The following is a 72,089-nucleotide window of genomic DNA, read 5'->3' on the forward strand; positions in this document are numbered from 1 at the left end:
GGGTTCTTCCTCTTCTGCCCACTTGAGGCAGTTGACCCTACGGCTGATGCTGAACGTGCCCCTGACCCTGTCTCGGAACTACCACTCTTCGATGGACAATTAACTGCACGATGCCCTGGTTTATGACAACTCCAACACACACTATTCGGATACGGACATGCTGAAGACTCATGCCCAACCACATCACACTTTAAGCATCTTCTTGTAGCCTCAGAACACTGACCACTGTGAGAAGATTGACACGTGTGACACCAATTCCCTTTACCTGATCCAGATCCAGAACTACTCTGACCACTTTTACCCTTCGATTTAAACCCACTAGACTTCTTGGATTTAGATCCTGATTGACCAGATACTTGCCCACCTTGTTGTAGCACATTGCTAAACATTCTGTTTCTGGCGGCCTGAACATCACTTTCCACCATCTTAGCCATCACAACAGCTTGAGACAATGATGTAGCTGTTCTAACAAAAGTTCGGTACTCTGGAAAAATGATATTTACAAAATGTTATATACGAGATGCTTCGTCTGGCACCCATTGTTGTACAAACCTCAGTTTATCTATATACTTTTCTACTACCTCATCGATCGTCATTTGAGGTGTCATCTTCATTTCAAGAAACTCAGTCTTGATTCGGTTCATATCAAATGGATTACAATATTGTTCACACACCTTCCCATGAAACTGCTCCCATGTGATCATACTCACTTGTTCTTTCGGTATACTGGATATCAAAGAATCCCACTAAATCATAGCCCTACCTTTCAATAATCGACTAGCATATGTCACTTTCAGCTCGGGTTCACACTGACACGCTTCAAATACCCTTTCAATTTCTCGCAACCAATTGAGAGTTACAGTCGGATCAGTACTTCCAGAAAACTCAGAGGGTTTTTAATCACGGAAGTTCTTATAAGTACATCTTTTGGGTGGTTGCATGTAAGGTTGATGAAACATTTTCATTTGGTACGGGTTCATCATCATGGGATTTTGGTAAGTAAAAGTGTTTTGAGGTGGCATATAGTATTGGTTAGGTATTTGATTCTGAAACTGGTTCTGGTGCACATTAGGTATCATTTTAGATTGCGCGGTTGGGAATCCAGGTGGTGTATCATCATTTCCAGAATGCCTTGCCAATTCAAGCTCATTAATTTTGTCCTCGGCCTCTTTTAGCTTACTTTCTAATTGAAGGATGTAACTACTCTGATCATCATCAGACTCAACACCCTCTTCTGGTGCTCTGAATGTTCCGGGGTTGGATGGGCCAGTTGCGTTTCTATCAGCCATACATGTGCTACAAAACAGCTCACACAAAAACTTAGTGGATAACAGTTAGTTCAATCACAACTAACACACGTATATCCTATTTTCACTTAGCCCCCACTCCCACAGACATGTTTGACTTGCCTCAGGGTTTGGGAACAAAGTATGCGCACGTATTTGCTGCCAAACCATGCTCTGATACCAACTTGTAACACCCATTTTTTTTTAAATACACAGCGGAAAACTTTAATAACAAATACAATATAAGCCACGTCTTTACATTAATCCGTGTAATTACATTTAAGTTTACACAACGGTGTTACGTTATTACAAAACATTATTTATACAAAAGTCCACATCAGAGTTGGGTTGTCAAACATGTCTTCTGCAACAGCACCCATCTCGACTAGCAGTACCTAAACCTGCAAGGGGAGAATATGTGGGGGGATTAGAACACCGCTAAGTGAATGGAATCTATCTAATAGATATCGCTTAAGCCACACACAAGCTATATACTAACAACAACACTTGCTAACTACCAACTAGCATACAATAAGACAATACAAGGATCGGCGGCTTGTACGAGCACACGACTCATAGCTGATCGGGCCTGAGTCTACCGATAGTCCCTGCTACTCAATTCACAGTATAGTTATCCAGATGCAGGGGATGCATCATTCACACTATACTCCACAATCAGTAGCCTATGGACCCAACCTCCCCTAGGCACGGTTGACCTCATACGGACTCTAACCTCTCCTAGGCACGGTCTCGAGTCCTCAGTCTCCCTAGGCCCGACTGGTGCCATTCACACAGTGTACACATAATTCACATACAATATCAGGCAAAAGATATTATTCTATCATGGCAATTCCTACACTATCCGTAGATATGTTAAGGGCTTCCTCCTTGTCCTTATCTCCTGAGAACAGCAAAAACCAAGTTAGAATAGTGTTCCCATCAAGATTAGACACACTGACAGCGAATTATAGCAAATTAGTAAAAAAAAATGCGTCCGCTAAAATTTTCATGCTTAACACTTATGCACTTTTAAAGCACTTTTAAAGCACTTTCAAAATTTACATCCTGAACACCAAAATACAAACGGGCAGCATAACGGCTAGAAAAAGGCACTTTGGTAAAACATTCTGCCCTGGACACACAGTCGGTCGACTGTCTCCTCAATCGGTCGACTGACATAGACAGTCGGTCGACTGTAGACACAACCGGTCGACTGACTTTCCCAATCGGTCGACTTATTTGGTATCACCACAATCGGCTGAAAGTCGAACTCAGTTGGTCGGTTCACTAGCCAGTCGTTCGACTGTCAACCTACAGTCGGCCAACTGTGTTCATCATCTGCAGATTCTGAACACAACCTACGGACATCAAGCTAAATTCACCACAACTCGATCTAGAGTTCGTTTTCGACACCAAAACGTGCCACAACTCAATTACTACATGTTATAGACTATAAACCAACAAAGTTTTGACCATAACAACATCAAATCCATGGATTTTGACACAAAATCAAGCTTTTGAACAAATACACTTAAAAACACCATTTTAACACTAAATTGATCATGAAAGCTCATGATTCATACCTTAAAAGAATCAGTAGAGTGTAAAGAACGTGATTTCAAGACCAATTCGAGCTCAAGATCAACAATGGAGAATTAGGGTTTGGTTAGGTGGGAGGGATGAAGGTACGGTGTGTTTGGTGAATTTTCTAGAAATGGGAAGGAAATACAGTACACTAGTCTCTTAGTTGGGTTTAATTCCCACACTGTGCAACACACGGGTATTTACCAGTTATCTGATATCTATCGTACAGGATTAGGTAACCCAAATGAGGTCCAAATAAAATAAACAAACCTGTTCTGGGACCCTTGTCACAAACTGAACACAACACAAATATAATAAAACACTAATTAAATAATTAAAATATAAGCACTTAAGACTAAGCACAAACCCTTAGGGAAAAATAGACAACTTACAACTAGCTCGGGTTTCAGTCTGTTACAATTACAATACCCAGTATGGTGCTTGTAGCACCGCTTGCATTGTGGTAAGGTTCCTTTGTAGTTCGGGTTGGAGTTGGTGTTGTTGTTGGGGTTGGGGTTTCCACCGTTGTTGTTTCCTCTGAAACCCTCATGTCGTTTCGTCGGGTTCTGTTCATAGTTCTTTCCCCTGTTGTTGTTGTTGTTGTTGTTGTGGTTATCCCATTTGCGCTTCTCACTAGTACCCGCTTCAGACTTAGTTTTCTCCGGTTCATCAATGGTTATTTGATTCATTAAAGTATGCGCCATGCGCATCGCTTCGGGAACATTTGGTGGTTTGGATGAGGTGACGTTTCCCTTAATGCTCTTAGGGAGTCCCCAGAAGTATCTCTCCATTCGCTTGAATTCTGGGGTGATCATTGTCGAACACATCAGGGCTAGTTCCAAAAATCTCCTGTTGTAACCATCAAGGTCGTTCCCAACGGCCTTTAACTGCATGAATTCCATTTCCATCTTTTGGATTTCGATTCTCGGACAATACTCCTCAATCATGGCACACTTAAATTCTTCCCATGGCGTAGCATATGCCTCATCAATGCCTTGTGCCTGTGCCATTGTGTTCCACCACGTGAGCGCGCCGTCAGACAGCGTGCAAGAAGCAAATTTGGTTTTGTTGTCCTCCGAACAGTTGCTAACTCGGAATACTGATTCAAGTTTCTCGAACCATCTGGTGAGACCAACCGGTCCCTCAGTTCCACTGAATTTGTGTGGTTTACAGCTCTGGAATTCCTTGTAAGTACACCCATTACGAATGGGTTGAATAACCGGTGGTGGTGGCGGTGGCGGTGGAGCTTGGGGTTGCATTTCCGCAATGACTGCGGATACACGTTCTTGGATCATCTCTTCAATTTGAGCAGCAGTAGGTGTGGATCGACCGTTAGCCATGGTGTTCTATACAAACATTTTGACTCAAGTCAAAATCCAGCATTCAATATATAATAATATAGTATATAACAACCAACATGTAATCAACACATGTTAATTAAGTAACGCAAGTTGATACAAGTATCGCAAAACACCATACAGTAACGTAAATAGAACACTTGTTCAAAAAGTAACATCACAAAGTTTCCATTCATTAATAATAAGTTTCATACATCATGATAGATTCGTACAATACATAAGTGAAATATGAAACTACAACTAGATTACATCATGAAATCTAATACAAAAGGTCCTACGGTGAAGGTGGGTGTAGGATGTCTAAAACCTGAGCCAACTGCTCCTCGAGCTCAGTAACCCGAGCTCGGAGGATTCCCACCTCCCTCCTCAGTTCCTCGTTAGAGGGAGATGGTGGGGCAGTTAGTGCAGGTGGTGCGGGTGGTGCCGAGGGTGCGGGTGGTGCAGACTGTACGAAACGGGGTGCAGACGTTCCTGCCCCAGAAATAGTCAGTACGTAACGGGGTGTCTTACGCACTTGTGGGTCGGCAGGATACGGCACAAGCCGCTTACGAGTAGTAACCCTACGACACCGACCAAATGCATCATTGAAAGCACGACCTCCATTCACCCCTGGAATGACGGTGCCATCAAAACGGTACCGCTTCTTCGACGGGGTGGAGGGTGCCTGTATAGGTACATCAGCAGGGTCCTCATCATCACTGGAGTCGTCTGAGGAAGAGTCATCTGATGAAGAATTGGCGGATGATGAGTCATTCGAATCATGTGGTGGCTGTACGGGTGGCTGAACTGGCCGTCCGTGGGCGACCATCATCTGTCTGTATCTGCCTGGCGGAATCGGCACTAAACGTCCATTAGGAGTGCGTCGGCACGGCATGCGCATATGGTTACGGAATGGCCCTTCCCCAAACTCCGCGGGAATCACAACACCACCGATGAGGGGCTGTGGCTCCGAGGGTCCGGGATCAGACGGAGTTGGAATCTCCGTAGGGTCCACGTGTCTGTCAATAGTAGCCACTGGTGCCGGCGCACTACTAATAGCTCCGGAAGACGAAGCGCCTGGGTCACTGGTGCGTATCGGGATAGGTGTGTCGGCAGCAGCAGCAGGTGGGGTGACTGACGAGTCTAAACTGCCCAAAACGATAGCAGGTGGAACATCCGACATCTGAACAAGGAAAAATAAATTTTCCATGTCAGTAAGTCATAAAGCAAGCACGTATTAGGCCAACAGCTTAAATCATGTATAACAATAAGTAGCATGGCAATAATAACGAATCGTACAGAAGTAGCATGCAATCGAAAGTAAGTAATATCATACAGTAGTGAAATCATGTAGTAGCATACGGCATATAGAAGTAAAAGTAAGCAGTAGCATGCAGTAAGTTCAGCAGAAACACGTAAACTAGCAAGTTGTAGATTAGTCCTATTAGTGAATCCTACTCGGGTCGGTCTTAGACTCACTAATGCAACCTAATTCCCTACAATCAATGCTCTGATACCAAATGTGATGGCCCGTACAAAACCATCGTGTACGAATCATCAACAACAAGATCATTACAAGGTTAAGTACTATATGCTGTAATAAAAGAAGTTGCATTCACGATAAAAAGGTGACGTCATAACCGACATCAAATGTTTTACACCAACAGTATGCTTCTACGAATAGCAAGCATGAATAAATGTATGTGACCCTTAGGTCATTACAAAACATAGTTTCAAATGTATTAAAGTCTGAATGCAAGATAAACAGTTCATGCGGTGATAACACTAGAGCAGCGGGTGTCTACGGCAAGACTAGTACACAGCGGAAGCTAACCTCAAGCACCTGAGAAAAACATGCTTAAAAATGTCAACACAAAGGTTGGTGAGCTATAGTTTAAGTATAACAGTATGTAAGGTAGGCCACGAGATTTCAGTGCTACAAAGAGAGTTTCAAAACACTATGATAAAGTATATGTTAACCGTGGGCACTTGGTAACTAACTTAACGTTTATACCCCCTGAAAGTACACTTGGCAAGTGCGTATGTTTACGAAGTATTAAACACTCATTAAATGCTAGCGCTACTAGCCCGAGTGGGGATGTCAAACCCTATGGATCCATATCTAAGATTCGCGTTCACCGGTTCAAAAACCAATGACTAAACGTTACCGAGCTAAAGGGAATGTTTATGTCGTTGTATAACCCACACATATATAAAGTTTAAGTACTCGTGCCTAGTATGTAAAACATAAAATGCGCATGTATTCTCAGTTCCCAAAATAGTTAAAGTAAAAAGGGATGCTATAACTCATAATGATAAAGTAGCGGTAAAGTATGACTCGGAAAGTAAGCAAGTAATGAAGGTTGTCCAAACGGGTCCTCAACCTAAGTCAAATAGTACTAAGTCAGTAAATCGTCCGAATAGGTTTAAAAGTATGTAAATAAGGTCTTAAGGGTCATCATCATTCATCATCAAACAAAAGGCGTAAGTAAATTTCATTCATGAAAGTAGTTTAAAACAAAAGCTGACTTCGATCAGTCACCACGTCCTCTACCCTTACTGAATTAAGGTGAGACCAGTGGCCATGGCTCCGTATATGAGTCCTTTAAGTGTGGTAAAGTTTACAGAAGCAAACTCGTCTTCGTTTGACCGTAGCGATGGTCTAAGTGCGAGTAGGTCAGAAATTTCTGCACAACGTTAAAAGGACATAGTGACGATCGGAGGGCCATAAATCCTAAACCGTAACTCAGATTAAGACGAGTCCTATATGAAAAATTATCTACTAGAAAAGATCTATCTGAAAATCAAGGTTACAGTAGCCCAAGTGTACTGGTCTGTTACAGTAACCAGAAAACAATAGGCAGAAGACAGAAAACAGAAAAATAGTGGGTTCCGGTGGTCTTGGTGCTCGATGCTTATCACGGTTCTCATCCTTGATGCATATAGCTTCAAGTGTACAACTCGTTGATGTGTTTGCATAATTTTCACTAAGGTTTGACCATCATAATCCAAGTGTAAGTCTAAGACATGAAGCACAACTCACTTAAGTGTTGCAAGTGTTTTGATGAACCAAAGTTACATCAAAGTCTTAGATTCAACACATACATGAAATGTAAAAGTAATATTAACCAAGTTTTGACTATTATGACACAAGTGTAGGTCTAAGACATGTAGCACAACTCACTTAAGAGTTGTATGAAGTTTGATGAACCAAAGTTACATCAAAGTCTTAGATCTAACACATACATGAACTTTAGAACTAATAATAAGTTACAAACTTGAAAGTAAACTCATGAAATCAAGATCTTGAGATGTAGAACATAGTTCTTAGTTTGATCTTGAAGATCCAAGACTCAAAAGTCTAGATCTAACATAAGTGTACAAAGTTATAATTAAAGAAATCTTACTTACATGTTCTTGAACTATTAAAGTTAACTTTTAGTTCAAGATTAATGAGATCAATGTTAACTAGTAACACTTGACCAACAAGAACATAAATCATGAAATTAAAGTGCAAGTAAATGAAGTAAATAAGCTAAGTAAACAAGTAACTGGTAACTAGTTCATGGGTTGTTCATACTTTAAAGATTCAAACCAAAGTTTGATCTTTAAGAAAGTAAACTTTAAAGTTTACTAACATGAATTACAAGTATAATTTACAACACATGAACCTTAAATCTTTTGAAACAATAAATGTAGAATCATAAACTAGTAAGTTTATGTTCTCGTGTTCTTGAAAATACAAGATATTATGAAGAATCAAACTAAAGAGTTGATTCTTGAAACTAGTAAAGAACAATAACAACAACTAGTAATTAAGTAACAAACAACAACATGAACCAAGTAACAACAAACAACAAAGAATGATGATGATAAAGGGGTGTTGGTTTACGGTTTTGGCCAAAGGAAAAGGGAGAAAAAGAAGTTCATAATATTTACAAGAAAGGAGAGAATATGAGAGAAAAGAAAGTAAGTTTGATGAATGAGTGTGAAGTGGAATGGAACTAGTGAAGAGTGTAAGTAATAAGTGATCAAAAAAAAGATTTTGAACTCCCTCTCACCCATGGGAGGCCACGGTTCTGCAGAAAAAAAGGGAGGGGGGAGTAGTCCACAAGGTTATAGCATGTAAAAGTCTTAAAAGATGGATAAATGAGGTGCATGCATGGGGATTAAGGAGTAACTAGATTCTTTGTGCACAAAACTAACTAGTCAAGTTCTAAAGTGATACTTACATGTGTAAAATGGGCTAGTTAATCCAATAAGGTTGTAGAGTGGGCTAACATGTCCATTAATACAATAAAAGCCCAAGTTTCATGTAAGTAACCATTTAATCCAATGAGAGCCCAAGTAATTAATTAGTAACCATAATTAATTAAAATGATTAATAAAACTTAATCATGAATGTAATTAATATCTGAAAATATTATTCGTAAAGGTTTCATGTGTCACAAAGACGTTTCGGGCAATTAAAGTCAAGTACGGGCAATCATGGCAACATGTAAATGTAATAACGTACATTCGTTTAATCACAAGTATTAATAATAACAATTATTAATAAATAAACGTTGGAAAAATTCAGGGTCGTTACAAATGTAGTAATTTAGATGATAAATATATCATTAGTCTAATTAAAAACTTAATTAGGATAATTGGCCCATCTAATGATCCTCGTTATCAATGGGCCCGATTAATTAAAAACTTAACTTCCACTGATAGAAATCTCAATAAATACAAACACATAGAAATTAAAAACCTAACTTTGATTGATAGGGAATCCAATGAATATAAACATGTGTTTGGCTATTAACAATCATAATCTCTCAATTTCACAAGCATGACATACAATTGTTCATAAATATCTTGATCACACAACAAATGATTACATGTATTTTTCTTTTACAAATAAATATAAGACTTCATCGTCATATAAATAAAAATAAATAACAGAAATAATAAAAAATCATGATACACACTTACCCAAAAAAAAATTCTTTAGAAATGAAAACAAAAACACTATCATCACATACAAATCTGAGTTACGTAGGCCTGGATCATGCCAAAATCTATCCATCACATTCACTCAATTCAATCTCTCTTACATAATACAAAAAATAAACAAAATTCTCCCATACGTAATCCCCCTTTTATCAAACACCCTACCTTACACACTATATATATACATATAGTTACGTACATATATCAGATTCTCATAACTCAAAACTGTAAGATACAGAGATACAATAACAATGGCAAAGTGGTGGGATAGTGCACGCGAGCTACGACCATTACTACACTTGTTGTTGCCACTTTGTTTTCATTGGATTGCAGAAGAAATGACAGTTTCTGTGCTCGTTGATGTTACGAGCTCTTTGTCCTGGTGAAAATACGTGTTCTGAAGCTATTTATCTCAATGGTCTTCAACAAACTGTATGTATACTACACGTTAGATCATACTTAACCATCATATTTGCATACTAGTAGGTTTTTAAGCTATACAACAAATAATTGTCCCATCACTTTATTTATAGTTGCTATTGTTATTGCTATTACAAATAATTTTTTATTAAATGAATATCAGCGACAATAACATTACTCAATCTCACTGAGACGGGCTATCCCTAATCTGTTTGTTAATTTATTATTATTATTATTATTATTATTATTATTATTATTATTTTATTGAACAACAATCTGTTTGTTACTAATAAGTACTTGATCAGAAAACCCCCATATCTGATTAAATTTTATGTGATCATATTTATGGGTATTGTTAAAATATAAGCAATGTTTTTCAGATTTATCTAAAAATATAAATAGTTGAATTAGATATTTATGTAATAGATATTAACGGGAACAAACTAGACTTTGCTAGTTGTATGTATTAAAATATCTGGATAGCTTAACCGACATAATTAACCGACTTATGATGGCTTTAAATAGTCCATTGTATTGCAAATTGGTGTAATTGAAAAAATTCAATCAATAAAAAGTAAGCAAGTCTTATCCACCAACTCATAATTTACAAAAAGTCCTCCTCGTTTATCTCATAATAATAATAATTAAATTGATCTTATTCTAAAGGCATAAATCAAAACCAATCGGCTTATAATTAAAATAAAACTAAAATTATTATAACAACTGGTATCAAGAGCTGTTTGGGCGTTCGTTCGAGTACACCATGACTACCGTTGGTGCATACAATATTCCTGTCCCCATCTTTGATGGCGACAACTATGATTTTTTGAGCATCCGAATGAAGACATATTTCCAAGCACAAAGCTTGTGGGATATTGCCGAAGTCGGGTTTACAAATCCAAAAGACGACGAAACTCTGTCAGCGGAAGAACAGGAAAAATACAACAAAAATGTTGTAAGAAATGCTGCCGCTCTAGGTTACATCCAACAAGCCATGACGCCGTCTATCTTTCCACGAATCATGGGAGCTACGAGAGCTAAGGAGGCGTGGAAGATCCTTCAGGAAGAATTTCAAGGAAATGTCAAGGTGAGATCCGTCAAACTTCTAACTCTCAGAAGAGATTTTGAAAATTTAAATATGAAAGAGACTGAGCTCGTAAAAGATTACTATTCTAGAATTAAAGAAATAGTAAATCAAATGAGAGCCTATGGAGATAACATAACTAATAAGAGGATCGTAGAAAAAATATTTATCAGCATGACTGAAAAATACGATCATGTCATTACCGCTATTGAAGAGTCAAAAGACATCGAGACTCTGTCAGTAACGGAATTAATTGGCTCTCTTGAAGCATATGAGGCTAGACTGAGTCGGCGTAGTGAAAACTCACTCGAAAGTGCCTTTCAGTCTAAACTCAAATTAAGGTCTCAAAAATCTAAAAATGAGGGGAAAAGAATTTTTGAAGAAAAATCGAGAGGAGCAGAAAAACCCAGAACCGGGTTCGATCAATCAAGAAAAGGCTATCCTCCATGTGGTATTTGCAAAAAGACAAACCACTTGGAGAAAGATTACTTTCATAAAGGCAAGCCACAGTGCAATAATTGCAGAAGATTTGGACATCTCGAAAAAGATTGTCGTTTAAAACAAAATCATCGGGCTAATTACACCGAAGAAAAAGAAGATATGCACGAGAACAACAATCAGCTATTCTATGCGTGCCATGCTGCAAATGAACTAAAAGACGACACTTGGTTCATCGACAGTGGGTGCAGCAATCACATGACAGGAAATGAGACGCTATTTCATAGTATCAACACCTCCGTCAAGTCCCGCGTCAAACTTGGGAATGGAGCGCTTGTTGACACTAAAGGCAAAGGTATAATAACTGTTCAAACTAACAACTGCACTCGATCTGTTAATGATGTTCTTCTAGTACCAAGCTTAGCAAGTAACTTGCTAAGTGTTGGACAAATGATGGAGCACGGCTACTCTTTACTCTTCGAAGAAAATTCATGTGTTATTCGTAACAAGAAAAACAACTACAAATTAATAGCTGAAGTGCCAATGGAGAACCACAACTTTCTGCATCGTTGGCAGTATATCAGAGACACGACCATGAAAGTTCAAGTTGAAGAATCATGGCTATGGCATCGAAGATTTGGCCACTTTAACTTTCACGCACTAAAAATCCTCCAACAGAAGAATATGATGAAAGACTTGCCGAACATAGAAGAGATCACCAACACGTGTGAAAGCTGTATGATGGGCAAGCAACATCGAAAACCTTTCCCTCGTGATAAAGCTTGGAGAGCGAAAGGTATACTAGAGCTGGTGCACACTGACATTTGTGGACCAATGAGGACCCCTTCTCTTAATCAAAACAGGTACTTTATTCTCTTCATCGATGATTATTCTAGATTGACGTGGGTGTATTTCATGCATGAAAAATCGGAAGTATTTACAATATTCAAGAAATTCAAGAATTACGTAGAAAAGAATAGTGGCCATTATATAAAAATACTAAGGAGTGATAGAGGAAAAGAATATACCTCTACACAATTCAATAAATTTTGTGAAGACGAAGGTGTTAGACGCTAACTCACTGTTGGTTACGCCCCTGAGCAAAATTGTGACGATCGCTCCAAATCCATATGGACGAACACGTCATTCATTGATTTCATTGCGAGGTATTTGACCTCTATGTGATACGTTTTGTAACATTGCATTCGTTTGAAAAGGTATTTCATAAATGAATATATAAATTCCAGGTTTTTAACATCTGATGATTTCTACGTATAGACAATCACCATTTAAATGGTTTACAATAATACATCTGTTGACAATACAGTCAAAATAAGATACATGGTAATGGTTTGGTGAATGCAAGTTTCTTGTATATAGCATGTATGACTCCAAGCACATATCTTGTATCACGTATAAGCAAACAGCGGAAGACTTCTAGAATCCTGAGAATAAACATGCTTCAAGTGTCAACACAAAGGTTGGTGAGTTCATAGTTTTAATATTACACATAATCCGTATATCAATGTGGATTACAAAAGTTCAGTTGTTTTATTCAAAACGTTTATCAATAGGTTTTACATAAAAGGTGGATCACAAGATTTCAGTTGTTTCATCCGAAACGTTTATCAATAGGTTTTACATAAAAGGTGGATCACAAGATTTCAGTTGTTTCATCCGAAACGTTTATCAATCGGTTCTACAAAATTGAGCACCCTGGTAACTAAACTTTAATGCTTATATAATTTGTACCCTTTGTATAATCATCTTAATAATACACGCAAACCAACGTGTACGCTTCTCAAATAGCATACGTCCGTTAAAAGGCTAGCGCTCTAGCTCGGACGGGGATATCAAGCCCTATGGATCCATATATAACTACTCGCGCCCACCAGTTCTTATAACCAGCAGTTACTAGTTACCAAAGCTAAGGGATTTTCGGTTCAAACTCGGTGTAGAATTTAGTATGTACTTGTATCCATTGCGTTTAAAATAAAGTGCATGTATTCTCAGCCCAAAAATATATATTGCAAAAGCAATTAAAAAGGGGGCAAATGAAACTCACGCATATAAATATTGTATATCGGTTAATAAAGCATTTGCATGTATTCTCAGTCCAAAAATGTAGAGAGTAAAAGGGATCTTATGAAACTCACACAAATCAATTTTAGTTTTTGTATTCATTTCATAAAACAGCGCATGTATTCTCAGTCCAAAAATATGTATAAAAAGGGATCAATGAAACTCACACAAATCAGTTTTAGTTTTTGTATTCATTTCATAAAACAGCGCATGTATTCTCAGTCCAAAAATATGTATAAAAAGGGATCAATGAAACTCACGGTTTAATATTGATATACAATATTGCAGGAAAGCACGTAGACGCATTGGAGATAATAAGCACGAGGTTTGATTCACAAAATACCCCCGAATATTACCCATAACCTCCTTGGCAATAACCCATATTTTCCTTAGCTCTAGCTTTCTCGGAAACTCGTTTTGAAAAAATTACTTGGACAGCACTCCGTCGTAATATTTTATGTACATTATTATTTTTGTATCGCAAAAATAATAACACTAATAATAAAAATAATAAGATTAATAATAATCTTATTATTAATAATAATAATAATAATAATAATAATAATAATAAAATAAATAAATACGGAGTAAAAATAATATTTATGTGTGTGTGATTTATCTGGCCAAAACTCGAGAATTTATAGCACTTGGCCTGAAATCTGGAGTCATGCGACTCGCATGGAAATGGCCTTCTGGCCATGCGACTCGCATGAGGACCAGGGACAGCTCACATTGTTTTGGCTCCTAGCTTGTCGACATAATATAAAATAAATATAAATATATAAATAATTAATATAATTATTTATATATTATATTTTATTCTTGTGCATAGTAGACTTGTAATTTTTGTTCCGATAAGTCGTACGTTATCACTCGACTTATGTCCCGGTTCCGGTTTCTCGAACGCATTTTCGTACGCTTAGAAAACTTGCATTTTACATTTCGTGACACGTACCTTTGTCAAAATATAGCCTTAAATTATCCCTTAATTATATCACTCAAAGTGTATCTTAAACTTTCGAGTGTTTTGGTCATTTACTTCTATAAATCATCGTCTCGCTATTTGTTAAAACACATTTTTATAATAGTGTTTTAATGTAGCAAAGTTACTGTAGCAAAGTCAAATTTTACTGTAGCAATTCACTGTAGCAAAGTCAATTTCACTGTAGCAAATAGTGATTTTCGAAAACACTGTAGCATTTTGAGTAATGTGGCAATTTGAAAACACTGTAACAAATTAGTGTTTAACTGGTTCATCTTAAACGCTTTAGTTAACTTAACTAAATATCAATTGAATCAATAAACGAATGTTACTATCGTTTATTATATATATGTATATATCTTTTTAATATACATAAATCAGTTTTTAAATACACATTGGAAGTTATTTATAAATAAATTTTAATAATAAATATTTCAACTTATCATATACATTCGAATAGATATTTAAACCAATAAGTTTAATGTACGGTATCAAACAATTAATACATTGTTACCTTTTCATGTTATAGTATATATGTATCTATTTACATATAATTGTTCGCGAATCGTCGAAAACAACCGAAGGGTATTTAAATATATAAAAGTAATTCAAAAATTTTGAGATTCAGTTTTACAGACTTTGCTTATCGTGTCGGAAATGTTAATCATACAAAGATTAAGTTTAAATTTAGTCGAAATTTCTGGGTCATCACAAAAATGGTGTCTCTTAACGTAAGAATAGAACTGTAATGGAATGGCCAAAACGATGATACATGAAAAAGGCCTTCCAAACAGTTTTTGGGCTGAAGCTTTATACACGGCTGTATATATATTAAATCGATGTCCGACAAAAGTCGTAGAAAACAAGACTCCGATAGAGGCATGGAGTGGAAGGAAACCGTCGGCTAAACATCTACGAGTATTTGGATGTATTTGCTACATCCATATTCCAAAGGAGAAACGTCACAAGCTCCAAGAAAAATCAGAAAAAGGAATATTTTTAGGCTATAGCACACTGTCAAAAGGCTACCGAGTCTATAACCTGGAGACAAATAAGATCGTAATCAGCCGAGACGTGGAGTTTGACGAAGACGCTTCTTGGAACTGGGAGAAAGACAAAGTTGAAAGACAAAGTTGAAAGACAAACATATCTGCCGCGAATATCTATAGAAACTCTAGCTCAACAACCATTACAAATGGAGCATTATGAACAACAGGAAAGTACCGGTGAAACAAGCCCTGCTACACCAACTTCTCCATCAACAAGATTGTAACATCCCGCGTTTTTCCGTTAAATTTATTTTTAACACTTTTTTTTTAAATAAAATCTTTCGTTATTTAAATTCGTAGTTTCCGTTGACCAACGTTCTTAATTTTTCCCGTTATTTAATTATAACATCACTCGTTTACTCGAGCGTTTTTAAAATATTCGTTTGGTTAATTCCCGCACCCGCTTTGAAACTTGAGGGACCGAGGTTGCCAAGTGGGCAAACTAGTTGACTAGGTCAACTAGTCAACCCACCTTATCCACCCATTCATTTCACCTCCCACCTTCTCCCTCTTTTCTCTCTACTTCCCTTTCATGAACTCAAACACCCATCCTCACAAATTCATCATCTAAATCCGATTGGAGAAGCAAACATCAAAACAAATTACTTTTTCGTGATCCTCTCTTCATCCTCTTCGATTTGGTACCAATTTCATAGCTTGGGGTAAAGTTTCTAAAAACTCTAGATTTCTCTAAATTCGTGTTTTGACTTGAAATGGTGTTAGTTAGTGTCTATGGCTCGTGTATAACATGAAAATATGATTTATTTGCTCGATTTGTTGTTTTGAAGTAACTAACATGAACTTGAAAATGGGTGTGCTTAATCTTTAATTTTAGATGAGTTAATGTTGTTAAATTGTTAAAGTTCATGTTTTAATTGTGTTACTAGTATCACTAGCTTCGTTTTGATGCATAGGTTGACTAAGAAAACTTCAAAAACATGAATATTGATTTTTGTGGATTTTGGTTAGGGTTTGATAGACTTAAAACGAACTTTTTGATGCTTGAATGCCATGAAATGTTATTTGTAAGTGTTTAGTTGTAATGCACGTTTCATTACCTTCAAAACGGCATATCATATGTGTGAATTGGATTCCCGAAACTTAAAATGCATTTGATGAACTTGAACTTTGAAAATAAACCTTTATTGATCAATTGACGAGTTTTCGGTTATTGTAATTGATGTTTTTGCTTGGTGAAAAGTAGTTAGTTGTATTCCTTGTCAAAATACCTTTCCAACGATATAAGATACTTGTTTTGGATGTTTACGGTTTAGGATTTATGGGTATTTGAAGTTGGATTCGTGCTTGAGTGTGAAAACTGCCAGAATTCTCTGCACAGGTAATGGCGCGGCGCGCCATATACCCGCGCGGCGCGCCAAAGTGGTCTGTCCAACTTTGTCGATTTTTGAATAATGTTTGCTATGCTACACACCCCCGATCAACATGAAACTTGGACAACATGCTCATATATGATTTCTAAGCTCATGAAAATAGTTCGGGACCCGACCCGACCCGACCCCATTGACTTTTTCATTGACTTTGACCAAGTTTGACTTTTAGTCAAACTTAACAAAACACTTATGCAATCGTTCTAATCTTATTTTATACTTGATTCTTGCATGAAACTTGACAACGTGATTCACTTGCTATACTATTCGAGTCGTAACGAGCCATAGGACTAATTGAACACATTTCACCCGACCTTGTGTCGTAACCGGTTAATTGATACAACTTATTTGTTTAGGTCAAGGCTAAGCAACTTTCATGCACACGTTTACTTTGTGAAGTACATTTATACTCGTGCACTCAAGGTGAGATCATAGTCCCACCTTTTCAACAACTTTTTATACTTTTAAATTGTGGGCTGAGAAACATATACTTTGTTACATTTTGTACTACTTACTTTTATACTTTGAACACAAGTACAAGGAAAACAAACATTCCACAGCGAGTTAGAACAAAAATCCTCAATTCGATTATCATTAGTTACACTTGCAGGGTGTAAGCGAGAACTTATATTGTGTGGCCATACGGGTTTGACAAACCCTCATTACGGACGGTTCGCTACCGTCTACGGATGAAATATATTTTCGAGAAACAGTGTATGTTCTAACACTATTGTGATGGGGTTCTATGGAAGGAAACGTTAAGTCTTGATAATTGGGTGCTCGCGAACAATACTTTTGGAATGCAAACGATTTTGATAATCAACTATGGGAATACTAAATCTTGTGGTTCAAAAAACAACGTTTACAAATACACCTATGATTTCACCAACGTTTTTCGTTGACAGTTTTCTATATGTTTCTCAGGTTCATACTCGGCTACTTGATACATGCTTCCGCACACTTTGATTACTTGCTTGAGGTCAAGCATACATGCATACGCTAGTGATAGCACTTTTGGATTAAACCTTAAAGCATACATACTTACGCTATTTATAGCAACTGTGATTTTCAACTTATATTATGTCGCAAGTTATTTCATTTATACTTTACAATTTTTGTAATCTTAAACTTGTTGTCGAATTGTTTGTAAACTAAACTTTGCAAGTCTTGTACGTTTCAAATGAATGCGACATAATTTTGGTCAAACGAGTCTCATATAGGGACTATGACCACGCAACGGGACCTAAGTAGTCGGCGCCGTCAATGACGATTTTGCCGGGTCGCTACAGATGGTATCAGAGCTGGTTTAACCTTAGCCGTAAAGGTAGTCACGCGCGCCGGCTGTTAGGTCGGGCACTCATACGGACTATGCTTTTTGGCGGGTTAATCATAGAGGGGGTTCTCACAGTGTTACCTATGACGAAGCATTGGCTCTTACCCCTTGCGATCCCTTGGAATTTGAGGGTTGGCAGTTTGGCAGAAATGCGGGCCGTAAAATCAGTGTCTGAGGTACACTCAGTGGTCACCAAGCAGTTAGCTGGAAAGGCACTGGGTGGGTTTCTACCCCATCTGTCGCTACAGATGGTATCAGAGCGTTGGTTGTAGGGAACTAGGATATGCATTAGTGTGTCTGACAGAGTCGTTAGGACGCATTAGTGAATCTAGACTACAACCGGATAGTTAACCATTGCATTCTGACATACATTTGCTATAGATAGCACTTACTTGCCTACTTGTGCATTATACTTGAATCATTCTTAGGCAAAATTCTTAATGGTACCAAGTTTTCATCTTACGAACTCGTATTCCGCCACTTTTTGGTAACACACGTAAATTCATGATTCATACACGTATGGATGACGACGACTTCATTAGTCACACTTGTTCGGGAACTCTGTCTCCCGGATTGTTATTTGCCACCGTTTCAACTTACTATCGGTTTCCCACTGGTGTTTCTTACTATCTACTTTTTGGTGTTACTACCATCACTACTCTAGGTGAGTATCGTCATCAACGTTTATCACTAAGGTTGCGTGCTACTCGTTATCATGACTCGTTACTCTTTTCATACCTGAATACCTTATTGTCTGACTCGAACCACATTGACGTGAACAATCATTTATACACTTCCCTCGGGAAATGCATCTTCAGAGTTGCACAAATTCTTTTGATTAATACGAGTCACGTTAGAGACGTCGTTACACTTTGTTTATTTTAAATTTTCACGATTACACGAACTTGATTCTGTGGAGTGATGTGGGAATGGAGGTATGAGTTAGCGTAATATAACGTCATTTGATCAACGTAGTTATATTACGGTAAGTCATACCAAAGTTCTAATGACACGTGATGGTGGTTGGACTCGATCAACCTAATCACCACCATGTGCCATGTACATGACTTCACTTTTCTTGTTTGGATATCCGAAAACTCCGAGAATATTGATAACAACCATACCCGGGACACATCTTCGATTATTGTCGAACCATATTTATGCTTCCGAATGAATGGAAAATTCTTTCAACTTCAAACATATGTTATACGCGTATACTATCTCGTCTTCGCACGGTTTCATCGAAGAACTACAATATGCTTGATATGCCCACATCGAGGCGGAAATTTCTCTCGTATTACACTCGTACTTCCGTTTAAGGAAAATATTTTATCTAAATTCTCAATGGAGGGAGAGACTCTTCACGTTATACTAGTATTCGCCACGAGGGTGAATAGTCCTAATGAATGTTTTTGGAAACCGATAAATCTTTCGCGGCGTGAAATTCTCGAGAAACAGAAACTTGTTCTAACAAACATTTTCAAGTCCTAACAAACTTGTTCGAATATACCTTACAGAACTGTACCTCATTTCGGATCGAAATCCTCGTTTCACTTCTAGATTTTGGAGTGCTTTTCGAAAAGCCTCGGGACCACGTTTAAACATGAGTACCACGCATCAACCATAAACCGACGAACAAAGCAAATGTACGATTCAAACCTTGGAAACCGTAATACGAGCTTGTGTTATCAACTCCAAATTTACTTGAGAAGAGTATTTTCTTTTAGCCGAATTCTCTTACTACAATGATTTTCATTCTAGTTTTAACGTCACACCTTTTGAAATCTTATGTGACCGGAAACGTCATTCTCCTTTTGTAGAACCAAGTTAATGATAATCAAACCACCGAACCCGAGCTAATTCATGGAACAACCAAGAAACTTCTTTAACCTCAGAAAGGCTCGAGACGACCGTAGTCGCCAAAGGAGCTATGCCACTGTTAGACGTAAACTTTTCAAATTCCATGTAGAAAACCGCGTAACGTTAAAAGTCGCATCTTGAGGAGGTGTAATTCATTTCGGGAAACGTAGAAAGCTAAATCCGCGATATTTTGATCCTTTTGAAATCTTGGGGCGTATTGGACCCGATGCATACCGTTTAGATTTTCCGATTCATTTGAGCTCCGTTCATCCTACATTCCATATATCAAACTTGAAGAAGAGTCTTGCGAAACAGGAACATGTTATCGTCTTCGACGAACCTACTATCGATGACAAACTTTCCTTCCTAGGAGAACCGGTTGAAATTTTGAATCATGAAACCAAACTTTGAACCAACGTAAAATCGCGACTGTCGAAGTTCGTTGAAATACCCGAGGGAGTACCTTCACTTATTCGTAGAACCGACAATGCAAGATCTCGAGGAAGAAACAACGACTACTACTTCCAACTAAATTTCGGGACGAAATTTCTTTTAAGGTGTAGGTAATGTAACATCCCGCGTTTTTCCGTTAAATTTATTTTTAACACTTTTTTTTTAAATAAAATCTTTCGTTATTTAAATTCGTAGTTTCCGTTGACCAACGTTCTTAATTTTTCCCGTTATTTAATTATAACATCACTCGTTTACTCGAGCGTTTTTAAAATATTCGTTTGGTTAATTCCCGCACCCGCTTTGAAACTTGAGGGACCGAGGTTGCCAAGTGGTCAAACTAGTTGACTAGGTCAACTAGTCAACCCACCTTATCCACCCATTCATTTCACCTCCCACTTTCTCCCTCTTTTCTCTCTACTTCCCTTTCATGAACTCAAACACCCATCCTCACAAATTCATCATCTAAATCCGATTGGAGAAGCAAACATCAAAACAAATTACTTTTTCGTGATCCTCTCTTCATCCTCTTCGATTTGGTACCAATTTCATAGCTTGGGGTAAAGTTTCTAAAAACTCTAGATTTCTCTAAATTCGTGTTTTGACTTGAAATGGTGTTAGTTAGTGTCTATGGCTCGTGTATAACATGAAAATATGATTTATTTGCTCGATTTGTTGTTTTGAAGTAACTAGCATGAACTTGAAAATGGGAGTGCTTAATCTTTAATTTTAGATGAGTTAATGTTGTTAAATTGTTAAAGTTCATGTTTTAATTGTGTTACTAGTATCACTAGCTTCGTTTTGATGTATAGGTTGACTAAGAAAACTTCAAAAACATGAATATTGATTTTTGTGGATTTTGGTTAGGGTTTGATAGACTTAAAACGAACTTTTTGATGCTTGAATGCCATGAAATGTTATTTGTAAGTGTTTAGTTGTAATGCACGTTTCATTACCTTCAAAACGGCATATCATATGTGTGAATTGGATTCCCGAAACTTAAAATGCATTTGATGAACTTGAACTTTGAAAATAAACCTTTATTGATCAATTGACGAGTTTTCGGTTATTGTAATTGATGTTTTTGCTTGGTGAAAAGTAGTTAGTTGTATTCCTTGTCAAAATACCTTTCCAACGATATAAGATACTTGTTTTGGATGTTTACTGTTTAGGATTTATGGGTATTTGAAGTTGGATTTGTGCTTGAGTGTGAAAACTGCCAGAATTCTCTGCACAGGTAATGGCGCGGCACGCCATATACCCGCGCGGTGCGCCAAAGTGGTCTGTCCAACTTTGTCGATTTTTGAATAATGTTTGCTATGCTACACACCCCCGATCAACATGAAACTTGGACAACATGCTCATATATGATTTCTAAGCTCATGAAAATAGTTCGGGACCCGACCCGACCCCATTGACTTTTTCATTGACTTTGACCAAGTTTGACTTTTAGTCAAACTTAACAAAACACTTATGCAATCGTTCTAATCTTATTTTATACTTGATTCTTGCATGAAACTTGACAACGTGATTCACTTGCTATACTATTCGAGTCGTAACGAGCCATAGGACTAATTGAACACATTTCACCCGACCTTGTGTCGTAACCGGTTAATTGATACAACTTATTTGTTTAGGTCAAGGCTAAGCAACTTTCATGCACACGTTTACTTTGTGAAGTACATTTATACTCGTGCACTCGAGGTGAGATCATAGTCCCACCTTTTCAACAACTTTTTATACTTTTAAATTGTGGGCTGAGAAACATATACTTTGTTACATTTTGTACTACTTACTTTTATACTTTGAACACAAGTACAAGGAAAACAAACATTCCACAGCGAGTTAGAACAAAAATCCTCAATTCGATTATCATTAGTTACACTTGCAGGGTGTAAGCGAGAACTTATATTGTGTGGCCATACGGGTTTGACAAACCCTCATTACGGACGGTTCGCTACCGTCTACGGATGAAATATATTTTCGAGAAACAGTGTATGTTCTAACACTATTGTGATGGGGTTCTATGGAAGGAAACGTTAAGTCTTGATAATTGGGTGCTCGCGAACAATACTTTTGGAATGCAAACGATTTTGATAATCAACTATGGGAATACTAAATCTTGTGGTTCAAAAAACAACGTTTACAAATACACCTATGATTTCACCAACGTTTTTCGTTGACAGTTTTCTATATGTTTCTCAGGTTCATACTCGGCTACTTGATACATGCTTCCGCACACTTTGATTACTTGCTTGAGGTCAAGCATACATGCATACGCTAGTGATAGCACTTTTGGATTAAACCTTAAAGCATACATACTTACGCTATTTATAGCAACTGTGATTTTCAACTTATATTATGTCGCAAGTTATTTCATTTATACTTTACAATTTTTGTAATCTTAAACTTGTTGTCGAATTGTTTGTAAACTAAACTTTGCAAGTCTTGTACGTTTCAAATGAATGCGATATAATTTTGGTCAAACGAGTCTCATATAGGGACTATGACCACGCAACGGGACCTAAGTAATCGGCGCCGTCAATGACGATTTTGCCGGGTCGCTACAAAGATTACCTTTGGCGCAAGACGAGTCAAGTCCAGAGTCAACACCTGGAAGAGTCAAAGCGTTAGCAGAGATATACGAGACTTGCAACTTTACAACTATAGAACCTGAAAGCTATGAAGTTGCAGGCAAAGATGAAAAATGGGTGACTGCTATGAACGAAGAAATAAGAATGATCGAGAAAAACAACACATGGGAGTTAGTTGATCCTCCAGAAAATAAAGAAATTATTGGAGTAAAGTGGGTTTACAAAACAAAGCTCAATCCTGATGGTTCTATACAAAAACATAAAACAAGGCTAGTAGCTAAAGGCTATTCACAACAGCTTGGAGTCGACTACAACGGAACTTTCGCACCCGTAGCACGACTGGATACTATAAGAGCTCTTGTGGCATTAGCAGCTCAACGAAGGTGGAAGATTCACCAACTAGATGTGAAATCAGCCTTTCTAAATGGGTTTCTAGAAGAAGAAATATACGTCGAACAACCACAAGGGTTCATTAAGGAAGGAAAAGAAGATAAAGTCCTAAAGCTCAAGAAAGCCTTATATGGACTCAAACAAGCGCCACGTGCTTAGTATAGCCGCATTGACAGCTACTTCACAAGTTCAGGTTTTAGGAGGAGTCAAAGTGAGCCTACACTCTACATCAAAACCCAAGGTAACTCTGACACTCTCATTATTTCTTTGTATGTCGATGATCTAATATATACTGGAAACAATGAGAGAATGATACAAGAGTTTAAAGAAGACATGATGAAAACATTTGAGATGAGCGACCTTGGATTGATGCGCTATTTTCTTGGCATCGAAATCAGTCAAGAAAATGAAGGCATCTTCATATGCCAAAAGAAATACACGGAAAATCTCCTGAAAAAATTTAAACTATATGGTTGTAAAACCGTCGCCACGCCACTAGTTGTCAATGAGAAGATGAGAAAAGAAGATGGATCGGAGAAAGAAGATGGATCGGAGAAAGCAGACGCTTCAAGATTCAGAAGTCTCGTTGGAAGCCTACTTTATTTAACAGCAACAAGACCAGACATCATGTACGCAACGAGTCTACTATCCAGGTACATGCAAAACCCTACTCAAATACATTATGGAGCTTCTAAAAGAATACTAAGATACTTGCAAGGTACCATGGACTATGGAATATGGTACAAGCCCACTATAGACTCGAAGCTTCATGGATACACAGACAGTGATTGGGCCGGATCGGTGGATGACATGAAAAGTACTGCAGGATACGCATTCACACTTGGATCTGGTGTATTCTCATGGGCATCAAAGAAACAAGAAACGGTGGCACAATCGTCAGCCGAAGCCGAGTACGTCGCAGCCACAAACTCAGCTAATCAAGCTATATGGCTACAGAGAATTCTAGAAGACATGGGCGAAAAACAAGACGAAGCTACAAAGATATATTGCGACAACAAGTCTGCAATTGCGATTGCTAAGAATCCCGTGTTTCATGGTAGAACAAAACATATTGACATTAAATATCACTTTCTACGAGAAGTCTCAGCCAAGAAAGATATTGAATTAAAATACTGCAAGACCGAAGAGCAGATTACAGACATATTCACCAAAGCACTACCAAGATCAAAGTTCGAGTTCTTACGCAATATGCTTGGAGTAATATCGAAAAACATTAAGGAGGAGTGTTAAAATATCAGTAATGTTTTTCAGATTTATCTAGAAATATAAATAGTGGTAATAGATATTTATGTAATAGATATTAACGTGGAACAAACTAGACTTTGCTAGTTGTATGCATTAAAATATCTGGATAGCTTAACCGACATAATTAACCGACTTATGATGGCTTTAAATAGTCCATTGTATTGCAAATTGGTGTAATTGAAAAAATTCAATCAATAAAAAGTATACCTTTAAAAAAGCAAGTCTTATCCACCAACTCATAATTTACAAAAAGTCCTCCTCATTTATCTCATAACTAGAAAAAATTCGACCGCGCGTTGCTGCGGTTGTATTCGACGCGCGGTCGAATTTGGATATACGTTGTTTGGTACCTAATATATCTAGTATGTTGGGTTGTTTGTTGAACGTGTATGTATATGTATGTAAAGCTTTTTTAACGATGTCCGTTTCGCGTATAGTTAGTTGCGTTGTGTTCGTAAAATTATTTCGAGTTGAACGGTGGTCTCGGAAAAATTTAACTCGCACCGAGCGAGAATATAGGGCCCGTTATTTAGTGTTTTTTTAACGATATCCGTTTCGCGTGTAGTTAGTCCCGTTGGATTCTTGAGATTTTTTAGAGCTGAACGGTGATCTCGGAAAAATTTAACTCGCACCGAGCGGGAAGATATGACTCTCTGAAAAATCGGGTGGAGTTTATTAATTAAAATAAAAAATTGACATTTTGTACCCCTGTTTTGGGGGGCGAAGTTGCATATTGCTAAAATTTTTGGGGGTAAATTTGTTTTTTTCCATTTGTGGTTTTATTTGTCGTTTGGTTTAGTTGTTTGGGGCCAAACGGCCAAAAATTTTGTGTCAATTAGTATATATTGAAATAATAATAATTAAATTGATCTTATTCCAAAGGCATAAATCAAAACCAATCGGCTTATAATTAAAACAAAACTAAAATTATTATAACAGTTATGACACACCATGTTGTTATGGCCTCACATAAAAGTTTAGGGTCCCACAAAAAAAATTACTGAAACTTTAAAAGAAATTTTGATAAGTTGATTTGGAGATCCTTGCTATGATTGGGGTAATTTATGAAATTATACACTTATAAACTGATATATGAAGATTTTTAACCTCGGAATTATGAAGTAGATTATGCTTTCAGGGCCGGTCCCGATAATCCTAGGACCTAGCACCAGGTGAAAAAAGGGCCCTTAGACCCCCAACGAATAATATAAACTATTTAAAAGAAGGCTCTTTCGGCTTTGCTAGAATGCTAGTGGACTTTGATTTCTTTTTTTTGGGCCTTTGATTGTTGTTTTAGGGCCTATCGTGTTTTGACTTTGGTGCTTCAGTTGTGTTTTCTTAGTTTCCCCGCTTCTCAAATATTTAATTATGTCTGTATATATAAAAAATTGGGCCCCTGATAATACTAGGCCTGAGCGGTTGATCACTTTCTTCCCCCCCTGGGCGAAGCTGAAATGACCATGTTTTACATATCAATGGCGGGCCATAAAGAGTAGAATGGCACATGGGTTGGATTCTGTACCCTTTTTGTTCATTTCTTCCAGTTTTTTATAATATTTGTTTTTGTCATAATGATGATGTATGCAGTTCTTAGGGAACATTATGTATGAATATTGTTTGTTACACCAATATACTTTGAAAGGATGGAAAAAAGAAAGAACAGTTAAAAATGAGTCATGAATCAAGTGAAATAACAGTCAACCTTTAAAAACATTAAATTGTTTTGATTTGCTGATAAGTTTATGTTATGTTTATGTATTTTCATTTAGATTGTAGGAATATTCAAAATGGTCATGCTTCCAATTCTAGGCCAGCTTTCAGACGAATATGGACGTAAACCGCTGCTTCTTGTTACAGTATCTACAACTATAGTTCCTTTTAGCAAGTGTTTTTTAATTTTTTTAAATGTTTTATAAAATCTTACAAACAAGAAACTACTTTAGCATAATGACAAGTACTTTTATACTTTATTATCTTTTAGCCCTGCTCGCCATCAGTGAATCGAAAGCATTTGTGTAAGCTTATTATATTCTTCGCACGGTGTTGGACGGTGGTATAATAATACCATATGTTTTAGGTGGCTCAATTCTCATTCAAGGATGGCATGCCATGGAAGTCTAAAGTAGCCTACAATATTGGTTGAAATATGCATTTAACACATGGTAATTGTACAAAGGAGACCATGCAAAGTCTAGTGTTCATACAATCTTCACCAACCATTCTCTACTATAAAAGGATGTCATGTAATGCATTTAGAGATCATCCCATTCTTCACACATCTAAAATCTCATATCAAAATACTTGAAAGAGTTTACTAACAACTCTTGTAAGGAGTATTGTAAGAAATAGAGAGAGTATAGAATTGTTAAATAAAATTCTATACGAGTGAGTTAAGAGGGAAGTGTTATAATCTAGTGAGTGGTCCAAATACTTTGTTAGTATTTTCGGAGCCTAGATTAGAGTGATACATTGTAACCTCGGGTTTGCCATATTTGCTAGTAAAATCCATCTCTGCTTCCGCCCGTGGACTAGGCCTCACGCCGAACCACGTAAAATCTTGTATCTTTATTTATTGCTTAATTGTTCTATTAATTTCTCGGGTCTTGAAAGTGGCTAAATTACAACAAACTGGTATCAGAGCTATAGCTGTGATTAAATATACAAGATGACGATAATAAGGTCCGACGTAGAGAAATTTAATGGCCAGAACAATTTTGGTCTTTGGCGAATGAAGATGCGGGCTCTACTGAGCCAACAAGGTTATTTGTTAGCTTTGAAAGGGAGAAAATCTCTACCCGAAAAGTTGACAGATGAAGAGAAGGATGAACTTCTGGAAAAGGCACACGGCATGATTATTTTAAATCTTGCCGATTGTGTGCTTAGAGAAGTTGCGGCAGAAACCACACCGGCTGGACTTTGGAAACAGCTAGAATCTCTATATATGACTAAAAGTCTCACGAACCGGTTGTATATGAAACAACGGTTGTATACTCTTCGGATGAAAGAAGGTTCATTAAATGATCACATCGATGAGTTCAATAAAATAATGTTGGACTTGAATAATATTGGTGTGAAAATTGACGATGAAGATCAATCATTAATTTTCTTATGTTCCTTGCCAAAATCATACGAGCATTTGGTTACAACTCTACTATATAGTAAAGATACTATTTCCATGGAGGATGTCAAATCTACCTTGAACTCTGTTGAGTTAAGGAAGAAATCCTCGACGGATTATGTGGAAGAAAGCGCAAATGGTTTGGTGGTGAGAGGAAGAAGTAATGATAGAGCATCAAGTAGTAACAACAAAGGTCGTTCTAGATCGAAACCAAGATCTAGAAAGATCAAGTGTTACAATTGTCACAAGGAAGGTCACATGCGTAGAGACTGTCCAGACTTAAAAGGAAAAAGAGAGACTTGGAATGCAGCAGGAGCCGATAAAGTTTCCGCTGTTGCAGAAAATGATTCTGATGGTGCAAATGTTCTTAGTGTTACCGATGGCCGCTCTAGTAATGAGTGGATTCTTGACTCGGGTTGTTCTTATCATATGTGTCCTATTAGGGACTGGTTTACTACCTATCAACAAATAGATGGTGGTAAAGTCCTTATGGGAAATGATGTAGCTTGTAATGTTGTTGGCATAGGAACGATCCAAATCAAGATGTATGATGGCACGGTGAGGACGTTGACAGATGTCAGGCATGTTCCAGAATTGAAGAAGAATCTTATTTCCTTGGGTACGCTGGACTCTATCGGTTGCGAGTATCGAGCTCGAGGTGGAGTATTAAAAGTTTCAAGAGGTGCACTTGTCGTAATGAAAGGTGAAAGGTTTAATGGCCTATACCTGTTAAAGGGTAGTACTGTTACTGGTGCAGCTGAAGTTTCTTAATCAGCTAAAGATGTAGATACCACCAAGTTATGGCACATGCGCCTTGGGCACATGAGCGAGAGAGGAATGATGGAGCTTAGTAAACGAGGTTTGTTGTGCGGGCAGAATATCGGAAGATTGGAATTCTGCGAACACTGTGTATTCGGAAAACAAAGCCGAATAAATTTTGGCACAGCCGTTCATAGGACGAAAGGTACTTTGGATTATATCCATTCAGACCTTTGGGGTCCATCTCCGGTTCCTTCAAAAGGTGGTGCGACATACATGTTAACCTTTATTGATGACTATTCGAGAAGAGTGTGGGTTTATATCCTTAAACGTAAGGATGAAGTCTTTGTCAATTTCAAACAATGGAAGATGATGATAGAGAAGCAGACTGGAAAGTTCATCAAGCGCTTGAGAACTGACAATGGACTTGAATTCTGCAAAGGCGAATTCAATGAGTTCTGCAAGAACGAAGGCATTGTGAGACACCACACAGTGCGGTTTACACCACAACAGAATGGCATTGCAGAACGGATGAATAGAACACTCCTTGAGCGAGCGAGGTGTATGCTCTCAAATGCAAAATTACCAAATATATTTTGGGCTGAAGCTGTCAACACAGCATGTTATTTGGTAAATCGGTCTCCATCAACGGCAATTGATTATCAAACTCCTTTGGAGAAATGGTCAGGTTCCCCTGCAAGTTACAGTGATTTGAAGATATTTGGTTGTCCTGCTTATGCTCATGTGAAAGATGGTAAACTTGAGCCGAGGGCCAAAAGATGCATATTTTTAGGGTATGCAGATGGGGTGAAGGGTTATAGATTGTGGTGCCCTGATGGTAAATCATCCCGATTTCTTATCAGCAGGGATGTGACATTTGATGAGTCTGCTATGTTGAAAAAGACAGAGGAGGAACAAGTAGTTGCAGGAAAAGATCGTGAAGTTGAAGAGCAGGTGGAGCAAGAAATAGAAGTTCCACAAGGAGTAGTACAAGATACTCCTGTCGAGCCCGTTATAGAAGACGTACATGACTCTGGTGTTGATCAAATGACACCAGAAGATCAATCAGATAAGCAACATGATCTACAGAATTATAATCTAGCAAGAGATAGAGAACGGCGAGCAATAAAACCACCACAACGGTTCGGGCATGCAGATTTGGTAGCTTATGCCCTTAGCATGGCAGAAGATATAGAGGTCCAAGAACCTGCTACATATCGTGAAGCTATTAGTGGCTCGGAATCTGCAAAGTGGTCTATAGCTATGAATGAAGAGATGGAGTCTCTTTATAAGAATCATACGTGGGTGTTAGTGAAACCACCAAAAGGTCAGAAGATTGTTGGATGCAAATGGATCTTCAAAAAGAAGGACGGAATTCCGGGTGTAGAGGATGAAAGGTTCAAAGTACGCCTTGTAGCAAAAGGCTTTACTCAGAGAGATGGAGTTGACTTTAATGAAGTTTTCTCACCAGTAGTAAAGCATACATCTATTCGCGTGTTACTTTCCATGGTTGCTTTACTTGATATGGAGCTGCAGCAACTAGATGTAAAGACGGCATTCTTACATGGTGAGTTGGAGGAACGGATCTTTATGCGCCAGCCAGAGGGATTTGTGGTTAAAGGAAAGGAAGATTATGCTTGTTTGCTGAAAAAGTCATTATATGGCTTGAAGCAATTACCTCGACAATGGTATAAGCGGTTTGACATATTTATGACTAGTAAATGTTACTCGCGGAGTGATTATGATAGTTGTGTATATCACAAGAAGCTTCCTGATGGCTCGTACGTTTATTTGCTATTATATGTGGATGATATGTTGATTGCTTCGAAAAACATGTCAGAGATCGATCAGTTAAAATCTCAACTCAAAAGTGAGTTTGAGATGAAAGATTTGGGTGCAGCTAAGAAGATATTGGAAATGGAGATTATCAGAGATAGACGTGAAGGAAAATTGTATTTGTCACAAAAGAAATATATTGAGAAGGTTCTCCAGCATTTTGGGATGGATAACTCCAAACCGGTTAGTACTCCACTTGCTGCACATTTCAAACTTTCATCGGCGTTGTCACCGGAAACTGAGGAGGAGGTGGAGCATATGTCACATGTTCCATATGCTAGTGCTGTGGGTAGCATCATGTATGCTATGGTATGTACTAGACTGGATATTGCACAGGCGGTAAGCGTGGTGAGTAGATATATGGATTGTCCAGGGAAAGCTCATTGGAAAGCGGTGCAATGGATTATTCGGTACCTCAGAGGGACAACTGATATTGGCTTAGTATTTGATAGCGGTGGTAATACTAATGTTACCGGATACGTTGATTCAAACTATGCTGGTGATTTGGATCGGAGAAGGTCTCAGACGGGGTATTTTTTACTCTCGGAAGATGTGCTATTAGTTGGAAAGCAATATTACAATCGACGGTTGCTTTGTCGACAACTGAAGCGGAATACATGGCTCTGACTGAGGGTGTGAAAGAAGCAAAGTGGCTGAGGGGTTTGGTTAGTGATCTGGGTTTGCAACAGGACGAAACTGTGGTGAATTGTGATAGCCATAATGCCATACATTTGACTAAAAACCAAGTGTATCATGAGAGAACCAAACACATTGATGTACGGTATCACTTTATTCGCGAAGTAATATCTAAAGGGGTTATAATTGTAAGAAAGGTCAGTACGGCAGATAATCCAGCAGATATGTTGACTAAACCAGTTACTACAAACAAGTTCAAACATTGTTTGAACTTGGTTGGCGTTCGAAGAAAGTGATGAGCCCGGAAGGGCTGACGGGAAGCAGAGATTGATAATAGATAGCAAATGAATGGAATGTCCGCCAAGGTGGAGATTTGTTGGACGGTGGTATAATAATACCATATGTTTTAGGTGGCTCAATTCTCATTCAAGGATGGCATGCCATGGAAGTCTAAAGTAGCCTACAATATTGGTTGAAATATGCATTTAACACATGGTAATTGTACAAAGGAGACCATGCAAAGTCTAGTGTTCATACAATCTTCACCAACCATTCTTTACTATAAAAGGATGTCATGTAATGCATTTAGAGATCATCCCATTCTTCACACATCTAAAATCTCATATCAAAATACTTGAAAGAGTTTACTAACAACTCTTGTAAGGAGTATTGTAAGAAATAGAGAGAGTATAGAATTGTTAAATAAAATTCTATACGAGTTAGTTAAGAGGGAAGTGTTATAATCTAGTGAGTGGTCCAAATACTTGTTAGTATTTTCGGAGCCTAGATTAGAGTGATACATTGTAACCTCGGGTTTGCCATATTTGCTAGTAAAATCCATCTCTGCTTCCGCCCGTGGACTAGGCCTCACGCCGAACCACGTAAAATCTTATATCTTTATTTATTGCTTAATTGTTCTATTAATTTCTCGGGTCTTGAAAGTGCGCTAAATCACAACACACGGTTTCATATATTATTAGTCAAGGAAGTATTTTCTGCATTGCTGTCGCTTATGTGGTAAGCCACGTTCAATTATACTTCACTCTTGTAAGCGTTAAACAAAGCTTGATGTCGTTATTATTTGATGAGTATGTTCAAGAAAAATCAATGAAGTTTTATCAGTTTCTGATGCTGCAACCTAGTCCAGTTGACCCCAAAAGTCAAACTGTAACATAATGTTAATATTTATCCATAGATTAGGCTTAAAAGTTGCTTGTTTTTCAGGCAGATATTGTTGATAACAGAAAAAGAGCAGCTGTTTTTAGTTGGATAACAGGCCTATTTTCTGCATCGCATGTAATAGGAAATCTTCTGGCACGTTTTCTTCCCGAGAAGTACATTTTTGAGGTATGCTGATCTTGATATAGTAACATACAGAGTGGAAAAATGATGAGGTCGTGAACGGGTCGGGTTCATATGGGTTAAACAAGGTCGGTTGACCCACCAGTTTCTTTTTGTTCCTTACTAATTCAGTATTTAAAAATAAAAAAATACCTAATATAGTATTTCATCAATATGTTATATCTAGCTTCTATAATAGATGTGATTCAAGGTTTTGAAACTTTTCAATACAGTTTGGGTGACTTTCGACCCATTCGATCGATCCGTTTGACTAAATGGGTCAAAAATGCTACTTCTATGGTCCAACCTTAGCATAAATTGCAATTCTTAATATCTTTGCAAAATTCTTTTCTAATGGGATTTTTTTAATTCAGGTTTCGATAGCTCTTTTGATCTTCTGTCCGGTTTATATGTCAATCTTTCTGAATGAGTCAATTAAGTCAACTCCAAAGCTGGAACAACACTTGTCTCATTTGAGTAAATCACTTGCGATTGTTCAAGAGCGTTATAAGACTATGAAATATGCTGTAACTATCGTGTTAAACACGTATGTGGATTCAAGAATCGTCATTTTTCTTACAATTAGTGCATTGAAAAACTTGTATTATGTTAAGTCTTAAATTAATTACTATTTGGGTGTTTTATTTGTTTCAGTCCAACGTTGAGCAGTATTTCGGTCATATCTTTCTTCTACGAACTGGGAATGTCTGGCATCAGCACTGTTTTACTGGTACGTTTAATAAGTACCTTTTTTTAATTTCTATTTTTAAATTAGTTTTCCTTTTTAATGGTTAATTTTTCTTTTGTGCAGTACTACTTGAAAGCAGCATTTGGTTTTGACAAAAATCAGCTTTCTGAAATATTAAGCATGGTTGGTGTAGGTTCGATTATTTCTCAGGTCTGTTTTTCTAATTTTTTTATAAATGAAGTAAATAAATTTTCTTACTTTAATGAATTATGTTCTCAATTCTAACAAAAACCATTTATTGATTTGTTTGTAGTTGGTGGTGCTTCCTCTAGCTAATCCACTAGTTGGAGAGAAAGTGATATTGTGTGCAGGCTTATTAGCTTCAATAGCATATGTATGTGCAATTCACTTACCTTATAACATTAAGTTGACCGAACTTTCATTGTTTTTGTAATTATAATTATAATCTCATAAATTTGGTGTTAATTGCAGGCACTGCTTTATGGTTTTGCATGGGCTCCTTGGGTAATGATCTTTAAATAGTTAATAAGATTATTATGTTGATTGTATATATATTTTTATATAATCATAAGTGAAGCATTTTTAGTAAAAAAAAAATGGAGTTTTAAAAATGTACTCATATACAGGTACCATACCTCAGCGCATCATTTGGGGTCATCTTTATCTTAGTTAAACCATCTGTAAGTGTTCTTACATGATATTGATTCTACGCCATTAATTAGTTCGAGTGCTCGTCCTTAAGGATTTAATTAATGACACTTGATCTTATTAACAGACTTATGCAGTTATATCAAAAGGATCAAGATCAACTGATCAGGTTTTGATACTTTTTACTTTACTGTTTACTACAATTTCGCGTTCATTTTGTGGGTCTCATATTCTCTTATTTGGTGCTACCTCATAAAACGGTGAAAACAAACGATTACATATATTAAGTATTAACTCTGTTCTGTTGATTCAATCTCAGGGGAAAGCGCAGACTTTTATTGCTGGTGTGCAATCAATTGCAAGCTTATTATCACCTTTGGCAATGACTCCATTAACTAGTGAGCTCTGATCTTTAAACTGGATTAAACTTACCTTCTTCGTAATTATGGGAATTAGTAGAGGTAATTTTGACCCATTTACACAGGATAATCCGGTTAGGCCGCGTATCTGAGTAAAAATAATCACTTTCCCCGGGTAGTGTGAAGAGGGAAAACCTTATCCGTTTACCCGTTTTAACTTTTGACCTATATACTTAGTAACTGGTTGTATCAAACGGGTCAAATGTGAAAATGGGTAGAAAGTGACCCAAAGTGTTATGTAATTAATCATTTTTAAAACACAGTTTATTCGTAAATTATGTTAGAAATTGGACAGAAAAGTGTTTTAGGTCAAATTAAAATGACCCATGTTTACCATCCACATTGCCATTTCTAATGAGAAATTTTTTTGACTCGTAACTTGAGTCTCAAATTTTCGTTGTTGCAGCATGGTTTTTGTCCGCCAATGCGCCTTTCAAATGCAAAGGCTTCGGTATCATTTGTGCCTCTCTATGCATGGTAAACCTACTCAACCACCACAACAATCGTCAACCATAAGTCCATAACCGTAATCTCATTAAATCCCTAACTGTATCTATTCAAACGTTACAGGTTATCTCCTTGTGTTTTACATGTTCGCTGAAAGTGGAATCACCAGCCGATGATGAAGATAATTTGGAAGCACCATTACTATCTTAAAAATCTGTAAGATCATTTAGTAAGATATCAATGCGGTTCGAAACAGTTTGCTTGATGTAAATTATGCTTTCTTCACTTTATTAATCTTTAAATCTAGCATTACTAAAGGTACCAACTTATTCAATACGAGAACATTTCAATGTCAATTTATGAGTATTACCAGGTTTTTCGAAGGATATATATATGATTTTTTAAATGTATGAGTATTGCACCCTTTTATAAAATTTAAATAATTAAACGCTTCAAAAAACAAAAACTAAAACTAAAATCAAAAAATGACGTTTCATATAAAAAAAAAACCTCCAAGTGTTTATCACGTGATGCGAATTCAACGTCTAATTTTTCTAATTTTTTTTACCAAAATACCCTCTATAGTACAGTATCAAACGACATTGAAATTTCAGATTTTGCACGACGGGACACACCGTTCTTTCGCTGATATGTGTAGTTAATATTATAGAAGTTTTATTAGTCTAACTTTGTACTATACATTGGCAATAAGTTATATTCTTGTTCGTTTGCGTTCGTTTATATTCATGATAAACATAAATATTCTTAACGAACATATAAACAAAAAAGATACATTCGTTAATTGATCATATCATATCATATCATTGTTTTTTTGGTGCAACCTTAAGGAACAAAACACCAACACATTGATTTATCTAAATGTGTAATAAAAGTTAACCATGATAATAATGACAAATAAAGGGATAACTTATTAGTTGATTATAAACAGCTACGCCGTTTTATAATTGAATTTTTAGTCCGTATATACCATCACAACCGCCAAAGCCGGGAACTAAAGTTGGCGTATTTGTGTTAAAAAAATGACTAAATCGTAGCATCAAAAATACATACTTTTGTTGTCGACATGATTATGAACCAATGATCAACGTACCAATGTATATTATTTTATCACACATTAGGTTTATAATGTCTTCTTGACGTACGCATGAAAATATAATTATAATTATAATTTAGCATAATCATTTATGAAACATTATATTATTATTATTATATTATATATAGTATATACTACTTTTTATCTATTTACACTTTTATTTCACAAATTCACATTTAGAACCCTACATTAATTTAGAGATTGGACTTATATTATTATTCTAAATATAATTAAGGGTATAATAAGTAACTAGTTATACATAGATCAAAAAATGGTGTGAGAGGATCACGTCCCATATTTACTGTATATAGTATGTATATTATATTATATTAATATTTAGAATTACTCGTAATAATTAGTTAGAAGAAAAAATAGAATTGGTAGTGAAAGAAGCAAGAGATAAGTTGATAACCACGTATTCCAACAACATACCACTACCGTTGTTTATTCCCATTTTAATTTTTGTGCACAATTCACAAACACCACACCACCTGTTTTTATATTTATATTTCATTTGATTTGATTATAATTAATCCCCCATAACCATATCCCCACCTCCTTTTCCTCCCCATCTTCTCCTTTGGTAAACCTCCCATTCATCTTTTCAATCTTTGCTATTAATAATTTAATATTATATATTATATATTAGTAGTTGTTATATATTATATGCAGCTGGTTGATGAAAGTTTAATGTTTAATAATTTTCATTTTTCTCTTAATATTGTTATTAGGGATAATAAAGACTCGTTTTAACGATTCAAGATTTTCACAGAGAACCTTGTGATGGCTGAGGAACAGGAATGGCACGAGCCAACCAATCACGTACTATGTGCCAACAACTGCGGCTTTTTTGGTAGCCCTACCACCCACAATTTCTGCTCAAAATGCTACAAACATCATTGTCTCAAAGAACAACAAATCTCGACGGCCAGATCGGCCGTCGAGAAAAGCCTCACGCCGTCGCTACCATCTTCTTCAACCTCTGATGCATTGGTTTCTTCCGTCGCCACAGATCTAAATTATGTGGCGACTGTTGATCAGGTGGTCCAGAAACCACAACAGAGGAACAGGTGTGGTTGTTGTAACAAGCGCGTGGGACTCACGGGGTTTACGTGTAGGTGTGGGACCACGTTTTGTGGGACCCATCGGTACCCGGAGTTTCATGATTGTACATTTGATTTTAAAGCCATGGGAAAGGAAGCCATTGAGAAAGCCAACCCGGTAATCAAGGCTGCAAAGCTTCACAAGATTTGAAAATGATCTCGACCGTTGGTTGTGAGTTAGTTAATGGTTGTTGGATCTTACGGTTGATGTTGGTGTTACAAGGTGTTGATTGAATGATTGGCGTTGTTTAGTTTCGGTTAATGGGTTATAATGGGGTCGTCTTCTTGAACATGTTTAATCTTTTTTCCGGTTCTGTAAAAATTTGGTAATGAAATTACTACTTGTTTTGTTGAAAGATTGGTAGTTAAGATCAAAATATACATTGTTATGTTAACAGATTTAAATCTGTATAGAGATATGCACATTTGATGCAATCTGTAATTTATATAAAATGCTGATCATGAAAGAAACTGGAAATACAATTCAACTGAAATGAATAATTTTGATATCACATTTGAAGAAAACCATATACAGCCAATATTCACTGAAGCAAAAAAATAAATTGTTTATCAATTTATTCAAATTTATATAACCAGAAAACATTAGCATAAATATGAATATTGTCAGAGTACTTTTTTTTACCATTCACAAAGAATCAATAATCAACCTTCTTCTCCAAACTCTCTGGTAAATCTGTCATGCACTTCAAGATCCGATTTGCTAACCGTAGGTTTCTGCCTTGCTAAAACTTTGTCAAAATCTGTTCTTGAAATCGGCGGTGGATTAATCTGGAAAATACCCAAATCCCATTTTGAGTTTCGAGATATTGAAATATACGTCATATAAAAACATTCACCCAATACAGTATAGGTTATTCATCTGCTTAATTTTTTATGAAAATTCATCCAGAACAAATGTTGACGTACTGGTTTACTGACTTAATCAATATGAAATATTCGTCCATAACAGTTCTAGTATAATTTTATTTTGTTCTATTTCAACAATTTATTCAAAACAGTTTTTTGGTGTTCAATGGTCAATAAACATTAGAAACTAATCTGGTCCGTTTTGGTTCTTAAATTGCATACCTTTGATGCGAGCCCTTGGGTCGCTAGATCCTGCATAGTAATCTCAATGGCACCCGGATGTCGAGGTCCACAAGGCACCCAAATGTCTTCATTTGTTCTTATAAAAAACATAGCATCTTGCGTTTTACGTACAGGTTCAAACAGGACTTCATTTACCTATCACCGGAAGTAATATATCATACAAAGGTGTTTTAACCATATCTAGCTTTAATAAAGCTAGAAAACAAAAACACTCACTAAAAAAATTGTTTTGAATGAACCGTTGACACTTACAGATACAGCAATATCTGAACCAGAAAACCCTTCGGTTTTGTAAGCCAATTGCTCAAAGTCGCGATCATTTAGGCTATGAGGTGTATCACCAAGGTGTACCTAGCCATATTTATTTAGTGGTCACAATCATCATAAGTAAGTTGTATAAGACGAATAAATATATATAGTACTATAAAGATTAAAGAGACAATTTTGTTACATTTACCTTAAACATGTGCTGTCTTGCCTTTACATCTGGTAGAGGAATATAAATTCGCTTGTCAAATCTTCGCCTAATGGCCTGTGATTCACTTTATTATATCAGATCAAGTATCAAATATTCAAATATTAACAATTATAGTATCCAAAAATCCTACCTGATCTAGTGAATACGGTGTGTTTGTAGCTGCAAGAACAAGAACTTTCCTATCATCATTCCCAACACCCTGAGAAATAACAAGACCAATTATGATGGAATAATGAATTTGTTCAAGAAAGTAACAAGACGCAAAGGTAATGGCAAATTAGCAACATTTACTAGATAATGTTAACTTTTTAATCATATTTGACAAACAAATATATGTGAAACATTCTTTACCCGAACCTGTATTTGACCCATTATCCAACCCGCCCATGATGTCACCTAAGCTGAACACAACATACCTGCATCTGGACAAGAAGTTCAGTTTTGATACGACGAGATGCTTCACTCTCATTGCCTTCACCACGTTGGCCAACCAACGAGTCTATTTCATCAATAAAAATAATGGAAGGGGCACTTTCTCGAGCCATTTGAAATAGATTTGAGACTAACTTTTCACTTTCTCCCATCCATTTTGAAACCAAGTCTGAAGAAGAAATGCTGGATGAACACATAATCTCATAATTGTCAATACATTATAATGGATGGATACTTCACATAAACATGTTTAGACAGCATATACACTCAAATGGCTAATGCTTTCATAAGTGAAACGAGATTTAAGATATCAGAAGCGATAGAACAATAAATAAATGTTTGAAATTAATAGAGTAGTATTGCGACTTGAATTATCAGCTAAACAACTTGATTGATTAATCAGATAATTATCTTAAAAGTTAAAAGATCGGGGATCAAATTAGTCATAGACGCGCTAATTACAAAAACAGCATTACCTAAAGAAAGTAGAGTCTGCTTCGGTAGCCACAGCTTTAGCCAAGTAAGATTTTCCTGTACCCGGAGGTCCGTACAACAGAAAAGCTCTCCATGGCCTTCTCTTCCCTTTATATCAAAAGATATAAAAAACCAAATGTAAGCTTCAAAATCACAAACTACATATAACATTTATCGAACAAATTTACATCTACCGTATTCTATCGTTAAACTCCAATGTCATCCCTATGCAAACTTAAATTAATCACCATACATTACAAATTGCATATATCAAATCAAACATAAAAGTAAACTAACCAACAAAAAACTGTGGAAACTTCACAGGCAAAATCACCGCTTCCTGCAACGCTTGCTTAGCACTTTGAAGACCAGCAACATCATTCCAAGCAACATTCGGTTTCTCTCTAATAATCGCAGAATTAAGCCCTGACCTAAGTTTAGCCTGTTCAGCATCCTCTCCATCATCACCATTCTTTTTATTCGATTTCGGCCTCGTAGCAACCCCCGTATCACCACCGATTCCCGACGGTTTACCGCCTCCACCGTCCTCTAACACAGCCCTAATTTCCTCAGCTCTCCTCAAATAATCAGTAAATTTTTGTGTAATTGCCTCTTTAAGCTTAGGATTCTTTTCATACTTTAGATGTGTTTTAAAGTATTCTAACGCATTCATGTATAATGCGAATGCTTTTGCATAATTGCCAGCTGTATCTTCTTCTACAGCTTGCTTTACATACACTATTGCTTGTTCCTTAAAATTGCTATACATCTTTTGTTATTCACAAATTGACAGTCAAATATATATACGTATAATAATCGAATATGATGAAATCGATGTATAAAACCTCAGGGATGTGGAATTGAGATCAGATCGAATTCATTAACTGGTAGAATTGAGAATTTAAACAGGATTGATGTAATACTTACTTGAATCGTGTACGATTGAATTGGAAATTTGGGGAATTTATGTAGGTCAATGGAGGATCGCGATCGTATGAGGTAAGTTATTGAAGGAACATGGATATAGATACAGAGGGGTGTATGTATCTATACTGTTTTGTTCGCGCGTTTTGATTTGGGGTGATTTGGGTGTTTCCAAGTAATTGCGTTATTTGTCTAAAATCAAACCATTAATTAATTAATTAATTAAATTAAAAAGGTAAAAAAGCGGTTTATGCTTTGGGATTAGTTAAAACTAGGAAAAAATGTGATTAGTAATTTTTTTTTTTTTTTTGAAAGGCAAACTCAACAAGCACACCATTAACACGAATATTTACAACCATGATTGTGGGACTTGAACCCTTAACCTCTTGGTTAGAGAGCCACCACGATACCGCTGGGCCAAATGACCTTTGGTAAAAAAAAATATAAATTTAAATATTCATTCTTTAACGTATGAATCTCACTTATTTCTTAACAAGTTGCATTATGAAAATTCTCAATTGAAGTTTGAACTCAAGAGCTGAGGTCCATAAAAGGAGTAATCACTTGGGTAAATATAGATGATTTATAGATGATTAGTACTAAAAAATAATAACTAACTGAAATGTGATTAGAGTTATAAAACATAATACAGAGTGATAAAGATTATTCTAATGACAAACTTATGTCGTTAGTGCTTATATATATTATAAATTTGAATAGCCGACGCAAAAAGGTTAATATAAACATTATGTACAATACATTTATGTATGTTCACGAAAGCTTTAAAGACGCTTGTTAGAAAAATTATAATGATAATAATAATCATAATAAAAAGTTAAATTGTAATCAAATTAAACCGTTGCATTAATAATATAAATATATTATTTTTGAAATTATATATTATTGTTGAAAATCATACTATAAACATATTATTATTGAAAATTATACTATAAACATATTATTATTGAACATTATACTCATATTTGGAATTAGTTCGGACCGGCCCGCGCTTTGCTGCGGGGCTTTCGGGCTGCGTATTCATATTTAACGTAGCGTTGTGTATTTACAGAGGGGATCACAGCTCATGTGTTAAGCGCCGTTTTAGATGTCGTTGTGTTAAGCGTTTTTTTAAAAGGTATCTGTTTCGAACGTAGTTAGTTTTGTTTTGTTCAGTAAATTTTTTCGAGTGTTTTTTTAAAAATTGTCCGTTTCGTGTATAGTTAGTCCCGTTGAGTTCGTAAGATTTTTCCGAATTGAACGGTGGTCTCGGAAAAATTTAATTCGCACCGAGCGAGAAGATAGGACCCGTTATAATTTCGTGTGGAATTAGTTTCTTTTATTTTAATAAAATTATATATTTACACTTTTAACCCCTGAAAAAATGTAAACTTGAGAAGTCGTTGTGTAAATATAGTCGAAGTTGATGGACCGGATATAATGTGAACGATATAACTAAAGCTACATTTTTTCCCCCACTCCAATTATTTTTTCCCCCACTCCAATTAGTATCAATTAGTATATAAGAGTTAATAATATGGAAACAAAAAGAATATCCAAAACTTATACTATATGTATACCCTTACAGTTATTAGGCTTAATCCAAAAACTAAAAGATGGCCCATTTAAAACCATACTTTTCCAAGACCGGGAAGGAGACCGAGTCAAACAAAACAAACCTTCTTGTTGAAACCAAAAAATGTGAGTACCTGTACTTTTACTCTAGTGAATGCGATGTGACTGTTTCCAAATCTTCCATGGCATCACAATATTTGAGTGTGGTACCTCTTCAGCCCAACCGCTATGCTTTTAGTGATGGTTACCTTCATGTAAGAGGAACTAAAATTTCGAAGTTACCGAACACTGAGCTCTTTATCTAGTAACACGCTTGGAAGTAAAAAGTTTACTGTTTCGTTTCCATGAGACGGTCGATATTTGCTGACCAGACTTATTTACATTGTAAAGATTATAAATAAGATGAACCAAAATAACTTCATATTTGGCATACCATTGATACTCCCTACTATTTAAGAAACAACTCTATATGACAATAATGATCCGTAAATATAGATTTTAATATGTTATACTGCACAAATCATGATCAATGCCAGGTCCTGGAAACATCATGATTCCTCCCTATAAAGAGTTACAGTGGTGCACAAAGCCAGTCCCAGGACCATTTATGCATCTCTACATATATTCTTCATTCTAAACTTCTAATCTATCACCAACTTGAATGCTACAAATCATGAATATCTGTTTTATGGTATTCTGTATAAACAAACAACACCATAGCTGATATACGTATGTCGGTACTTACAAACAGGCCAAGCCAAATAGCCAATACCTGCTGATGGATATAATACAAAGAAACCAAAAATATATCGATGAGAAAAATAAGGATTGGAGCAATTTTCTGTTGTATTTCTTGAATGAAAACAGTACAAGACTTGAATGAAAAACAAATTACATAATTCATCTATTTAAACTAAACACAGATAAAATCTTGCATCATTATTCCACTTATCCACGTTTTCTTGTATCATTATTCCACTTCTCCACGTTTTCTTGCATCATTATTCCACTTCTCCATATTTTATTCACACGTCCAAATACTCAGTCATATCCTACAAATTCGGTCAACTCCACAACGTCACAATTTGTTCCAACAATCTCCCCTTCAAATTTGACTTGTGCTTTGAAGATCTTTGACTCCAAAGAGATCCCTCATCTCTGCGAATTTGATCCTTGGTAATGCTTTTGTTAATATATCTGCCTTCTGCTCTTTGCCGCTAACGTATTCAACTGCAATTAAATCTCTTTCGACACATTCACGTATGAAATGGTATCGAGTATCAATGTGTTTGCTCCTTCCATGAAAAACTGGATTCTTCATTAGCTCTAAAGCCGATTTGTTATCAACTAGTAAGGTCACCTTCGAGTTACTCCAACCCGTCACATCGCTTAACAAATTCTTTAACCAAATCGCTTGGCACGCTGCTGACGTTGCTGCCATGAACTCCGCTTCACACGATGACAATGCAACAGTATTCTGTTTTTGTGAAGCCCACGTGATAGGACTGTCTTCGAGGTAAAATACCATACCGGTTGTACCTCGTCGATCATCTTCATCCATCCCATGGCTACTATCGCTATAGCCGATAAGCGTTCCTTTTCCACCTCTCTTATAAGCAATCCCATATTGGATTGTTCCTTTCAAATAACGTAAGATGTATTTCACAGCCTTCATATGTGTTTCCTTGGCCGTTTGCATATAACGGCTTGCCACCCCCACCGAGTAGGCTAAATCAGGTCTTGAATGTAATAGATATCGCAAGCTACCTATAATCCTTCTATATTCAGTGGCATTTATGGCTTTCCCTTCTTCATCTTTTGACAAACGAAATTTATGATCCATTGGAAACTTGACTGGATTACATTCCCACATGCCACTTGATTGCAATATTCTTTTTGCATAAGCTGCTTGGGATATTTCGATCCCACTGTCACTTTGCTTCACCTCAATGCCCAAGTAGTAACTCAATTTTCCCAAGTCACTCATTTCAAATACTTGCATCATCTTCTCTTTGAATTTCCTTATCTCAAGCTCACTAGACCCTGTCACTATTATATCATCTACGTAAATTCCAATAATTAAAATGGTTTTTGAGCAGACCTTGTAAATGGCTTGCTCATGTGCACATCTTTGAAACCCCATTTCTTTGATCGCCTTATCCAATCGAATATTCCAAGCTCGTGGAGCTTGTCGTAAACCGTATAGAGCTTTATGAAGTCGATATACCATGCTCTCTTTTCCTTTGACAATGAACCCATCCGGTTGAGACACATACACATCCTCCTTTAATTCACCATTTAAAAATGCGGACTTCACGTCTAAATGATGAACCTCCCAACCTTTCATTGCTGCAATCGCTAGTAATAGCCGGATGGTCTCGATTCGTGCTACGGGTGCAAATACTTCATCAAAGTCGATTCCCTTTCGTTGAACATAGCCCTTTGCAACAAGTCGTGCCTTGTGCTTTACGGTTCTTCCTTCTGAATCCTTTTTTACTTTAAAGACCCACTTCAACCCTATGGCTTTGTGACCATGTGGTAAATAAGTGAGCTCCCAAGTATGATTTTTTTTTTATGGCTTTTAGCTGTGCCTTCATAGCTTCCTGCCATGCTTGTATGTTTGCTGCCTCAACATAATTTGTTGGATCTTCACCTATAAACATCAATTCATCATCAGATAAGCCTTCACCGTCAACATAATCTTCCAACCAACGAGGAGGTTGTCGGTTACGGGTAGGCGTATGATCATGAATAGGTGAGTCCACATTTGCGTTAGATTCATAAGATGTTTGTGCACCACTTGAACTTCCACTTTGAACATGGGCTGTTGAACTTCTACTAGGTGTTGAAAATGCACTTTGACTTGGACTATTTGTGACAAAATCATTCACAACATAACCTTCTGCTTTACTACTCATATCAACAACAAATCTTGCATTTGTTGACAAGCTCTCTGTCTCCTCAGAATGTTTCCACACCCATTTTGTTTTTTCATCAAATCTGACACTTCTTGCCACTACCACCTTATTATCACATGGATTATGTAACGACCCTGGTTTTTCCACTTTTAATTAATAATGTTTATTATTAATACGTGTGATTAAACAAATGTATGTTATTACATTTACATGCTGCCATGATTGCCCGTACTTGACTTTAATTGCCCGAAACGTCTTTGTGACACACAAAACTTTCACGAATAATATTTTTAGATATTATTTGCATTCATGATTAAGTTTATTAATCATTTCAATTAACTAAGACTATTAGTTAATTACATCGGCTTTTATTGGATTACTTGTTAATTACTTACAAACTTGGGCTTTATATTTGTACATGGACTTAAAAGAGCCCGCCCTACACCTTGTTGGATTAACTAGCCCATTTTATACACTTGTAAGTATCATTTATGGTCTAACTAGTTAGTTATTTTCATAAGGAATCTAGTTACCATATAATTCCCATGCATGGCCACCTAATAACCAATCTTTTAAACTTTAACATGCTAGTAACCATTGAACTTTGCCCTCCCTCTTCCTCTTGCTGCAGGCCGTGGCCTACTTGGCCTTGGAAGGTGTTTTCTTTTGTTTCAAATTTGCTTACATACTCACTTAAACTCTTTCAATTACACACACACACTTACTTACAATTTCCTCTAAACTTTTCTATCCTTCCTCTACATACTTGTAAGTATTATGAGACTTTTTTTTCTCTCTTTGTTCTTCATCCAAACCGTGACCAAGAACATCCCTCATCATCATTCTTTGCTTGTTATTTTGATACTTGTTCTTGTTGGTTCACTTACTAGTAGTTGTTAATTGTTGTTGTTACTTACTTACATGATTCCAAGGATTAAACTTACTAGTTTCATTCTTCTTTTATCTTGTTTTTACAAGAACACTCAAGAACATAAACTTACTAGTTTATGTTCTACACTTAAAGTATCAAAAGATTGTAAGTTCATAGTTGTTAAACTCATACTTGTAACTCATGTTAGTAAACTTTAAAGTTTACCTTCTTAAAGATCAAACTTTGGTTTGAATCTTTAAAGTATGAACAAACCATGAACTAATTACTTATTTACTTAGTTTATGTCTTCATATTATGCACTTTAATTTCATGTTTGTTGGTTGTTATTGGTCAAATGTTACTAGTTAACTTTGATCTCATTAATCTTGAACAAAAATTAACTTTAAAAGTTCAAGAACATGTAAGTAAGTTTCTTTAATTATAACTTGGTACACTCATGTTAGATCTAGACTTTTGAGTCTTGGATCTTCAAGATCAAACTAAGAATTATGTTCTACAACTTAAGATCTTGATTTCATAAGTTTACTTTCAAGTTTGTAACTTATTAACAGTTTTAAAGTTCATGTATGTGTTAGATCTAAGAATTTGATGTAACTTTGGTTCATCAAACTTCATACAACTCCTAAGTGAGTTGTGCTACATGTCTTAGACCTACACTTGTGTCCTAATAGTCAAAACTTGATTAATATTACTTTTACATTTCATGTATGTGTTGAATCTAAGACTTTGATGTAACTTTGGTTCATCAAAACACTTGCAACACTTAAGTGAGTTGTGCTTCATGTCTTAGACTTACACTTGGGTTATGATGGTCAAAACTTGGTGAAAATGATGCAAACACATCAACGAGTTGTACACTTGAAGCTATATGCATCAAGGATGAGAACCATGATAAGCATCGAACACCAAGAACCACCGGAACCTACTGACCCTACAGTTTTACTGTTTCTGTGTCTGACCCGTACGACCTGGGCTACTGTAATTATTATTTTCAGATAGCTCTGTTTGAGTAGATAACTTTTCATATAGGACTCGTCTAAATCCGAGTTACGGTTTAGGATTTATGGCCCTCCGATCGTCACTATGTCTTTTAACGTTGTGCTGAAAATTCTGACCTACTCGCACTTAGACCGTCGCCACGGTCAAAAGAAGATGAGTTTGCTTCTGTAATTTTTACCACAACTAAAGGACTCATATACGGAGCCATGGCCACTGGTCTCACCTTATTTCAGTAGGTATAGAGGCCGTGGTGACTGACCGAACTCAGCCTTTGTTTTAAACTACTTTCATAAACGAAACCTACTTTACACCTTTTGTTTGATGATGAATGATGATGACCCTTAAGACCTTATTTACATACTTTTAAACCTTTTCGGATGATTTACTGACTTAGTACTATTTGACTTAGGTTGAGGACCCGTTTGGACAACCTTCACTACTTGCTTACTTTCCGAGTCATACTTTACCGCTACTTTATCATTGTGAGTTATAGCATTCCCTTTTTACTTTAACTTATTTTGGGAACTGAGAATACATGCGGATTTTATGTTTTACATACTAGGCACGAGTACTTACACTTTATATATGTGTGGGTTATACAACGGCATAAACATTCTCTTTAGCTCGGTAACGTTTAGTCATTGGTTTTTGAACCGGTATCCATAGGGTTTGACATTCCCACTCGGGCTAGTCGCGCTAGCATTTAATGAGTGTTTAATACTTCGTAAACATACACACTTGCCAAATGTACTTTCAGGGGGTATAAACGTTAAGTTAGTTACAAGTGCCCACGGTTAACATATACTTTATCATACTATTTTGAAACGCTCTTTGTAGCATTGAAATCTCGTGGCCTACCTTACATACTGTTATACTTAAACTATAGCTCACCAACCTTTGTGTTGACATTTTGAAGCATGTTTTTCTCAGGTGCTTAAGGTTATTTGCTTCCGCTGTCGTGCTAGTCTTGCCGTAGACACCCGCTGCTCTAGTGTTATCACCGCATGAACTGTTTATCTTGCATTCAAACTTTAATACATTTGAAACTATGTTTTGTAACGACCTAAGGGTCACATACATTTATTCATGCTTGCTATTCGTAGAAGCATACTGTTGGTGTAAAACAATTGACGTCGGTTATGACGTCATCTTTTTATCGTGAATGCAACTTCTTTTATTACAGCATGTAGTACTTAACTTTGTAATGATCCTGTTGTTGATGATTCGTACACGATGGTTTTGTATGGGGCATCACATTTGGTATCAGAGCCTTGGTTGTAGGGAATTAGGTTGCATTAGTGAGTCTAAGACCGACCCGAGTAGGATTCACTAATAGGACTAATCTACAACTTGCTAGTTTACTTGTTTCCGCTGAACTTACTGCATGCTGCTGCTTACTTTTACTGCTATATACCGTATGCTATTACATGATTTCACTACTGCATGCTATTATTTGCTTTCGATTGCATGCTACTTCTGTACGTTTCGTTATTATTGCCATACTACTTATTGTTATATACGATTTAAACTGTTGGCCTGATACATGCTTGCTTTATGACTTACTGACATGGAAAAATTTATTTTTCCTTGTTCAGATGTCGGATACTCCACCTGCTATCGTTTTGGGCAGTCCAGACTCGTCAGCCACCTCCCCTGCTGCTGCTGCCGACACACCGATCCCGATACGCATCAGTGACCCCGGTACTTCGTCTTCCGGAGCTAGTAGTAGTGCGCCGGCACCAGTGGCTACTATTTACGGACACGTGGACCCTACTGAGATTCCAGCTCCGTCTGCGCCCGGACCCTCGGAGCCACAGCCCCGCATCGGTGGTGTTGTGATTCCCGTGGAGTTCGGGGAAGGGCCATTCCGTAATCATATGCGCATGCCGTGCCGACGCGCTCCTAATGGACGTTTAGTGCCGATTCTGCCAGGCAGATACAGACAGATGATGGCCGCCCACGGACTGCCAGTTCAGCCACCCGTACAGCCACCACATGATTCGGACGACCCGTCATCCACTGATGCTTCATCCGACGACTCCTCCTCAGACGACTCCAGTGATGATGAGGACCCTGCTGATGTACCTATTCAGCCGCCCTCCACCCCACAGAAGAAGCGGTATCGCTTCGACGGTACCATCATTCCGGGGATCAAAGGAGGCCGTGCTTTCACTGACGCATTTGGTCGGGGTCGTAGGGTTACCGCCCGTAAACGGCTTGTGCCGTACCCTGCCGACCCACAGATACGTAAGGTTCCCCGTTACGTACTGACTATTTATGGAGCCGGAACGTCTGCACCTCGTTTCGTGAGGTCTGCACCACCCGCACCACCGGCACCACCTTCACCGCCTGCCCCACCATCTCCCTCTAACGAGGAACTGAGGCGGGAGGTTGAGATCCTCCGAGCTCGGGTAGCTGAGCTTGAGGAGCAGATGTCTCATGCTATGGACATCCTTCACCCACCTTCACCGTAGGGCTTTTGTATTTAGATTTCATTATATAATCTAGTTGTAGTTTTATGTTTCACTTATGTATTGTACGAACTTATTTAGATGTATGAAACTTATTATTATTAATGAATGGAACTTTGCGTTATTTAATTCTTGCACGACGTTCTATTTACATTACTGTACAATGATTCTGTGGTATTTGTACCTAGATGCTTTATTTAATAACATGTGATGTTTTGATTCCATGTTGGTTACTATATACGGTATTATTACTATTGAATGCTGGATTTTGACTTGAGTCAAAATTTTTGTTTAGAACATCATGGCTAACGGTCAATCCACACATACTGCTGCTCAAATTGAAGAGATGATCCAAGAACGTGTAGCCGCAGCCATTGCGGAAATGCAACCCCAAGCTCCACCGCCACCGCCACCACCACCGGTTATTCAGCCCATTCGAAATGGGTGTACTTACAAGGATTCCAGAGCTGTAAACCACATAACTTCAACGGCACTGAGGGACCGGTTGGTCTCACTAGATGGTTTGAGAAACTTGAATCAGTATTCCGAGTTAGCAACTGTTCGGAGGATAACAAAACCAAATTTGCTTCTTGCACGCTGTCTGACGGCGCGCTCACGTGGTGGAACATAATGGCACAGGCACAAGGCATTGATGAGGCGTATGCTACGCCATGGGAAGAATTTAAATGTGCCATGATTGAGGAGTATTGTCCGAGAACCGAAATCCAAAAGATGGAAATGGAATTCATGCAGTTAAAGGCCGTTGGGAACGACCTTGATGGTTACAACAGGAGATTTTTGGAACTAGCCCTGATGTTTCCGACAATAGTCACCCCAGAATTCAAGCGAATGGAGAGATACTTCTGGGGACTCCCTAAGAGCATTAAGGGAAACGTCACCTCATCCAAACCACCAAATGTTCCCGAAGCGATGCGCATGGCGCATACTTTAATGAATCAAATAACCATCGATGAACCGTAGAAAACTAAGTCTGAAGCGGGTACTAGTGAGAAGCGCAAATGGGATAACCACAACAACAACAACAGAGGAAGAAACTATGAACAGAACCCGGCGAAACGACATGAGGGTTTCAGAGGAAACAACAACGGTGGAAATCCCAACCCCAACAACAACACCAACTCCAACCCGAACTACAAGGGAACCCTACCTCAATGCAAGAGGTGTTACAAACACCACACTGGGTATTACAATGTTGTCTGCGAGAAGTGCCAACGGTCTGGGCATGTTAGAAAAGACTGCAAGGTCACCACTTTGAATGGGAAGCCAAACACCAACGGGCTGAAGAAGTGTTATGAATGCGGGCAGACGGACCATTTCAGAAATGCGTGTCCAAATAAGCGAAAAGATGGCGGACCACCGCGCGCTAAAGCTTTCAACGTTAATGCAAGGGATGCACGCGATAACCCCAACTTGGTGACAGGTATATTCACAATCAACAATTGATAATGCTAAAAACGAACATATATTTCATAGCATTATTCCTCAAGAAAGACAAGCTTTTAGTTGCAGTTGTCCTATTTACAAGTGATATTCGTTTAAATAATAAAAGGTGAAGACAAAAGACAGATTCGATGAATTGAAAACGCAAACGACCAAAAAGCTCAAAAGTACAAAATACAATCAAAGAGGTTCCAATTATTGATGAGAAACGTCTCAAAATTACAAAGAGTACAAGATTCAAAACGCAAAGTACAAGATATTAAATTATACGCAAGGACGTTCGAAAATCCGGAACCAGGACCAGAGTCAACTCTCAACGCTCGACGCAACGGACTAAAAATTACAAGTCAACGGAGTACAAGAATATAATATAATATATATATATATAATTAAATTTAATTATATATATTATATTATATAATAAATAAATAAGCAGCCCACGTTTTTAAAGACTTTTGAGCCTCCCCAACTGGCCATGCGATCGCATGGCCTTGAAGGGCAAAGCTCATGCGATCGCATGAGCTCCTTTTCCAGCCCACATGCTTATAAAAATTCGCATTCTGGTGAACATCACATATATCCATCAATCTCTCTATCTATATGTAAACGTATATATATATATTTATATTTTAATTTTAATTTTAATTTTAATTTCTAATAATAAGGGTATGTTAGCGCATATTGTAAGGGTGTAAGTCGAAATTCTGTCCGTGTAACGCTACGCTATTTTTAATCATTGTAAGTTATGTTCAACCTTTTTACATTAATGTCTCGTAGCTAAATTATTATTATGCTTATTTAATCCGAAGTAATCATGATGCTGAGCTAAAAATACTAAAATTGGGTAATTGGGCTTTGTACCATAATTGGGGTTTGGACAAAAGAACGACACTTGTGGAAATTAGACTAGGGGCTATTAATGGGATTTATATTTGTTTAACTAAATGATAGTTTGTTAATTTTAATATAAAGATTTACAATTGGACGTCCCTATAAATAACCATATACACTCGATTGGACACGATGGGCGGGGTATTTATATGTACGAATAATCGTTCATTTAACCGGATACGGAAATGGAGTAATAGTCTATGGAATTATTAAAACAGGGGTAAAATTATGTACAAGGACACTTGGCATAATTGATAACAAAGTATTAAAACCTTGGGTTACACGCAGTCGATATCCTGGTGTAATTATTAAACAAAGTAACAAAACCTTGTTACAGTTTAAGTCCCCAATTAGTTGGAATATTTGACTTCGGGTATAAGGATAATTTGACGAGGATACTCGCACTTTATATTTATGACTGATGGTGTACTGACCCTGGATTTTCCAACATTTATTTATTAATAATTATTATTATTAATACGTGTGATAAAACGAATGTATGTTATTACATTTACATGTTACCATGATTGCCCGTACTTGACTTTTAAGTGCCCGAAACGTCTTTGTGACACCCAGAAATTCACGAATAATATTTTTAGGATATTATTTACATTCATGATTAGTTTTATTAATCATTTTAATTAACTAAGGTTTTTAGTTAATTACTTGGGTTTTATTTGGATTAACTTGTTATTAATTGGACTTGGGCTTGTTTAAAGTTAATGGACTCATGAAATAAGACTTATGAGCCCACCCTACCTTTTAAGTGGACTTATTAGCCCACTATTCCACTTGTAAGTATCATTTTAAGATTGAACTAGTTAGTTAAAAGACTTAGAATCTTGTTAGCACCTTATCCCCATGCATGGCCATCCATTAACCACTCTTTTTAGCTTTAACATGCAAGTATCCACAAAACAACTCCCTCCCTCTTCTATACTGCAGTTGGCCATGGGCCTTTAGGCACATAGAAAGAGTTTCAAATTTTTTTTTATCACTACATTACTTGCATTACTCTTTCATTCAAACACACACACAAACACTTACAACTTTTCTCTCATTTGCACTCTAAAGTGTGAGTTCTTTCAAAGCTTTCTCTTCCTCTTTTTCTCTTGACAAAACCGTGACCTTACACATGAATCATCATCATCTTTGTTCTTTGATTGTTGTTTACTTGTAGTTACTAGTTGTTGTTACTTTGTTACTTTGTTACTTACTTACTAGCTTTCAAGAATCAAACTTGTTAGTTTGATTCTTCATTTTATCTTGTTAAAACAAGAACAACAAGAACATATACTTTCAAGTTATGTTCTACACTTGTTTTTTTTTTAAAAGTTTTATGTTCATGTGTTGAAAGCATACTTGTGATTCATGAAATAAACTTTAAAGTTTACTTTCCTTAAAGATCAAGCTTAGGCTTGAATCTTTAAAGTATGCAAACCATGAACTTAATTACTTGTTTACTTAGCTATTTACTTCATTTACTTGCACTTTAATTTCCTGATTTATGTTATTATTGGTCAAATGTTACTAGTTAACTTTGATCTCATTAATCTTGAACTAAAAGTTGACTTGAAAGTTCAAGAACATATAAATAAGTTTTCTTTAAATATAACTTTGTATACTTATGCTTGATCTAGACTTTTGAGTCTTGGATCTTCAAGATCTAACTAAGAACTATGTTCTACATCTTAAGATCTTGATTAGTTAGTTTACTTTCAAGTTTGTAACTTGTTATTAGCTTTAAAGTTCATGTATGTGTTAGATCTAAGACTTTGATGTAACTTGGGTTCATCAAACTTCATGCAACTCTTAAGTGAGTTGTGCTTTATGTCTTAGACTTGCACTTGGGTTATGATGGTCAAATCTTGGTCATGATGATGTAAACACATCAACGAGTTGTACACTTGAAGCTATATGCATCAAGGATGAGAACCATGATGAACATCAAGCACCAAGACCACCGGAACTCACTTAAACTTACTGTTTCTATCCAAACCCTACTGACCTGATGCTTCTGTAACAGACCAATATACCTGGGTTACTGAGACCATGATTTTTTGATAGATCTTTTCGAGTAGATAACTTTTCATATAGGACTCGTCTTAATCCGAGTTACGGTTTAGGATTTATGGCCCTCCGATCGTCACTATGTCCTTTAACGTTGTGCAGAAATTTCTGACCTACTCGCACTTAGACCGTCGCCACGGTCAAACGAAGACGATTTTGCTTCTGTAAATTTTACCACACTTAAGGGACTCATATACGGAGCCATGTCCACTGGTATCACCTCGATCCAGTAAGGGTAGAGGCCGTGGTGACTGATCGAATTCAGCCTTTGTTTTAAACTAATTTCATAAACAAAACCTACTTTACGCCTTTTGTTTGATGATGAATGATGATGACCTTTATGACCTTAAATACATACTTTTAAACCTATTAAGACGATTTACTGACTTAGTACTATTTGCCTTAGGTTGAGGACTTTCGGACCGATTACTTGCACACTTTTCCCGACTCGACTTTACGACTACTTTATCATTGTGAGTTATAGCATTCCCTTTTTACTTTAACTTATTTTAGGAACTGAGAATACATGCGGATTTTATGTTTTACATACTAGGCACGAGTACTTAAACTTATATATGTGTGGGTTATACAACGGCATAAACATTCCCTTTAGCTCGGTAACGTTTAATCATTGGTTTTTGAACCGTGAACGCGAATCTTAGATATGGATCCATAGGGTTTGACATCCCCACTCGGGCTAGTAGCGCTAGCATTTAATGAGTGTTTAATACTTCATAAACATGCGCACTTGCCAAGTGTACTTTCAGGGGGTATAAACGTTAAGTTAGTTACCAAGTGCCCACGGTTAACATATACTTTATCATACTGTTTTGAAACACTCTTTGTAGCACTGAAATCTCGTGGCCTACCTTACATACTGTTATACTTAAACTATAGCTCACCAACCTTTGTGTTGACATTTTTAAGCATGTTTTTCTTAGGTGCTTGAGGTTAGCTTCCGCTGTGTACTAGTCGTGCTGTAGACACCCGCTGCTTAGAGTTGTCGTCGCATGAACTACTTTACCTTGCATTCAAACTTTAGTACTTTTGAACTATGACTTATAACGACCATTGTGGTCACATACACTTATTATTTGCTTCTACTTAGTGAAGCATGCTTTCGAAATGTAAAATATTTGATGTCGGTTATGACATCACCTTTCTATCGTGAATGCAACTTCTTTAATTACAGCATATAGTACTTAACCTTGTAATGATCCTGTTGTTGATGATTCGTACACGATGGTTTTGTACGGGGCATCACATTTGGTATCAGAGCCTTAGTTGTAGGGAATTAGGTTGCATTAGTGAGTCTAAGACCGACCCGAGTAGGATTCACTAATAGGACTAATCTACAACTTGCTAGTTTACTTGTTTCCGCTGAACTTACTGCATGCTGCTGCTTACTGTTACTGCTATATGCCGTATGCTACTACATGATTTCACTACTGCATGCTATTACTTGCTTTCGATTGCATGCTACCTTCGTACGATTTGCTGTTATTGCCATGCTACTTATTGTTATACATGATTTAAACTGTTGGCCTAATACGTGCTTGCTTTATGACTTACTGACATGGAAAATTTATTTTTCCTTGTTCAGATGTCGAATATACCACCTGCTATCGTTTTGGGCAGTCCAGACTCAGACCCCGTCGCCCCACCTACTGCTGCTGCCGATACACCGATCCCGCTACCCATTAGTGATCCCGGTGCTTCTACTTCCGGAGCCAGTAGTAGTACACCTGCCCCAGTGGCTGCTTCCGATGGACACGTAGGCCCTACAGAGATTCCAGCTCCGTCTGCTCCCGGACCCTCGGGGTCACAGCCCCGCATCGGTGGGATTGAGATTCCCGCGGAGTTCGGGGAAGGGCCATTTCGTAACCATATGCGCACGCCTTGCCGACGCACTCCCGATGGACGTTTAGTGCCGATTTCGCCAGGCAGACACAGACAGATGTTGGCCGCCTTCGGACTGCCCGTTGAGCCACCCGTGTCGCCACCACATGATTCAGACGACGGGTCTTCCACTGATGCTCCATCAGACGACACCTCTTCGGATGACTCCAGTGACGACGAGGACCCTGCTGATATACCTATACAGGCACCCTCTACCCAGCCGAAGAAGCGGTACCGTCCTGATGGCACCGTTATTCTAGGGGTGAATGGAGGTCGTGCTTTCACTGACGCTTTTGGTCGGCGTCGGAGGGTCACTTCCCGTAAGCGGCTTGTGCCGTACCCTGCCGACCCACTCATACGTAAGGCACCTCGTTACGTGCTGACTATTTCTGGAGCCGGGACATCTGCACCCCGCTTTGTGCGGTCTGCACCACCCGCTCCACCAGCACCACCCGCTCCACCAGCACCATCCGCTCCACCCGCACCACCTGCACCACCAGCACCACCTGCTCCACCATCTCCCACAGTCGAGGAATTGACAAGGGAGGTGGGAATCCTCTGAGGTCGGGTTACTGAGCTCGAGGAGCAGTTGGCTCAGGTTTTAGACATCCTACACCCACCTTCACCGTAGGACTTTTGTATTAGATTTCATGATGTAATCTAGTTGTAGATTCTTGTATTATTTATGTATTGTACGGACTTATTCAGATGTATGGAACTTATTATTATTAATGGAACTTTGCATTATTTAATTCTATCACGATGTTCTATTTACATTACTGTACGATGATTCTGTGGTATTTGTACCTAGATGCATTATTTAATAACATGTGATGTTTTAATTCCATGTTGGTTACTATATACTGTATTATTACTACTTGCATGCTGGATTTTGACTTGAGTCAAAATTTTTGTTTAGAACATCATGGCTAACGGTCGATCCACACCTACTGCTGCTCAAATTGAAGAGATGATCCAAGAACGTGTAACCGCAGCCCTAGCAGAAAAAAATCTCCAAGCTCCACCGCCACCACCTATCCCACCCGTTCGAAATGGGTGTACTTACAAGGAATTCCAGAGCTGCAAACCACATAACTTCAGTGGAACCGAGGGACCGGTTGGTCTCACCAGATGGTTCGAGAAACTTGAATCAGTATTCCGAGTTAGCAACTGTTCGGAGGACAATAAGACCAAGTTTGCTTCGTGCACGCTATATGACGGCGCGCTAAAGTGGTGGAACACGTTAGCTCAAGCGAAAGGCATCGATGAGGCGTATGCTACGCCATGGGAGGAATTCAAAGCGGCTATGATTGATGAGTATTGTCCGAGAACTGAAATTCAGAAGATGGAAATGGAATTCATGCAGTTAAAGGCCGTTGGGAACGACCTTGATGGTTACAACTGGAGATTTTTGGAGCTAGCTCTTATGTGTCCGACAATGGTCACCCCATAATTCAAACGTATGGAAAGGTATTTCTGGGGACTCCCTAAGTCCATCAAAGGAAACGTCACATCGTCCAAACCACCGAATGTTCCCGAAGCAATGCGCATGGCGCATACTCTCATGAATCAGATTCTTATTGATGAGATGGAGAAGGCTAAGTTTGAGGCTGGTAGTAGCGAAAAGAGGAAATGGGACAACAACCACAACAACCACAACAACAACAACAACAGGGGGAGAAACTACGATCAAACCCCCGCCAAGAGGCACAACAATGGTGGAAACCCTAATCCCAACAAAAACACCAACACCAACCCGAACTACAAAGGAACCTTACCACAATGCAAGCGATGCTACAAACACCACACTGGGTATTGCAATGTTGTCTGTGAGAAATGCCAACGGGCTGGGCATATCGGGAAAGACTGCAAGGTTACCACTTTGAATGGGAAGCCGAACACCAATGGACCAAAGAAGTGCTATGAATGTGGACAGACGGGCCATTTCAGAAATGCGTGCCCAAACAAGCGAAAAGACGGCGGACCACCCCGTGGACGAGCTTTTAATGTTAATGCAAGGGATGCACGCGATAACCCCGACTTGGTGACAGGTATATTCAAAATCAACAACCTTTTAGCTTCTGTCTTGTTTGATACTGGTGCGGATAGAAGTTATGTATGTAGACATTTTTGCGATAAGATTAATTGGTCATTAGTCCCGTTAAAAGAGAGTATGCTTGTCGAGGTCGCCAATGGTAAACTTGAAAAGGTTGACCACATTAGTCGAGGAGCTATTATCAACATAGCTGGAGCAGATTTCGAAATTGACTTGATACCTATCAAACTGGGAAGTTTTGACGTGATCGTCGGTATGGATTGGTTGAGCAAGATAAAGACCGATATTATCTGTGGAGATAAAGCACTTCGCATACCACAAGGAGATGGCGAACCACTGGTTATCTATGGAGAGAGATGTACCTCGAAGTTGAACCTCATTAGTTGCGTGAAAGCGCAAAACATTATGAAGAAGGGACGTATTGCTGTCCTAGCACATGTGAAAGCGGTAGAAACTGAGGTGAAGAGCATGAACGACGTTCGAATTGTGAACGAATTTTCCGATGTCTTCCCAGAGGAATTTCCTGGATTGCCACCGCAGAGAGCCGTAGAGTTTCAGATTGATTTAGTGCCAGGAGCTGCACCTGTAGCTCGCGCACCTTATAGACTCGCACCTTCCGAGATGCAAGAATTACAGAGTCAACTACAAGAGCTACTTGATCGAGGGTTTATCCAACCAAGTTTCTCGCCTTGGGGCGCACCGGTTCTGTTTGTGAAAAAGAAGGATGGATCCTTCCGTATGTGTATCGACTACCGTGAACTCAACAAATTGACAATCAAGAATCGATATCCTCTCCCATGAATTGACGACCTTTTTGATCAACTACAAGGATCGAGTGTCTACTCAAAGATCGATTTGCGATCCGGTTATCACCAGTTGAGGGTGAAGGAAAGTGACGTGATGAAAACTGCATTCAGAACCCGTTATGGTCATTATGAGTTTCTCGTGATGTCATTCGGTTTGACAAATGCACCTGCCGTGTTCATGGACCTCATGAATCGTGTCTGCAAGCCGTACTTGGATAAGTTTGTTATCGTCTTCATAGATGATATCCTCATCTACTCAAAGAGCGAAGAAGAGTATGAGCAACACCTCCGACTAGTGCTTGAACTCTTGAGACAAGAGCAACTTTACGCCAAATTCTCCAAGTGCGAATTTTGGTTGAAGGAAGTACAATTTCTGGGTCATGTTGTGAGCGACCAGGGTATCAAAGTTGATCCCGCCAAGATTGAAACCATCAGCAAGTGGGAGACCCCCACTACTCCAAAGCATATTCGCCAATTTTTAGGTCTCGCCGGTTATTACCGAAGGTTTATTGAAGGATTTTCTCTGATTGCGCGTCCTTTGACCGCGCTGACTCACAAGGGCAAGAAGTTCATTTGGGAACCCGCACACGAATCAGCATTTCAAACTTTGAAGAAGAAGTTGACCACCGCACCTATCCTATCACTTCCTGAGGGCAGTGACGACTTTGTTGTTTATTGTGATGCATCGAAGAGTGGTTTTGGTTGTGTTCTGATGCAACGATCAAAGGTTATTGCCTATGCCTCCCGCCAATTGAAGATTCACGAGCGGAACTACACTACTCACGATCTTGAACTTGAAGCCGTTGTCTTTGCGCTCAAATTGTGGAGACACTATTTGTATGGAACTAAGAGCACTATCTTCACCGATCACAAGAGTCTCCAGCACATCTTTGATCAGAATCAACTGAATATGAGACAGCGTCGATGGATCGAGACGCTCAACGACTACAATTGTGAACTCCGTTACCATCCTGGCAAGGCCAATGTTGTAGCTAACGCTTTAAGCCGAAAGGAGAGGACGGCACCTCTTCGTGTTAGGGCTCTGAACATCACCATCCATTCGAACCTCAACAGCCAGATCAGAGTAGCCCAAGATGAGGCTATCAAGGAGGACAATATATCACATGAACATTTGAACATACTTGTCTCTCGATTCGAGGTTAGGGAGTCTGGACTCCGATGTTATGCCGAAAGAATTTGGGTACCTTGTTATGGGGATCTGCGGAACCTTATACTTGATGAAGCACACAAATCGAGATATTCGATTCATCCTGGAGCGGGCAAAATGTACCACGACCTCAAAGAACAGTATTGGTGGCCGAATCTTAAGAAAGACGTCGCAACTTATGTTGGTAAGTGTTTAACCTGCTCGGAAGTTAAAGCCGAGCATCAGAGACCTTCTGGGTTACTTCAACAGCCGGAGATCCCACAATGGAAGTGGGAAAGGATCACAATAGATTTCATTACTAAGCTGCCGAAGACGGTGGGTGGATACGATACTATTTGGGTTATTGTTGACCGCCTTACCAAATCTGCACACTTCTTAGCGATGAAGGAGACAGATACAATGGAGAGACTTGCCCAATTATACATCAAAGAGGTTGTATCTCGTCATGGTGTACCTTTATCGATCATTTCAGATCGCGATCCCCGTTTTGCCTCTAGATTTTGGCGTTCTTTGCAAGAAGCCATGGGAACTCATCTTGACATGAGTACTGCTTATCATCCTCAGACTGACGGGCAAAGTGAACGAACGATTCAGACCTTGGAGGACATATTACGTGCATGTGTCATTGATTTCGGAAAGGCCTGGGAAAGGCATTTGCCACTCGCCGAATTCTCGTACAACAACAGTTATCACTCAAGCATTAATGCTGCACCTTTTGAAGCATTGTATGGCCATAAGTGCTGATCTTCTATTTATTGGGCCGAAGTAGGCGAAAAGAAAATCACCGGACCCGAGGTAGTCCACGAAACAACGGAGAAGATTGCTCAGATTCAAGCTAGACTTAAGACTGTCCGTGATCGCCAAAAGAGTTATGCTGATCTTAAATGTAAAGACTTTGAATTCAACGTTGGTGATCATGTAATGTTGAAGGTTGCACCTTGGAAAGGTGTGATTCGCTTTGGAAAACGTGGAAAGTTAAACCCACGATACATTGGTCCTTTTGAAATCTTGGAACGTGTTGGACCTGTTGCTTACCGTTTGGATTTACCAGCACAGTTGAGCTCAGTTCATCCTACCTTCCATGTGTCAAACCTGAAGAAGTGTTGATGTCAAAGCTAAGGGGTATAAAATACTATTAAATTTTACAAGGAAATACTATTAAATGCGATACAATTTTACACAAGATATTTATTTATTTATAGAATGGATATACTTAAACCTTGCTACAACACTTATAGGCAGTGTACCTAATCGTACAGTAGTGTAGTTTTTAGTAAGTCTGGTTCGTTCCACAGGGAAAAATCTTTAAACAAAGCTTAACGCTATATTAGTTTTATTTTATAAAAATACAAATATATATATAAGTAATATTATTATTATAAAGGGGGTTTTTTTTACCGTTTAATGACCGGTTTGTCGATTTTAAAAACTTAAGTCGCAGTTAAAACCAAATGTAATAAATACAAGACTTAATTTAAAGCGTAAAATAAATAACGATAATGAAATTGCAATAAATAAAAGTGCGATAAAATACAATAACAATAAATAAAAGTACGATAATTAGAAGTGCAATTAAATATAAAATAAAGGAAATTAAATATGAAATAAAAGAATTATGCTTATTTAAACTTCCGTAATCATGATGTTTGACGTGTTGATTTTAGTTTATGCCCATGGGTTAATTGTCCTTTGTCCTGGATTATTTAATATGTTCGTCTGGTTTTTGTCCATAACAGTCCATCAGTCATAAATATAAAGTGCGAGTGTCCTCGTCAAATTATCCTTATACCCGAAGTTAAATATTCCAACTAATTGGGGACTTAAACTGTAACAAGATTTTAATACTTTGTTTAATAATTACACCAGGTTATCGACTGCGTGTAACCCAAGGTTTTAATACTTTGTTATCAATTATGCCAAGTGTCCTTGTACATAATTTCACCCCGGTTTTAATAATTCTAGTGACTATTGATCCATTCCCGTGTCCGGTTAAATGAACGATTATTCGTACATATAAATACCCCGCTCATCGTGTCCGATCGAGTGTATATGGTTATTTATAGGAACGTCCAATTGTAAATCTTTATATTAAAATTAACAAATTATCATTTAGTTAAACAAATATAAAGCCCATTAATAGCCCATAGTCTAATTTCCACAAGTGTCGTTCTTTTGTCCAAACCCCAATTATGGTACAAAGCCCAATTACCCAATTTTAATATTTTTAGCCCAACATCATGATTACTTCGGATTAAATAAGCATAATAATAACTTAGCTACGAGACATTAAATTAAAAAGGTTGAACATAACTTACAATGATTAAAAATAGCGTAGCGTTACACGGACAGAATTTCGACTTACACCCTTACAACATTCGCTAACATACCCTTATTATTAGAATTAAAATTAAAATTAAAATTAAAATTATAATATATATATATATATATATATATATATATATATATATATATATATATATATATATATATATGTTTACAAGATAGAGAGAAAGATATGGATATATGGTACACCAGAGCTCGTATTTTATAGGCCTTGTGAACTGAAAAAGTTGGCCATGCGATCGCATGGCTTTTGTGCCTCCAGGCCATGCGATCGCATGGCTTTTGTGCCTCCAGGCCATGCGATCGCATGGTGGTAGGTGACAGCTCAAAATTCTTGTTTTCTTGTTTGTCGACGTTTTAATTAAATAAATATAATATATAAATAATTATAAGAATTATTTAAATATTATATTATATTTATGTGCATAGTTGACTTGTAATTTTTAGTCCGTTGCGTCGAGCGTTGAGAGTTGACTCTGGTCCCGGTTCCGGATTTTCGAACGTCCTTGCGTACAATTTAATATCTTGTACTTTGCGTTTTGAAACTTGTACTCTTGTAATTTTGAGACGTTTCTTATCAATAATTAGAACCTCTTTGATTGTATTTTGTACTTTTGAGCTTTTTGGTCGTTTGTGTCTTCAATTCGTCAAATCTGTCTTTTGTCTTCACCTTTTATTATTTAAACGAATATCACTTGTAAATAGAACAGTTGCAACTAAAAGCGTGTCTTTCTTGAGGGATAATGCTATGAAATATATGTTCGTTTTTACCATTATCAAATATTCCCACACTTGAGCGTTGCTTGTCCTCAAGCAATATAGTCTTGAAATACTATAATCACTTCTTTATTCTTCACACTTTGTACATCAGTGATTTCTTTACGGCGGTATAAACAATGGTAGTAACGATGTGGTTTACAGTCCCACATGACTATAAAAATTTAGATCCATTAAGGAAATTGGATCTTTATGAAAACATTTGATCTTTTCGAAAATTCAATCTAGTTTTTACCCTAGATAAGTTTTCCGGAATAACCCTTCACCGGTGTTTGCAAAATATTTTTGTTGGTTTGGTGGGTTTCAGATTTGAAAATTTTAGCTCAAAACTTGCGGTTTTGTGTCACCCACTTGCTAACCTTGTATTGGGAAAGCAACACGTCCAGTTTACTTGTTCCGAATATTACCTTTCGGTAAACTACCGTCCGGTTGTAAAGGAAAGCGTTGAACAAGCAACTGTTAAGGCAATGTCCCCTGACAAGCTTTTAATTATGGTCTATAACATGTCGGACGCAATTACTATCCTTTGTAGGAGCAATAGTAAAGCTCACCCTTATAATTTTTTGGTCTGGCACAAAGTCCTGTCTTTGACCATGCTATGCAACCACCGTTCTTACGGTTGACACCCGATTTGGTTCAGATGACCTAATGAATTCCAGGTGAATTTCTAGAATTTTACGTTCAATGGTAATGAACCCATTGAAAATGGGTTTTCAGAAAACAAATCGGTTTATAATTTGATCAAAATATTTTCTCGTTCAAGCTCGAGTTTAGATATCATTGAATTTCATGAGTTTGTAATTCTCAATCTTTAAGGTCAATCTCTAGGATTGAGTAATATCAGGCTTAAAAGCTGATTTTTGATCTTTTAAGGAGATTATCCTTTCTGGGGGTCTGATTCATTAGTCTTATCAAGCTAATTTGCACGGTGCCCCCCCCATTGTACGAGATAAATCCTTCTCATGGTTAGGATAAATCTGACCACTTGGCGACCCTGTTTTATGCTGAGGTCCGTGGATTTCCTGCTGATTTTAGAGATGACTTTTCTAGATTTTTCATCAACCTACAGCTGGTCTGGACGACAACTTCATGACCTAAATCAAGAAGCGCGTTTCTTTTTCGAAATACTTTACTTCCTTTTAATGATGGAATTGATTCATCGTGTAGATCCATCTCTTCTTTTCTTTCATCGGGTAAAACAGTTTAGTTTAGTCCAAAACAAAAGTATCTTCAATTATTTGTTACAGAAATATGTGACATATGTTTAAGATAACTTGGTAATTTTTCCCACACTTGGCTTTTATTTTCCTTTTTATTGTCCTCTATTTTATTTTAAATGAATTTTAACATTTTGGTTTGTTTCTCAATTTATGTCCTTTCCGAGGTAACAATAATTTCGGTGTTAACACCTAGTTTTATCGTTCATAAATATGTATAAACATGATTTTGAGTTCATTTAATTGAAAATTTTAGAAATTTTTACTAGAATTAGGTAGTCAGTATATAAGACTAGGGCTGTTCTTTATTATCAGAGAGCACTAGATTCTAATACAACTACTACTTTACTAGTATTTCTAATGGTAACCAAGTGTATAAAGTAAAAATTTTAAAATCTGAAAGAATTTAACCCCTTCCCACACTTAAGATCTTGCAATGCCCTCATTTGCAAGAAATCAGTAACAATTTAAATTATTGAGGGTGATTAGCGTAAAAATGATTAAATTTTACCAAAGTTTCCAAAAATATTGGCGTTTGTTTACTGAATGGTAAATGGTGCATATCATTTGTTCATTCCGTCTGTTGTTACATCATATTTATTTGTCATCTTGTCATCAAAATTAGTAGTTTTTGCTGAACTTAATGCCAGTCTTTGAAAATGCGCTGTTTTACCCTGTTTTGTACAATTTACAATATACATACATACAAATATAAACATGCATGGCAATTTAAAATGGGACTTAATATCCCACTTTAAAATCCTAAATGTGAAATATTAGTACACAATAATAATAAAAATGATAAAGATTACATAAGTATATTCAATAACATAAGTTTAAACATGAATAAGTAAAAAGATAAAAACATAAAAATCATATAAATAACCAAATGGAACCAAATCAGTCTGGATAGGGGTTCCAGTTCATCTCATCAGGTGGGTTCCATTGTTGGTTATAGGTGTTCTGATAGGCTTGGTTATAGTCATACCGGTTAAAGGGTGGTCGGATATCGAGGCTGTGTGGCGGAAAATGAGCAGGTCGAGTAGGTACATAGTTATTTGGTACCTGATATGATAGCTGGCTCATGATTTGGTGCTGATGAACTAACCAGCTATCGTGTTGGCGTCGCCTATAATCCTCGTATACTCGCTCGGAGTTCCACTGCTCATACATACTATGTCTGGCCGCGTTCGTCATTGCTTCCTCATATATACGAACGTGGACGTCAAGAATAGCATCTCGAAAGACATCCCTAATGTCTTCCGCCTCCTCCATTTCCTCGTCTGAGCCTCTCTCTACCTGAGGATGAGATCCCTCATAGGGTACTGCCTGGTTACGTCTACTTTTCAATACCATAGCACCCACATAAACTTTCAATCCTAAGGGCTCAACCTGTTCTCTACAAAGCTGTAATGGACCTCCATGGTTTCTATCAACACCTAAATACTCTCCAATGAGAGTAACAAAAATACCTCCTCCTATTATACTCCCGTCCTGCATTCCCTCTACCATTTTAGATAAATAAAAAGCAACACAGTAAGGGATATTGACAAAGCTTCTAGGATCCCGAATACACTTTAGGTAGAATAAATCATGTAAGGTAATTTTTTCTTTATTATGACCTCTCTGTGTAATCGAGTTAGCCAAAAATCTATGAATAATACGAAGCTCGGCTCTATCAATATGTGTATAGGAGTGTCCTCCTGCTCGTGTAAGAACATCAAAATGTGACATACGCCTCCAAATGGCGTCAGCGTCAAAGTTGCTATCTACCCTTTCACCATAATGAATCAAGTTTGTACAATCGGGTAGTAGCAACTCACCAGGAGTATATATCTGTAAAGTCCTGGCCATGTCCAGCATGGACATTCTGTACATCCTAGCGCCAAGGATAAACCTAAGAAATCTTCTATCATCTATTCTAACTATATTTGTATCAAGTGATACAGTACTCATCAACTCAACACACCATTCCTCATATACAGGTCTACGAATGGTAAAAAGACGTTCCCAATCTGTAAAAGAAGAACTGCCATACCTTTGAACTAAAAGCTGTCTAACACGGTCAGCTAGATGGACCGTTTCCAAAGGAACCCAATCGATTACCCTTGGCACCTCTACATTTTTTGTTACCAATTTGAATTTGTTCCTTTGATATGTCTCGTAATCTCTCCATCTTCTATCAAATCTCAGATTAGGATGTAGAGTGTGCTCAGGAATTGTTGGGAATTCTACTGGCGGTCTCATCGGGAATACTATGAATTCATCAACAAACTATACCGGATCATAATAAGGTATGTGCTGATCAGGCTGTTGTTGTAGTTCTTGTTCGTGTTTCATTTCTGGTTCTGGTTCTGGTGCTGGTCGTCTAGATGATGATGCTCCTGAACCTCCAGTATCGGCTTTCTGCAAAACACATTAAATACAAAATTTGTGCATCCAAATATGCATTAGTGTTAGCAAAATAACAACTTAAAACAATCACTATAACATGTTAAATCAAAATTAAACTTATACACATTTTCACAATTTTTCACAATTCTACACTTTTCAAATAAGCACATATGAAAATGTATACAAAGTTCATAAGCATTTAACTCAAATAACATGTCAAAATAGTCATTACTAATAATTAAACAAGTCTCAAATGGCAAATATATCAAATTAATCAAGTTCATGAATTTTGGACTTAAAAAGTCCACTTTAATCTCTAAAAATCATGTTTAGGATCAATGTTTGGATCATTTAACTATCTAAACATGTTACACTACTCAATTTAGCAATAATTCATGACAAAAATCGGCCATAACCTGTTTATTTCAAAAAGCCCCAAATTGCTCAAGAACACAAACCCTAGATTTCTACAAATTTTGAAGTTTTTGGCTTCAAATCATGTTAAATAGCATCAATCTAGGTTATACATGCATAAAATACTAACAATTTAACACTAATGATACTAGAAATTAACAAAATTGCATTAGGTAAAAAATTGGTAATTATCACAAAAACTAGGAATTTATAGAGTTTAGGGGTGTAATTTTTACCATTTTGCTGAAGAATGAGAATCTAGGCATGATTAGAGCAAGAAAAATGACGAATTACGGTGGAAAATTGGCAAAATTTGGTGAAGATTTGAGAGAGTTTCGTGTTTGTGTGTGTGTTGTGTGGAGAAGACAGCTCCGCTGTCTGTTTTGAGTCTAGCCTGCATTTGGTCCCCATGCGATCGCATGGGTTCCAAATGCAAACCCCATGCGATCGCATGGGGTGCCGGCTACAGTACTTTCAGGTTTTTTTTTTTTTTTTTTTTTTTTTTTTTTATGTTTTTGGCATACTTTAGTTCAATAAGATTAAAAATAATGATAATAAAAGTTCTCGTCCCTTCCTCGGGTAAAGCAATTTCGGTTCAACGACCTAGTCTTCAACTCACGACGAATTTTAAAAATCATATTTTTAACTTAGCAAAATAAAGTAAATTTTTGTTTTTAAATTCACACAACTTAAATTTAAAAATGCATAAAATTAAAAATTCACACCAAACTTAAATAAAAATTCATATTATAAATTCACACCAAACTTATATTATATTTTTGTTTTTATACATACAAACTTATATTAATTATATTAATTTTTCAAATATTTACAATTTTAAATATATTGATTTAATTTAAACAAGTTTACAATATTATTTTAATATTAATTTTAAAAACAAAGTAAAAATAAAATTAAAAATCTTTTTGGCTTTTATCCCACTTTCAATCAAATATTATCAAAAATATGCGCTCCTCTTTTTGGTAAAGTAATTTCGGTTCCATGACCTAATTTAACTCATGACGAATTTTTGAAATATTTTGGGTTGATTGATTAAAGATATTTATACCTTAAGAATAAACGTTAAATTTCGCAGTGATGTAATAAATTTTTGAATGATATCAATAATTTCGGTCGCCAAACCTAATTTCATCGTATACCAATTTAATACTTTATAGCGAACAAATTAGCGTTTATTATCAAAAGGTTAAAAATAAAAATAAAAAAATAAGAACTGTACAGACTTACCTGTGAGATAGTATTCTTAGTGATACGATCTATCCCACTCATAAGATAGTCAGTTTAATTGGTTTTCCATAGCTACATAGGCGTAACCTCGAGCATTCAGTGTTTTTTCTTCTAAACATATGAACGGTCCGTCTCTGCATAAAGTAACAAATTCGGTGTTTGAATAGGTTTGATTATTTGAACATTTACCTCCATGTGACCATTTTCCGCATTTGTGACATTTTTCAAGGTGTCGTGCTCTTCTTTTCGCTGCGGATTTTGATTTTCCTTTACCAAATTGTAACTTATTATCTTCGCATCTGGATTTTTTCTTACTCCGTCCAATCTTTCTCTGATTACTGATACTAGTTCACTCAGAAGTGTGTCATTATTACGTTTAGTGATCAAATCGTGTAGCATTAGACCATGATTTAGTTCACAGGAAGTCTTCATTTCCTAAAAAAAATAAAAATTCAGAATGGGGGGAGAAGACTAGTTCTTTAGGGTCTGCTAGGGAAAGACCATTCGGGTTCCATTTTCGAGAACTACACGAAAACAGAAAATCTAACTCTAACAGAAATACATATTATCCTTTAAAGACTTGATTCTCCCCACACTTAGTTAGCTGTGGTATCGAAATTGTGATTAACTTCGTTGTCGACTTCCATCGGACTATCTATGTAATGTTTAACTCTGTGACCATTAACTTTAAATTCAATTCCATTTGAATTTATTAATTCTATCATTCCGTATGGGAAAACTCTTTTGACTATGAATGGTCCAGACCATCTTGATTTCAATTTTCCAGGAAATAGCTTGAATCGTGAATTGAAAAGAAGAACTCTGTCTCCTTCTTTAAATTCTTTTAAACTTCTGATTCTTTTATCATGCCATTTCTTTGTTCTTTCTTTATAGATTAACGAATTTTCGTATGCTTCATGTCTTAATTCTTCTAATTCGTTTAGTTGACTTAACCGTAGACGTCCAGCTTCATGTAAATCAAGATTACATGTCTTCAAAGCCCAAAATGCTTTGTGTTCAATGTCTACTGGAAGATGACATGTTTTTCCATAAACGAGTCTGAAATGTGTGGTTCCAATTGGAATTTTGTAGGCTGTTCTAAAAGCCCAGAGTGCATCCTCCAATTTAATGGACCATTCCTTCGGATTTGATCCTACGATTTTTTCTAGAATACGTTTTAAAGCTCGGTTGGTATTTTCAACTTGTCCACTTGTTTGTGGATGATATGCAGTGGAGATTTTATGAGTTACTCCATATCTTTTAAGAACTTTCTCAAGTTGATTATTACAGAAATGAGTTCCCCGATCACTTATTAAAGCTTTCGGTGTTCCAAACCTTGCAAAAAGACGTTTTAAAAAGTTGACTACAACTCGTGCATCGTTAGTTGGGAGAGCTTGTGCTTCCGCCATTTAGATACATAATCAATGGCTACGAGAATATAGAGATTATTATGAGATTTTGGAAATGGACCCATAAAGTCAATACCCCAAATGTCAAATACTTCACATACTTGAATGACATTTTGTTGCATTTCATCACGTTGACTTATTTTTACGGCCCTTTGACAAGCTTCACAGGATTTGCAAAGAAGGTGTGCGTCTTTGTAAATTGTAGGCCAATAGAATCCAGCATCATAAACTTTTCTTGCTGTTAGTTGAGGCCTATAATGCCCTCCTGTTGGTCCTGTGTGACAATGGTTTAAAATTTTACTAGCTTCATCTCCGAATACACATCGGCGTATTATTCCATCTGGACAACTTTTAAACAAATGTGGATCTTCCCAGAAATAGTGTTTTATATCACTGAAGAATTTCTTTCGTTTTTGGTACGATAATCCTTTTTCAAGGAATCCACATACTAAGTAGTTTGCATAGTCTGCAAACCATGGAATTTCATTATAATCTATCTTCAATAGATATTTATCAGGAAAGTTGTCTTGTATGGCCGATTCATTTAGAACTTCTAATCCAGGATTTTCAAGACGAGAAAGATGATCAGCGGCGAGATTTTCTGCTCCTCTTTTATCTCGGATTTCAATATTGAACTCTTGTAAGAGTAAGATCCAATGGATTAATCTTGGTTTGGCATCTTGTTTCGAAAATAGGTATCTAAGAGCAGAATGGTCGGTATAGACCACCGTTTTTGCTAGAACGAGATATGAACGATATTTGTCAAAAGCAAAGACAATAGCAAGGAGTTCTTTTTCAGTAGTTGTGTAATTTGTTTGTGCTCCTTGTAACGTCTTACTAGCATAATATATAGGTTGAAATCGTTTTTCAATCCTTTGTCCTAAAACGGCTCCCATTGCAAAATCACTTGCATCGCACATAAGTTCAAACGGTAGATTCCAATTTGGTGTTATCATGATCGGCGCATTAGTGAGTTTCTCTTTAAGAATATTAAAAGATTTGATGCATTCATCTGAAAAGATGAATGGAGCATCTTTTTCTAGGAGTTTATTCATAGGAGTGGCAATTTTAGAAAAATCTTTTATGAAACGTCGGTAAAAACCGGCATGCCCTAGAAAACTCCTAACTCCTCTAACATTGGTGGGATGTGGAAGTTTAGCAATTACATCTACTTTAGCTCTATCCACTTCAATTCCTTCTTTTGAAATTTTATGTCCAAGAACGATGCCTTCTTTAACCATGAAATGGCATTTCTCCCAATTAAGTACTAGATTTGATTGTTCGCATCTAATAAGCATTCGTTCCAGATTAACTAGACATGATTCAAATGTATCACCGAAGACTAAAAAGTCATCCATGAAAACTTCCATGCATTCTTCTATCATGTCGTGAAAAATCGCTATCATGCACCTTTGAAAGGTTGCAGGGGCGTTGCAAAGTCCAAATGGCATGCGTTTGTAAGCAAAAGTACCATAAGGGCACGTGAATGAGGTTTTCTCTTGATCTTCGGGTGCTATTGGAATTTGAAAGTATCTGGAAAAACCATCTAGAAAACAATAGTAACTATTTCCGGCTAATCTTTCCAACATTTGATCAATGAAAGGTAAGGGAAAGTGATCTTTTCTGGTGGCGCCATCCTGTTACAGTCCTAGTAGGAATAAGTTCATTTTTCTCATTTGTAATGACAGTCATGCCACCCTTCTTAGGCACGCATTGAACTGAGCTTACCCATGGACTATCCGAAATTGGATAAATTAAACATGCATCTAGCAGTTTAATAATTTCTTTTTTAACAACATCTTGCATATTAGGATTTAGTCTTTGTTGGCGTTGCACATACGTTTTATGACCTTCTTCCATAAGGATTTTATGTGTGCAATACGAAGGACTTATTCCTTTGATATCATGAATCTTCCATGCAATAGCTGGTTTATGAGTTTTCAACACAGAAATGAGTTGTGATTTCTCATTTTCAGTAAGAGAAGACGATATTATTACAGGTAATTCAGATTCACCATGTAAATAAGCATATTCCAAATGGTTTGGAAGTGGCTTTAACTCTAATGTCGGAGGTTCTTCTATCGATGATTTATATCGATATCTGTCTTCTTCTTTTAGCATTTGAATTTCTTCTGTTGTTGGTTCATATCCATTAGCCATAAGTGTAGCTAACATTTTAGCTTCATCAATTGGTTCAGTTCCTTCTCCTAAAGAACATTCTCCTATTCCTTGTAATTCTGGAAATTCTTCTAACAATTCTGCATGTGAGTCTATAGTTTGAATATAATAGCATGTATCATCTGTAGATTGCGGTTGTTGCATTGCTCTATCAACTGAAAAGGTAACACTCTCGTCCTCTATACTTAGGGTCAGTTTCTTACCAAACACGTCTATCATTGCTTTAGCCATGTTTAAGAATGGTCTTCCTAATATGAGAGGAACTTGAGAATCTTCTTCCATGTCCAGAACAACAAAATCTACTGGAAATACTAAAGTACCAACTTTAACTAGCATGTTCTCCATTATCCCTCTAGGATATTTTATTGATCGATCGGCTAGTTGTATACTTATTCTTGTTGGTTTCAATTCTCCAAGGTCTAGTTTAGTGTATAGTGAATACGGCATTAAATTTATACTAGCACCTAAGTCTGCTTATGCTTCTATTGAACTAAGACTACCCAGAAAACATGGAATTGTGAAACTTCCTGGATCAGATAATTTTTCTGGTATCTTATTCAACAGTACCGCTGAACAATTAGCATTCATAGTAACAGCCGAGAGTTCTTCCATTTTCTTTCTATTTGAGATTAGATCTTTCAGAAATTTAGCATATCTAGGCATTCCTGAAATCACATCAATGAAAGGAAGATTGACATTTATTTGTTTAAACATATCCAAGAATTTGGATTGCTCGGCTTCAAGTTTCTCTTTTTTCATTTTACTCGGGTAAGGAAGTGGTGGTTGGTATGGTTTAACATAAGGTTTAGCCTTAACTGTG

General features: G+C 37.1%; 2 protein-coding genes and 1 pseudogene across 3 annotated transcripts; 2 read left to right on the forward strand and 1 right to left on the reverse strand.

Annotated features, from left to right (window-relative positions):
- Window positions 1-9,389: 9,389 nt before the first annotated feature.
- LOC139866808 (uncharacterized) lies at window positions 9,390-34,785 on the forward strand (annotated as a pseudogene).
- Window positions 34,786-36,017: 1,232 nt separating this feature from the next.
- On the forward strand, window positions 36,018-37,037 carry LOC139867285 (zinc finger A20 and AN1 domain-containing stress-associated protein 4-like). Of its 2 annotated transcripts, none has more exons than XM_071855634.1 (2): window positions 36,018-36,148; window positions 36,297-37,037. In XM_071855634.1, the coding sequence occupies exon 2, from the start codon at window positions 36,349-36,351 to the stop codon at window positions 36,817-36,819; it is 471 nt and encodes a 156-aa protein (XP_071711735.1). In that variant the 5' UTR covers window positions 36,018-36,148; window positions 36,297-36,348; the 3' UTR covers window positions 36,820-37,037. The 2 variants fall into 2 exon arrangements, with proteins under 2 accessions (XP_071711735.1, XP_071711736.1); XM_071855635.1 differs by having other exon boundaries at window positions 36,338-37,037.
- Window positions 37,038-37,151: 114 nt separating this feature from the next.
- On the reverse strand, window positions 37,152-40,204 carry LOC139866245 (protein SUPPRESSOR OF K(+) TRANSPORT GROWTH DEFECT 1-like). Its single transcript, XM_071854427.1, has 8 exons — window positions 39,460-40,204; window positions 39,165-39,270; window positions 38,673-38,871; window positions 38,387-38,455; window positions 38,236-38,310; window positions 38,031-38,129; window positions 37,758-37,913; window positions 37,152-37,457 (listed from the first exon to the last, which is right to left on the reverse strand). Exons 1-8 carry the CDS (start codon window positions 39,929-39,931, stop codon window positions 37,332-37,334), a joined length of 1,302 nt encoding a protein of 433 aa, XP_071710528.1. The 5' UTR covers window positions 39,932-40,204; the 3' UTR covers window positions 37,152-37,331.
- Window positions 40,205-72,089: the final 31,885 nt, after the last annotated feature.

This window comes from Rutidosis leptorrhynchoides, chromosome 9, assembly GCF_046630445.1.
Source record: "Rutidosis leptorrhynchoides isolate AG116_Rl617_1_P2 chromosome 9, CSIRO_AGI_Rlap_v1, whole genome shotgun sequence".
Classification (NCBI taxonomy): Eukaryota; Viridiplantae; Streptophyta; class Magnoliopsida; order Asterales; family Asteraceae; genus Rutidosis; species Rutidosis leptorrhynchoides.

Excerpts from the sequence above, each read along its gene's own strand:
- LOC139866245 (XM_071854427.1), bottom strand. The coding sequence starts at position 39,931 with ATGTATAGCAATTTTAAGGAACAAGCAATAGTGTATGTAAAGCAAGCT. Across the intron at positions 38,872-39,164 it reads GCAGACTCTACTTTCTTTAG|CATTTCTTCTTCAGACTTGG; the intron begins GTAATGCTGTTT and ends GTGTTCATCCAG. Across the intron at positions 37,458-37,757 it reads CCCAAGGGCTCGCATCAAAG|ATTAATCCACCGCCGATTTC; the intron begins GTATGCAATTTA and ends GGTATTTTCCAG.
- LOC139867285 (XM_071855634.1), top strand. The coding sequence starts at position 36,349 with ATGGCTGAGGAACAGGAATGGCACGAGCCAACCAATCACGTACTATGT.